This window comes from Apodemus sylvaticus, chromosome X (genome assembly GCF_947179515.1).
Source record: "Apodemus sylvaticus chromosome X, mApoSyl1.1, whole genome shotgun sequence".
NCBI classification, from domain to species: Eukaryota; Metazoa; Chordata; class Mammalia; order Rodentia; family Muridae; genus Apodemus; species Apodemus sylvaticus.
The window spans coordinates 106,965,238-107,037,326 of NC_067495.1; positions in this window are offsets into that span (position 1 = coordinate 106,965,238).

The window sequence follows — 72,089 nt, forward strand, 5'->3', positions numbered from 1 at the left end:
ATGGATCAATTCGCATTCTTCTGCATGCTGACCTCCAGTTGAACCAGCACCATTTGTTGAAAAGGCTATCTTTTTTCCATTGGATGTTTTCAGCATTCTAAGAAAAAGAATCATTATTTCTTTTTTAGAAAGTATAATATATTTACTTATATAGCCTCTAACTGCTCCCATGATATGTAATGAAGCAGTATGACATAATTTGCTTCTTTACCTGTTATATGACTGGAATTTTCCTGGAGTAAAAGAAGAGAGAAAGAAATTAGATAATTCAAAATTACAGAAGGCTTAATTATGAAGAAATAGTTGAATTTGTGACTGTCAAAGTTCCGTGTCAGGCTCACCAGAATAAGAAGGTAAGTCTTCAAGAGGGCAGGAATCTTGAAGGTACTGATTTCCAGAGAATGATGAGATGCTTAACAAATGCACCAGTCAAAAGCCAGGCTGACTTCTGCAACTATCTGAGTTACTTGATTAGAAAATCTGATTAATACTAGCTTCTCTTATTTACTTGATTTTATTCCTCTAAATAGTTTAGTATAAAGATAAATTCACAGTAAAACTAAGAAAATGTATGTACTCTTTTGCTCTTTAATGTAGAAATAATTCATGAAGAAAGAAAATCCATTGAAAGATAGACTTAAATATATAAGTAAATGCTGTGTGCTTGATTTACATTATCTCTGAACCTGAAAATATTGCAGAATGTGACCATTCGTGTTTCTATATATAGCTATGAACTTCAGGAGCAAAATGAGTCAGGTCACAATCCTTTAGGCTACACTACAGTATAGTTCAAGCACAAATTTTGACTGTTGATGTACTTACTGAAAAACTCAAATATTTGCTTATTTCTCATTAAATATAGTCTACATAGCTTTTCTACTCTATATTGCAACACAGTTGGCAAACTGCATATCTAATGTAGGCTGCTGTCAGCTCTGTATTGCTCCTCAGCTTCACAGTCCAGCATGATCATTTTTACTGATATGGAAATATCACCCAACAATCATCACAATTACTGTTTCTAAGTCATGGGTCAAGAAGTAGTTTATTTGGCAAAATAGTTTCATATTTAGTTGAATAACTGCTAGCATATGAGTACATCTCATGAGTCATTAAATTCTAATCATAGTATGTAACCAATACTATTTGTGCAATAAGTCCTGATGCACATAGAAGATAAAACAAGATGATTGTATATTGGAAAATGTATAAATTAATGAATATAAATGGTATCACAGGTACAGAGAAATAGTGATTTAAATTTACAGTCATAGCATGAACTGTGGAGAAATAGAAATAGTTAAGAACAGATAAGTTCCAAGAATTTGAAAGTATGATCTAAATGAAAATATACATGGGAGAGAACTTAAAAAACAGTTTATGAGTGTAAGTAATTTAATAATACATGAACAAAATCAATGAATTTTCCATTTTTATTGGAGATAATGTGTTCTGGGAAAAGCAAGCAGGTAACCAGGTATCAAAAGGAAATTTATAGAAATGTTCAATATGTAATTTATATTATGTAAGTTGAGCTATGATGAGAGGATAAGTCCAAGCTTCAGATACAGAGTTGATAATGCAAAGGGATGAGGCCGAATTCAACTGGATAATTAGTTCAGAGAAGTAATTCCAAAGGTATCAACTGAATATTAAATGTTTCTGTCTACAGAGAAATGGGAAAAAACACTTTAAAAACAACAGATTAAAAGGAAAAAGCAATTAGAGAAGTAGAACAACAAACAATAATACCATGACTTAGAAACAGAAGGAGCAAGATAACTTCATAAAGCAAATCTGTAGGTCAGCCAGCAGTTCCAAATGCTGCAGACAGTTTGAGACATAGCATCAAAATACTTACAGAATTGTGTATTTATAAATCACCCATCAGGGAACAGGAAGTGGGGGACGGGTACTTTGATAAGGATGTAATGTGAATAAACAAATTAATGAAAGAAGAAAAGAACAAACAGAAAAAATAAAAGGAAGAAATCACGGAGCCATCAGACTGGAACAGTGGGTTAAGCTACTTGCTGCAAAGCCTGATGACCATAGGACCCATCTGATAAAAAGGAATGAGCCAACTCCAAAAAGCTGTCCTCTGATATCTACACACAATCCTTGGATACTCATATATGACTTACACACACACACACACCAGTGAGGAGGCAAAGGCAGGTAGATCTCTGAGTCTGAGTCCATCCTGGTCTACAGAGTGAGTTCCAGGACAGCCAGGGCTACAACGAAAAATATTCTTGAAAAGCTAAAACCAAGCCAAACCAACAAACAAATAAACAAAACCAAAGGGTGTAGGGGGGTGGGTGGGCATAGCTAGGCATTAGCATGAATGTTGTAATTATAGCACTTGGGATGTAGAGGCAGGAAAATCAGAAGGTCAAGTACAGTTTCTTATTTAATTTTGAGATTATAATATGATTACAACATTTTTGTTTTATTTTCTCCCTTCAATACCTCTCATACCATCTTCGCAACTCTCCTTTAAACTCATGACCTCTTATATATATATATAAGCTTATATATATATATATAAGCTTATCCCTTGCATAAATGTGCATGTATATACACATATATTCCTAGCTCTTACCTTATTGCCATAGAATTTTCCTTGTAGGTATGTTTTCAAACACAGTTTCTTATCTATATTTTAATTTTTAAGGATAGGGTTCTTAAGACACTATTTCAAAACAGGGAAACAAAAATGAAACCAACACTAAAAAGCAAAAAACCATAATGAGTCTGAGGACAGGTTACAATAGGAAAAATGCTCTGCCTCCCACCCTGCCTTTAAAAACAGAAAAATGTAAAATGAATAGTAACAAAAATGGATATTTGAGCAGTCTTTTCAATTCCATATATGTTTTCACTCTCCTTTGGCCTGGACAATCAAAATGCAAAGTACAGAAGAAAGTAACTCATATGTCAAAACTGACATTCTGTGTGTAGTAAATAAGGTTTGCATTGTCCTTCTTTGTCTCATCTGAGACATATTATATGTACACAATATACACACTATATATGCTACCTGTTAGTCACTTAGTAGTTACCTTGGTCGTCTGATTGCTGCAATCTTGCATGATGCTTGTTTTATTAAATGATGCACTTAAACTCTCAAAATAGCAAGCTTAGCAACTATGAATATACAAAATCAAAAGGATAGAGTGCATCTACTACATAGCAAAGGAAAGTACTTATAAAGGTAAACTCATTTGAATTACAGAACTTTAGTAAGTGGATGGCTTGGAGTGACACTGAAGAAATGGTAAGGGACTTCAGATAACTAAGGAGTGTCAGAGTAGAAGTTAGAGAAAACAGCAACAATTTTATTTTTAAATAAATTTTAAGAAACATCTATATGCAAAGTTAGAGTGAAAGTAGCTGATGTGTGTGTGGGGGGGGGGTGTTGAAGTATCTGTACTTTGATAATATTTTAAAAATTTCTAACACAGACACCCAATCTAACCAATTTTCTAGAGGAGACTTGACTTTTGTGAAGTATAGCTAAATTCTTAACAGTGTTTTTTTAATCAATGTATTTGTTAACACTAAGCAATAAAAGTTTCAAATGGAAGGGAAGATTCCTATTGAGTACCCTTTGTGTTACCTGCTCAGGGGGCAAGCCAAGCCAAATCAATTTTAGGGAGTACAAGGCCAATGCAGTGATTTTTTAAAGAGAATGTGTCTAAGTTAAAATGTACCACTGTGAAAAACAGACCTTTAAAAGAGATGGAAAAAATAAGAGGAAAGAACAACTCACACCAGCAGTAATGGCATGAAACAAAATGCAACCTACTTGCAGGGTTGAGGCAGGCAAATTCTTTGAGTCCAGCAGTTCAAAAGCAATGTGTTCTTAGTAACTAAGTTATAGCCAACCAACCAACAAAACAGACAACAAAAACAACAATGAAATGCAAAGCACACTTTGATTTATGTAGGAGTATAGTTAAGCTGTAGCACCATGTGATGAACTGAAATTTGTCTTTATTCCTAGTGCAGAGCAGAAGTCAATATGAAATAAGGAAATAAGCCATTAAGAAAGGTCTTTTCCTTAAGCCAAATATTATATGTTCCTTTAGTAAGTAGAAGGGCATTGGTGACAAATACAAGACACTCTAATACTATTTTTCCTCAAGTTTCAACCATTATCATGTATTTATAATGATATGCCTATAATTTCTAAACATGTATTTTCATAGAATGGTCATAAAAGGTTCTAAGCTTAGACGTAACTACATCTAGATTCCTGTGCTATAAAGTATTTACTAGTTTTAAGCAGCAGAACCTTGCTGGAAGAGAACAATTATTAAACTCAAATTTTTCTTATATCTCCTTTACTATTTTGACTAATCATTGCTATTCTCTATTTTGAATTGTAGGCATCTGTAGTCAAATTCAAATTACTCATGCATTTTTACTTTTTGATGAATTCCCCTAATGTATCCAACAGTTATTAGGTTCATGAGGAATAGCAAGCCTCCTATCCATCATATGAGGTATAAGTTACACTTAAAGTGACTCTGTATAAGTGAGATGGATCAGGGGTAAAGGTGAAAGTCTGGTGATGTGAGTTCAGTTCATGGAACTCATATAAAGGTGGAAAGAGAAAAGAGACTCCAAGAAGTGGTCCTTAAAGCACTACCCATGGGCCATGGCATAGGGATTTATAACTCATCCTCAGACATAAATATATAATACACACACACACACAGATACATTTTAAAAATAAAAAATAATGATTTTTGTTCTAAATTTATTGTCACAAAATCCCTAGTCAAAATTTCTCAGTATCTTTATACTTCAAAATCATATTTAACTGCTTTATTTCTGCAACGATTTGAAAACATCCATTTTCTTATTATTCTACCAGTGATAATATTTCAAAACATCTTTAAACAAAGGAAAATTTGCATGAAATCAACATTATGATGTTACAGAATATATTTTGTAGCAAATTTTAGGTGGCATGGAATCTTCAGTCTTTTTTTGTCTTAACTTTATCGCAGCTGAGTGCAAAATATAAATATTGGAAGAAGGTCTCATGTCTCTGGGGAATATTGAAAACTCCATTGAAAGTCATATATCTCACTAGACATTGTTTATTATTCCTAAACTGACAGGTTAATAGATAAGAAATGGAAACTAAATTAGCTATGGAGATGACCTAATCTTTGTATGTCCTATTTTAGCCTCGTCTTTCACTATAAAACTCTAGAACACATAATTGATTCTATTCCAGTTTCAAGGTGCATTTTTCTAAATGATAGAGTGCAAATGTCATACAAATCTTATCTAATTTACAGATCATTGCTTTTGATAAATGAAATACAAGTTAAAAGCCTTGTCCTGCAACATATTTTTCATAGTCTTTGCAATAGATGAACGTGGTAGACAAGATGAATTACTTCAGCTTTCTAGTTAAATATGCTCATACTTAGAAGCATCTCAGTGATGTTAGGTTCTACACTTATAGTCAGCAAAATACACATTTGCTCAACAAAATGCATCCTCAGTTGACTCAGTTGTGGTGACTATTACAATTGCACATGCTGATCCAATCCAAAAGTAATATCTGCAATTTACTAAAATCGCTGTATTATATTCATGCACAATGAACTTTGAGAGCCAATTATTTAAGTTTTGTGAAACAGATATGATTTTAAATTAACTTTTCCTTTATGTTACTTTTTATTCTTCCTTGTGATATTTTCCTAGATCTAAATATTGCGTATAAAGTTTAAATTGAAGTAAATATGTCTTTTATTACTTACTTGTAAAATATTTAAATCCTGGCCTGGTGAAGGTGATTTAGTAGTATTTTTCTTTAAGAGGAATAAACTGTCAACTGCAGAATGACATCCTCCCTTCAGAACAAATCAACCAAGCTTCCACTATGTTCATAACAGCCCTATTTATAATTGCCAGAAGCTGGAAAGAACCCAGATATCCCTCAACAAAAGAGTAGATGCAAAAAATGTGGTATATCTACACAATGGAGTACTATTCAGCCATTAGAAACAATGAATTCATGAAATTCTTAGGCAAATGGATGGAGCTAGAGAACATCATACTAAGTGAGGTAACCCTGACTCAAAAGGTGAATCATGGTATGCACTCACTAATAAGTGGATATTAACCTAGAAAACTGGAATACCCAAAACATAATCCACACATCAAATGAGGTACAAGAATAGAGGAGTGGCCCCTTGTTCTGGAAAGACTCAGTGAAGCAGTATTTGGCAAAACCAGAATGGGGAAGTGGGAAGGGGTGGGTGGGAAAACAGGGGGAGGGAAGGGGGCTGATGGGACTTTCGGGGAGTAGGGGGTCCAGAAAAGGGGAAATCATTTGAAATGTAAATAAAAATATATCGAATAAAAATAAATAAATAAATAAATAAATAAATAAATAAATAAATAAATAAATAAATAAGAAATTAATTCAGGTAAGATGGGCATTAAGTGAACATCTATGACAGTGATTCTAGCTGAGACTCCTAGAAGTGGAGAAAATGGAGAATGAAATAGACACCACCTGTACCCAGGCAGGACTCCCAGTAGAGAGATAAAGACAGCAACCCACCCACAAACCTTTTGCCTAAAATGTGTCCTGCCTTCTAGAAATGCAGAGACAAAGATGGAGCAGAGACTGAGGGAATGGCCAACGATTGACTGGCCTAACTTGAGACCCATCCAACTGGCAAAAGCCCAACGATACCCTGTTATGCTTGCAGACAGGAACCTAGCATAACTATCCTCTAAGAGGCTCCACCCAGCAGCCAATGGAAAGTGATACAGAGATTCACAGCCAAATATTAGACTGAGCTCCTGGGGAGTCTTGTGAAAGAGGGGGAGGAAACATTGAGAGACCACGAGGGACTAGGAACTCTATAGGAAAACCAACAGAGTTAAATAACCTGGAAACTTTGGGGGCTTTCAGAAACTGAACCACCAATCAAAGAATATACATGGGTTGGACCTAAGTCCTGCACACATTTGTAGCTGATGTGCAGCTTGGTCTTCATCGGGGTCCCCCAAATACAGAGCAGGGGCTGTCCCGAAACCTGTTTCCTCTCTGTAGAATCTGTTTCCCAACTGGAATGCCTTCTCTGGCCTCAGTGGGAAAAGATGTACCTAATCCTGCAGAGACTTGATGTTCAAGGGTGGGGAGATAGCCAGGGGGTGGGGGATGTTCACCTAGACAGTGGAGAAAGGAAGGGTATGGCTAGACAGACTGTGTGAGGGAGGTAGAGGGAGGGGGCTGCAATAGGAATTTAAAGCAATAAATTAATTAATTGAAAAAAAAACATGATTCACCAATCAAAGAGCAAACATTAGCTAGACACAGGCTTGTGGCACATATGTTGCCGAAATGCAACTTGGTCTTTATGTGGGTTCCCGAAAAACTGGAGTGGGGGCTGTCCATGACTCTGTTGTTTGCCTGTGTATCATGTTCCCTCAATTGGGCTGCCTTGTTTAGTCTAAGTAGCAGAGGATGTACGTAGTCCTTCTGTGACTTGAGGTAGATGCCAGGGTGGATTGGTACCCAGGGGACCCTTCCCCTTTTCAGAGGGGGGATGGGGGAGGGGCTACATGAGGAAGGACTGAAAGGAGAGGAGGCTGCTATCAGGGTATAAAGTGAGTAAGTAAGTAAATTCATTAAAAAGAGTAAAAGCAGAGAGGGGGCCACACACTTTAGGTAACATATTTTGAAGTCCCCAGTTTTCCTAGCCATAAGGAAAATGCAAATTAAAGTTAATTTAATATTCCTCCTCAGATAGTCAGAATGACTATCTTCAGGAACACAAATCACAAAAAAATGTTAACACAGATGTGGTGAAATGGGAATTATTATACATTGTTGGCTGGAGTGTAAACTAGTATAGTCACTTTGATAATCAGCTTGAATATTTCTCAGAAACTAGAAATAGTACAGTTATGTGACCCAGTGAAACTATCTATGGCCATATATCTAATGGGCTTAAGATCATATTACAAAGACACATATCTATGTTCAATGTCACGTTATTCAAAACATCTAGAAAATGGAACATAGGTTTCCATCAACAGAGGAAGAAAATATGGTATATATACACAATGGAATATTGCTCAGCTGTAGAGAAAAATGAACTATTGAAAAATTAAGGTAAACAATAGGCGCTTAGAAAAAATATACTTGGGGAAGTAGCTCAGGCCCAGAAAGATTAACACTGTATCTTGTTTCTCATTTGTAGATCCTAGCTTGAAGTCTTTTGTTTTGTGTGGTTAAATTAGAGCACAATTGCAGACCAGAAAATTAGAAAGGCGGACTTTGGTGGGTAAAGGAAAAATAGGTGAATATGGGAAAAAGAAAGTACAAACATGGAATTTGGAAAACGGACAGGCTTAAGTGGGAAGGCCACAGAGTTTTGGGAAAAATTGGGCATGAAGGAGAGAAATACATAAAATCCCTGTGAAATACTACAGTCTCACAGTCCAATGTTAAATAATACTTTGGAGGGAAAGTAGAACACATGAGAAATCAAAGATAACATAACATTGATGGGAGGTAAGGGATTAAGTGGAAGTTGCAGGGGGGGGGGTTGGTATAGAGGGAATAAAGGCTGATTTAACCAAAGGTAAGGGTTACCAAAAGCCTTACAGAAACTCACTCGGTAGCAAGTTACTCTTAAATACAACTTTAAAGAAATTTTGAATAGTATTCCATTATGTAAATATACCATATTTTCTGTTCCACAACTGAAAAATGGATAAGGAAAATGTAGTACACAATGGAATGCTACTCAGTTACTGAAACTGAGGACATCATGAATTTTGCAGGCAAATGGATAGAACTAGAAAACATCATCCTGCTGGGTAGTGGTGGCGCACCCCTTTAATCCCAGCGCTTGGGAGGCAGAGACAGGTGGATTTCTGAGTTCAAGGCCAGCCTGGTCTACAGAGTGAGTTCCAGGAGAGCAAGGCCTATACAGAGAAACCCTGTCTCAAAAACAAACCAAAACAAAAAAACAAACAAAAAAAAACCCAAAAAAGAAAACATCATTCTGGGTGAGATAACCCAGACTAAAAAGGACATGCATGGTATGTACTTATTGGGAGAAGATGTACTAAATCCTCAAAAGTCTGGGAGGGAGAAGGTTTGTGAGTGGGGGATCATCATAATCCAGGGATTATGGGGAGGAATGGGATGAGGATCTATGGGAGGAAGATGAGGGTAGGGCAATGGCAGGATTATGAATTTAAAAAAAATTGAATGTGGTTTTCTCAGAAAAAAATGGGTCATTACATGAAAATAGACATAGAATATGCTCCCATAAATTATTTATTGATCAGGGAATCCCCAGACATCTTCAAAACACAGGCTATATCTATTAACTTTGGTTATCCATCATAGCTATATGATAAGATCCTGTCTTAGAAGAAACCACACACTTTCACCACAGGATACAGAAAACTCAAACTCACACTGACCCAGAAACTTCCTGCCTGCTTCCTAGCATTCATGATGATAGAAGGTTTATGCTCAGGTCTGGCCTACTTATGTTCATACTGAAATTTCAGGCAAGTTGTTCTCCCTAGTGCAATATTTGACAACTTTTAGGAGTAAATGACTTGTTTCTGTTTAGATTTATGGCTTGATCTATAGGGAAAGGAATTTCTTCATCAGTACTCTAATTGTGGTCAAAAGCCATGACTCTAGAGCTCATATATCCAGAGATAGAACCTAACTGTATTTTGCTAAATGGTCATGCAATCAAACTGCCTTCTGAATGTTTACATTTGTACCTGTATGTCTGGGCTCTTGTACACCAATGGCTTGTCCTCTAAGAACAAGAATCAACAAATGGGACCTCATGGAACTGCAAAGCTTCTGTAAGGCAAAGGACACTGTCAATAGGACAAAACCACAACCAACAAATTGGGAAAAGATCTTTACCAGTCCTACATCGGATAGAGGGCTAATATCCAATGTATACAAGGAACTCAAGAAGTTAGTGTCCAGAGAGTCAAATAACCCTATTAAAATGGGGAGGGGGGAACTGGGAATGGGGAAAGCATTTGGAATGTAAACAAAGAATATAGAAAATAAAAAAATATATATCTACAAAAAAATGGGGAACAGAGTTAAATGGAATTCTCAACTGAGGAAACATGAATGGCTCTAAAGCACCTAAAGAAATGTTCAGTATCCTTAGTTATCAGGGAAATGCCTAGAAAAGATCATTTCACAACACTTTTCCTTTTCTAGCTCTATACAAATCCTCTTCCATGCTGTTTCCTGAACTTTGGAGTCATGGGTCTTAACACAGATGCTCCATTTAGGCACAATTCCTAAGAATGTTATTCTTAGTACATTTGTTTACCATGTGTTTATTCATTGACTTCTGTCCACAGGAAAAAGCTACTTTTGGTCCAAGGTTGAATGTGTTTTGTTTAAGAACTTTTCACCTGCACCCATGTGTTCAAGATTCTTCCCCACTTCTCCTTTATAAGCTTCAGTGTGTCTGGTTTTATGTGTAGATCCTTGATCTACTTGGACTTGAGCTTTGTACGAGGAGATAAGAATGGGTCGATTTGCATTTTTCTGCATGTTGACCTCCAGTTGATCCAGCACCATTTGTTAAAAATGCTGTCTTTTTTCCACTGGATGTTTTTATCTCCTTTGTCAAACAACAAGTGGCCATGCATGGGTGGGTTCTTTTCTGGGTCTTCAATTCTATTCCATTGATCTTCCTGCCTGTCTGCATACCAATACTAAACACTTTTTATCACTATTGCTCTATAGTACACCTTGAGGTCAGGAATGGTGATTCCCCCAGAATATCTTTTGTTGTAGAGAATAGCTTTTGCTATCCTGTTTTTTTTTGTTTTTTTTTTTGTTTTTTTTTTTTTTTTTTTTGTTATTCCAGATGAATGTGAGAATTGCTCTTTCTAGATCTATGAAGAATTGATTTGGGATTTTGATGGGGATTGCATTGAATCTGTATATTGCTTTTGGAAAGATGGCCATTTTTACTATGTTCATCCTGCCTTTCCATGAGCATGGGAGATCTTTCCATCTTCTGAGATCTTTGATTTCTTTCTTCAGAGGCTTGAAGTTCTTGTCATACAGATCTTTCACTTGCTTCGTTAGGGTCACACCAAGGTATGAAATATTATTCGGGACAATTGTGAAGGGTGCCATTTCCCTAATTTCTTTCTCAGCTTGTTTATCCTTTGAGTAGAGGAAGACTGCTGATTTGTTTGAGTTGATTTTATATCCAACCACTTTGCTGAAGTTGTTTATCAGCTTTAGGAGTTCTCTGGCAGAAGATTTTGGGATCACTTAAGTATATCATATCATCTGCAAATAGTGGTATTTTGACTTCTTCCTTTCCAATTTCTATACCTTTCACTTCCTTTTGTTGTCTAATTGCTCTGGCTAAGACTTCAAGTACTATATTAGATAGATAAGGAGAAGGTGGAAGTATTGTCTGGTCCCTGATTTTAGTGGGATTGCTTCAAGTTTCTTTCCATTTAATTTGATGTTGGCTACCTGTTTGCAGTATATTACTTTTACTATGTTTAGGTATGGGCCATGGATTGCAGATCTCTCCAATACTTTTATCATGAAGGGATGCTGGATTTTGTCAAAAGCCTTGTCAGCATCTAATGATATGACCATGTGATTTTTTTCCTTGAATTTGTTTATATAGTAGATTACATTGATGGATTTTTGTATATTGAACCATCCCTGCATCCCTGGGATGAAGCCTACTTGATCATGGTGAATTATAGTTTTGATGCATTCTTGGATTCAGTTGGCCAGAATTTTGTTGAGTATTTTTGCCTCGAAGTTCATGAGGGAGATTGGTCTGAAGTTCTCCTTCCTTGTTCCTTGAGTTTCTATTTTATGGAATAGTTGGAAGAGTATCAGTATTAACTCTTCTTTGAAGATCTGATAGAATTCCCCACTAAACCCATTTAGTCCTGTTTTTTTTTTATTTTATTTTTTTATTTTTTTTGGATGGGAGACTATTAATGACTGCTTCTATTTCCTCAAGACTTGTGGGACTATTTAGATGGTTTATCTGATCCTGTTTTAACGTTGGCACCTGGTATGTATCTAGAAAGTTGGCCATTTCATCCAAATTTTCAAACTTTGTTGAGTAGAAGCTCTTATAGTAGGATCTGTTGATTTTTTGAATTTCTACAGTTTCTGTTGTTATGTCTTCCTTTTCATTTCTTATTTTATTAATTTGGGTAGTGCCTCTGTGCTCTCTGGTTAGTCTGGCTAAGGGTTTATCTATCTTGTTGATTTTCACAAAGAGCCAGCTCCTGGTTTTATTGATTCTTTCTATAGTGCTTATTGTTTTTATTTGGTGGATTTCAGCCCTGAGTTTGATTATTTTCTGCCATCTACTCCTCTTGTGTATATTTGATTCTTTTTGTTCTAGAGCTTTCAAGTACACTATCAAGCTGCTAGTGTATGCTCACTCTATTTTCTTTTTGGAGGCACGCAGAGCTATGAGTGTTCCTCTTAGCACTGCTTTCATTGTGACCCATAAGTTTTGGTATGATGTGTCTTCATTTTCATTAAATTATAAAAAATCTTTAATTTCTTCCTTTATTTCTTTCCTAACCAAGTTATTATTGAGTAGAATGTTGTTCAGTTTCCATGTGCATGGATGTGGGCTTTTTGCTGTTTTTGCTGTTATTGAAGACCAACCTTAGGCCATGGTGATCTGATAGGATGCATGGGATTATTTCATTCATCTTGTATCAGTTGAGGGTTGTTTTATGACAAATTATATGGTCAATTTTGGAGAAGGTACCATGAGGTGCTGAGAAGAATGTATATTCTTTTGCTTTAGAGTGGAATGTTCTATAAATATCTGTTAGATCAAGTTGGTCCATAATTTCAGTTAGTTTCACTGTGACTCTGTTTAGTTTCTGTTTCCATGATTTGTACATTGTTGAGAGTGGGGTATTGAAGCCTCCCCCCTATTAATGTGTGGGGTGTAATGTATACTTTGAGCTTTAGTAAAGTTTCTTTTATGAATGTAGGTACCCTTGCATTCAGAGCATAGATGTTCAGAATTGAGAGTTAATCTTGGTAGACTTTTCCTTTGGCCAGTATGAAGTGTCCCTCCTTATCTTTTTTGACAACTTTTAGTTGAAAGTCAATTTTGTCTGATATAAGAATGGCTACTCCAGCTTGTTTCTTGGGACAATTTGCTTGGAAAATTGTTTTCCATTATTAGAATCTGAAGTAGTGACTGTCTTTGTCACTGAGGTGGGTTTCTTGTATGCTGCAAAATGTTGGGTCCTGTTAATATATCCAGTCTGTTAGTCTATGTCTTTTTATAGGGGAATTGAGACCATTGATATTAAGAGATCTTAAGGAAAAGTGATTGTTGATTACTGTTATCTTCTTTGTTAAAGGTGAAATTTTGATTGTGTAGCTATATTCTATTGGGTTCATTGAAAGATTATTTTATTACTTTTTCTATGGTGTGGTTCCCAACTTGTGTTGGTATTTTCCACCCATTATCCTTTGTAGAGCAGAATTTGTGGAAAGATATTGTGTAAATTTTCTTTTTTTTCATAGAATGTCTTGTTTTCTCCATCTATGGTAATTGAATGTTTTGCTGGGTTATAGTAGTCTGGGCTGACATTTATGTTCTCTTAAGGTCTGTATGATATCTGTTCAGGATCTTCTAGCTTTCATAGTTTCTGTTGAGGAGTCTGGTGTAATTCTGATAGGTCTGCCTTTATATGTTGCATGACCTTTTTCCCTTACTGTTTTTAATATTCATTCTTTTTTTAGTGCATTTGGTGTTTTGATTATTATGTGAAAGGAGGAATTTCTGCTCTGGTCTAGTCTGTTTGGAGTTCTGTAGGCTTCTTGTATGTCTTGGGCATCTCCTTCTTTAGGTTAGGGAAGTTTTCTTCTATAATTTTTTGAAAATATTTACTGGCCCTTTAAGCTGTAAATCCTTGTTTTCTTCTATACCTATAATCCTTAGGTTTGGTTTTCTCATTGTGTCCTGGATTTCCTGAATGTTTTAGCATTTTCTTTAACTGTTGAGTCAATGTTTTCTATGGAATCTTCAGCATCCAAGATTCTTTCTTCTATCTCTTGTATTCTGTTGTTGATGCTTGCATCGATGACTCCTGAATTCTTTCCAAGATTTTCTATCTCTAGAGATGTCTCACATTGTGATTTCTTTATTTCTACTTCCGTTTTTAGATCCTGGATAGTTTTGTTCAGTTCCTTCACTTGGTTTTGTTTTTTGTTTTTTCCTGAAATTCTTTAAGGGATTTTTGTGTTTCCTCTTTAAGGGCTTCTACCTGTTGGCCAATTTTCTCCTCTGTTTCTTATACAGATTTTTATGATTCCTCTTTAAGGGCATCTACCTGTTGATCCTTGTATTCCCATTTCTCTTTTAGGGATTTTTGTGTTTCCTCTTTAAGGGCTTATACCTGCTGACCCGTGTTCTCCCATTTTTCTTTAAGAGAGTTTTGTGTTTCCACTTTAAGGACTTCTACCTCTTTTTATTTCTTTATATTTCTTTAAGGGATTTTTGTGTTTCCACTTTAAGGGCTTCTACCTGTTGACCTATGTTCTCCTGTATTTCTTTAAGGGATTTTTGTGTTTCCTCTTTAAGGGCTTCTACCTATTGCTACATGTTCTCCTGTATTTCTTTAAGAGAGTAATTTATGTCCTTCTTGAAGTCCTCCATCAGCATCATGAGATGTGATTTTAAATCTAGCTCGTGGTTTTCTGATGTGATAGAGTATCCAGGATTTGCTATTGTGGAAGAACTGGGTTTGGATGGTGCCGTGTTGCCTTGGTTTCTGTTGGTAATGATGTTGCATTTCCTTTGGCCATCTGGTTATCTCTGGTGTTAGCTTGTCTTGCTGTCTCTGACTGTGACTTCCTATAGTCCTGTGTATCTGCACTCCTGGGATTCCCTTTCTCTCAAATGCCCTGCATACAGCTGGTTCTCTAGGACACATCAGGAGTTGGGGTCTTCCCTGTGGCAGACTTGGCAAGGGACAAATGCCCTGCAGGCAGGTGGTTCTCGAGTGTCCTGTGTGCTATTTGTTCTAATGCCCTGTGCAGTGCTGGTTCTCAAGTGCCCTGCTGCTGTGAATGCCCTACTGCAGCCAGTTCTCTAGGATGGGTCAGGAAATGGGCTCTTCCCCGTGGCAGAAGTGGCACAGGTCTACCACAATGGAAGGAACAGGGCAGGCCAGGCAGTGGTGGGACAGGAGGGAGGGGTAGAAGGGATGAAAGGGAGATAGTGATATGGAAGGAGGGCTGGTTTTAGTGGTTGCTGGGTACTGAGCTCTAGCACACAGCTCTGGGCCTCTAGTGGTGGGGGGTGGTTCTTACTGAATGCCCTGCTGCTGCAGGTTCTCCTGTACTCTATAAAGTATCAGGAAATGGGAGTCTTCCCTATGGCAGAAGTTGCCCAGGTCTACCACATTGGAAGGAAGGAACAGGGCAGGCAGTGGCAGAGGAGGAGGAAGGGGTCAGTAATTCTTAATCTCAAACACATGTTAACTCTTCAAGCTACTACTATAACTGGCCAAATAATATAACCACACTGGTAGTACAGAGACATGAATTTTATAAGAGTAACCAACCACTTTCTGGTTGAATCAAAGGCACATTCTATGAGATGAAATCCATACCTTGCTTTAATTCACTGTTTGTAGATAGCTCATAGGCCCTAGGGGAGAACTCAATACAATTATTCTGCTACAAGGTAAAATGACTCCTAATGACTTATGGCACAAATTGTAGATGAAATTATCTCTCCATCCTCATCAGAGAGGCTTCTTTTTGCAAAAGAGAAAAAAGAACACAGAGATAATCAAATACTACATGTGCAGAGAGCAAAAGACTTGAGCTTTTCAGACCTAAATTGGATATGAGCATCCAATTTAGCCTTGCCTGATGGATTGGGAGATTTCCAGAAAAGAGGCCAAGAGATTGTCAGAGTCAGAGATGGTGAATAGCAACAAGAAAACACTGTTTTCCATAAACATCAGGCCTGGTACACATATTAACTCATAGAAGCTGTGATAGCATGGACAAGAATTGCACTAGCTCTTGCTAAACAAAATCCCAACACAGAAGCTGAGAAGGTAGGCATAAAATCTAACTACTAGCTGAAGCAAATAGCTATTGGGAGAGAGAAAGTGTCTTAGAGGATTTGAGGTTTTGTTTGTTCTTTTGTAATGATGCATTTTTAAGATGCTTCTCCGCCATCCGAAGTTCTTCAGGTGAGAATTCTTTGTTTAACTCTGTACCCCATTTTTTAATAGGGTTGTTTGGATTTCTGGAGTCTAACTTATTGAGTTCTTTATATATATTGGATATTAGCCCTCTATCTGATGTAGGATTGGTGAAGATCTTTTCCCAATTTGTTGGTTGCCGATTTGTCCTCTTGATGGTGTCCTTTGCCTTACAGAAACTTTGTAATTTTATGAGGTCCCATTTGTCAATTCTTGCTCTTAGTGTTGGTGTTCTGTTCAGAAACTTTCTCCCTGTACCGATGTCCTCAAGGGTCTTCCCCAGTTTCTTTTCTATTAGCTTCAGAGTGTCTGGCTTTATGTGGAGGTCCTTGATCCATTTGGATTTGAGCTTAGTACAAGGAGACAAGGATGGATCAATTCGCATTCTTCTGCATGCTGCCCTCCAGTTGAACCAGCACCATTTGTTAAAAAGGCTATCTTTTTTCCATTGGATGTTTTCAGCCTCTTTGTTGAGGATCAAGTGGCCATAGGTGTGTGGGTTCATTTCTGGATCTTCAATCCTGTTCCATTGATCCTCCTGCCTGTCACTGTACCAATACCATGCAGTTTTTAACACTATTGCTCTGTAGTATTGCTTGAGGTCAGGGATACTGATTCCCCCAGATTTTCTTTTGTTGCTGAGAATAGTTTTAGCTATCCTGGGTTTTTTGTTGTTCCAGATGAATTTGATAATTGCTCTTTCTAACTCTGTGAAGAATTAGAGTTGGGATTTTGATGGGTATTGCATTGAATCTGTATATTGCTTTTGGCAAAATGGCCATTTTAACTATATTGATTCTACCGATCCATGAGCATGGGAGGTTTTCCCATTTTTTGAGGTCTTCTTCCATTTCCTTCTTCAGAGTCTTGAAGTTCTTGTCATACAGATCTTTCACATGTTTGGTAAGAGTCACCCCAAGATACTTTATATTGTTTGTGGCTATTGTGAAGGGGGTCATTTCCCTAATTTCTTTCTCAGCCTGCTTATCCTTTGAGTATAGGAAGGCCACTGATTTGCTTGAGTTGCTTCTGGCAGAGTGTACAAAGGTCAGAGGAGGCCACAATCCCAAAACTTGCTGGGAAAAGCATACTGGAGTTAATGAGGAAAGAAAGAAATTCACAAGTTTGGATGGGAAAGGGTAAGAATGTTGAGAAAGTGGTGAGAGAAAAAGTTGATAGTTATAAATTTGTTCAAAGTACATTGTATTACAGTATTAAAGAATGAATAAAAATATTGTTAAAGAGTTTAACATATTACATTACAGTCATTCTGACCAAGTACTATTTCAAACTGACTTTTTATTGAAATAAAAAGAGAATCTGACTAATCATTTCCTTCATCACTTATCCATCATTGTGATGTTCGAGATTCACTATGCTGTCCGATGGTGCTACAAGTTGATCATGAGGTGACACTTCTCAGTAATTAATACAAATTGTGTTCAGTGTTGCCTTACACTGAAATGTCATTCTGTTGAAAAGGGGTAATCCATGTCAAGTAGGTATGGTTATTGTCAGCTGAACAGAAGAACAAATGAACTGAATCATCCAATTAACTATTCAGACAAATGAAGATATATTTGTGTCAAATAAAGGTAATTAGCTGACATTAGAGAATCATATGAAGGGATTTACTGTACTGTAAATGATTATGTAAAACTATTAGAAATAACCACTGGACCCATTCCCTAGATATCTTAACAAAGTGCTATTTCCCTATTACTTGGCTCAAATGAGTGAAGTCCGTGGATGATATTTTGTTCTCTATTTGAATACTATCATATATGAAAACAACATTTTAAATAAAATTATCACTTTAATTTCTATAATTTTATTTTCCTGCTGTCTTCAGTATCTATCAACCCCAATAAAGTAAGAAAATAAAAGTCTTGTCATATATATATGTGTATATATATATGTGTATATATATATATATATATATATATATATATATATATATATGAGAGAGAGAGAGAAATTAAGGTTAAAATATATTATAGTGATTTAAAATCAACCGTTATGATGATATCCAGAAATCTAAATAAATGAGGAACAGGTAAATAAAATATAGAATTCACCTTGATTACAAAAGAAAATAATTAGAAAACACTGGCAAAAATTACAACTTAGGGAAATATATTTTTGTCATTGTCTTCAGAATTTAGAGGCAATCAAACTGTTTGTTTTATCATAGAGATACATAAATTTAGATCACCAGTTTTTTTAATGACCAGAATTTTGTCTTTTTCAGTTTTCAGTGACTCCTAAAAATCAGCATCTGCTCCTATGATATAAAATATCTTAGAGTACTGAGCTGGTCTTACAATTGAAAATTAAATTGTTTTTACCTGCGAATGTAGGTTAGGGATAGAGAACTATCTAGCATGGATATGGTGATAGGTTTATGTTTGGTCCTGAAAAAAATGAAACCAAAGCAAACCAATATTTATTTTAAAACTATTTTTGATGCATATTAAGTTGTTATAATCATCAAAATATTGTACTTGGAGATGGAGCATCTAGGACATAACCACATTCTCTCTCTCTCTCTCCCTGCTATTTTCTTTTTTTATTCGATATAGTTTTTATTTACATTTCAAATGATTCCCCTTTTCTAGACCCCTACTCACCGAAAGTCCCATTAGCCCCCTTCCCTCCCCCTGTTTGCCCACCCAACCCTTCCCACTTCCCTGTTCTGGTTTTGCCCTATACTGCTTCACTGAGTCTTTCCAGAACAAGGGGCCACTCCTCCGTTCTTCTCGTACCTCATTTGATGTGTGGATTATGTTTTGGGTATTCCAATTTTCTAGGTTAATATCTAATTATTAGTGAGTGCATACCATGATTCATCTTTTGAGTCTGGGTTACCTCACTTAGTATGATGTTCTCCAGCTCCATCCATTTGCCTAAGAATTTCATGAATTCATTGTTTCTAATGGCTGAATAGTACTCCATTGTGTAGATATACCACATTTTTTGCATCCACTCTTCTGTTGAGGGATATCTGGGTTCTTTCCAGCTTCTGGCAATTATAAATAGGGCTGCTATGAACATAGTAGAGCATGTATCCTTATTACATGGTGGGGAATCCTCTGGGTATATGCCCAGGAGTGTTATAGCAGGATCTTCTGGAAGTAAGGTGCCCAGTTTTTGGAGGAACCGCCAGACTGATTTCCAGAGTGGTTGTACCAATTTGCAACCCCACCAGCAGTGGAGGAGTGTTCCTCTTTCTCCACACCCTATCCAACATCTGCTGTCTCCTGAATTTTTAATCTTAGCCATTCTGACTGGTGTAAGGTGAAATCTCAGGGTTGTTTTGATTTGCATTTCCCTAATGACTAATGAAGTTGAGCATTTTTTAAGATGCTTCTCTGCCATCCGAAGTTCTTCAGGTGAAAATTCTTTTTTTAACCCTGTACCCCATTTTTAATAGGGTTATTTGGTTTTCTGGAGTTTAACTTCTTGAGTTCTTTATATATATTGGATATTAGCCCTCTATCTGATGTACAGTTGGTGGAAGAAGACCTCAAAAAATGGAAAAACCTCCCATGCTCATGGATCGTCAGGATTAATATAGATAAAATCGCCATTTTGCCAAAAGCAATATACAGATTCAACGCAATACCCATCAAAATCCCAACTCAATTCTTCAGAGAGTTAGAAAGAGCAATTCTCAAATTCATCTGGAATAACAAAAAACCCAGGATAGCTAAAACTATTCTCAGCAACAAAAGAAATTCTGGGGGCATCAGTATCCCTGACCTCAAGCAATACTACAGAGCAATAGTGTTAAAAACTGCATGGTATTGGTACAGTGACAGGCAGGAGGATCAATGGAACAGGATTGAAGATCCAGAAATGAACCCACACACCTATGGCCACTTGATCCTCAACAAAGAGGCTGAAAACATCCAATGGAAAAAGGATAGCCTTTTCAACAAATGGTGCTGGTTCAACTGGAGGTCAGCATGCAGAAGAATGCGAATTGATCCATCCTTGTCTCCTTGTACTAAGCTCAAATCCAAATGGATCAAGGACCTCCACATAAAGCCAGACACACTGAAACTAATAGAAAAGAAACTGGGAAAGACCCTTGAGGACATCGGTACAGGGAGAATGTTCCTGAACAGAACACCAATAGCTTATGCTCTAAGATCAAGAATTGACAAATGGGACCTCATAAAATTACAAAGTTTCTGTAAGGCAAAGGACACCATCAAAAGGGCAAATCAGCAACCAACAAATTGGGAAAAGATCTGCATTTTCTTAATTTTTTCTTTTTTTCTTTTTTTTCTTTTTTTTTTTTTATTGAGGATCTTCTTCATTTACATTGCCAATGGTAAAACCTTTCCCAATTTCCCCCCTCTCAAAAGACCCCCTTCCCAAAGATTCCCTACCACTCCTCCCACCCCCTGCCTCCATGTATATGCCCCTCTATCCAACACACTCCCACCTCCCCCACCCTTACCACCCACTCTGTCCATTTCCTTTTGTTGGGGCCTCTATTGAGCCTTTACCTGACCAAAGACCACTCCTCCCACTGATGTGAAACAAGGCATTCCTCTGCCACATTTTTGACTGGAACCATGTGTACTGCTTGGTTGATGGTTCAGTCTCTGGGAGTCTTGGGGTGTCTGGGTGTCCAAAGTCATTGTTCTTCCCCTAGGGCTATATATCCCTTCAGCTCCTCCAGACCACCTTCCAGATCCTCTGTTGGGGACCCCAAGCTCAGTCAAATAGTTGGTTGCTAGTTTCTGCCTCTGTATTTGTAGGGCTCTGGCAGGGCCCCTCTGGAGACAGCCATGGCATGCTCCTTTTTGGTACATGCTTCTTGTCATAGTGTCGGGGTTTGCTGGCGGTTTATATGATGAATCCCCGGTAGGGCAGTCTCTAGGTGGCCTTTACTTCAGTCTCTGCTATACACTTTTCCTCCATTATTGCTCCTGTGAGTATTATGTTCCCTTTTTCAGAGGAACCATAGAACCCTCACTTAAGTCCTCCTTCTTCTTGAGCTTCCTGTGCTGGGTGAATTGCAAATTGTTTATTTTGAGCTTTTGGACTAGCATTCAATTATTATTATAATGCATACCATGTGTGTTCTTTTGTGATTGGGTTGCCTCACTCAGGATGACACGTTCTAGTTCCATCCATTTGCCTACTAAGAATTTCATGAATTCATTTTTTTAATTGCTGAATATTACCTCATTGTGTAAATATACCACATTTTCTGTATCCATTCCTCTGTTGAGGGATATCTGGGTTCTTTCCAGCTTCTGGCTATTATAAATAAGGCAGCTATGAACATAGTGGAACATGTGTCCTTATTACATGTAAGAGCATCTTCTGGGTATATGTCCAGGAATGGTATAGTTGGGTCTATTTTCTAAGAAATCACCAAACTGATTTCCAGAGTGGTTTTACCAGCTTCCAATCGCACCAATAATGGAGAAGTACATAACCACATTCTCATTGTACCATGATAGAATTGTCATGAAATTAAGGAGTTTTTGTTTTATTTGCCTCAGTCTTTTTCCTTCTCCCTACCTCTTCTACATTCTGTATTTGATGAAGACAGCACATCGATGATCATGTCTCACCCATAATATGGAAGTTAGTCAACTGGCAATTTGATTTTGTATTTTTCACACTCTTGAATTGCAAAGATAAATGCCTATTATTTTAGACATCAATTACTAGTTAACTTTTAACTTTTTCTCATAATGTTAATGTATATGTTTATTAATTGAGCATATTTTCTCACTAGAAAATATGGTTGTTGTTGGGAATTCAAAGAAAACATCACATATTAAACATAAATTTTGTCCTTTAGGAGTTTAGAAAAGAATAATAATGATAGCCACAGCAGTTAATGTAATGTCAAAAATTGACAAAATGAGATAGAGTGTTCTATGAGAATTACTAGTGGGGCACCTGAACTATGTAATATTCCATGTTTCTACATAGCATAGTATCCAAGTAATTATGTTAATTTTGCTATAGAAAATGATATGTTATATATATATTTTAGAAGACTGTATTTTATTTCCTTTCCCAACTGTTCTGTGAGAGTATTTCTATAATTTTTATTTATTTTTATAAATTTAACAGTTAATGAGCTTTGCTATAATGTGAATGAGCCTTAGGAAACCAACTTGAGGTAATACCAAGTTTTAGTGCATTGAAGTTATAATAGGTAGGTCACTATATATTTCTCTATTCGTGCTGTAAAATTCTCTCTAACAATGAACAACTCTGAATTACTAAATATGAAAACCTTGGATTGTCACAAGTAGGTTATTCTTCCAATAAAATGAAATTTCAATATTCTGAGGTATGTAACCAGTTGATGTTTCTAGACTTCTGGCCATTAGTTACTTGAAAATCCTTTCTGCTCTGTTTAGATAATAGAAAAAAGAATGTGGATAAGATATGCTTATTCACATTACTCTTATTTTTCCCACTGGTTATCAGCAAGATATAGTGTCAATTGGGTTTGCAGGTTTATCAGTCACTTGCAGCACTGCTTATGTTATGTGTGCTTCTTAAAACCCATGTCATGGAACCAATTTAATTTTCTGCTTAAGAGCACTGTTTAATTTACATTCACCACGGTCTGTTGTTTGAGATTTCGGCTTTTGAAAATAGTCTTAGCTGAACACTTCCCAAGGCAAGTTATAAATTCAGGTTGCAGAATATCAGTGAGGAAATTTAAAAAAGTGCCTATTCTATAATTAATCACACTACAAAAGTGAAGTCTTAAGTATAAGTTATAGAACGGTAACATTTGGTTCAAAACAAAGAAGGTAGCTTAATAATTTAAATTGTTTTAAATTGGCAAATAGTACTTCAAAAGTCCTCTTGGTCATGATCAGTGCTGAATGTCTAGACACAGTTACTACATAGGGAAAAGATGCAAGACTGAAGGTCTGATGTAAAGTAGTAACTACAAAATGACATTTTAGGACATACCACATACTCAATGAATTCTAGAATAGAGTTAGGAGAATAAACATTTTGCCACAAGTTAAAAGCAAAGGAAGCTTAGCTTCTTCCAAGTTCCAAGTACAGGGTACACAGCTCTACTCATACTTGGTATTTGGGACACAGTAGTAGGGCTTTATTTCAACATGAAATTCTACTGCAAGCAAGGAAATGTAGGTATTAAGACAATCAAGGTCTCTTCCTAGATTTCTCTATAAGTAAAATGTTATGTTACTGACCAAGTGAAAATATGTTGTTTCACTTCAATAATGATTAGGAATATCATCTTAACCTGCCACAAAGGCAAAATAAGATCAGTAAACATCCACTTCTGCAAAAATGGCAGTGTGAAAATATTTTTAATTCCTGGCCGCATCCAATTACTAGAATGCCAGTTACTACATAAATACATTTTCTTCTACTTAATACTGAAGAGACTCAAGTCTTTCTGCATCCTGTCTCTGAAAAGTCTTCATGGAGGGAAACAGTGCTTACAACCAAGGAAATGAATCATTGATGAGTCATACTATATAAAACTTCAGCAGACATATATCCTTTTTTTGAGAATAGATTAGGAGAAAAAGACTGTATATAGCAACTTGTAAGAAGTTACACAAAAGACCCTAGACTATTAGTGGATCTCATTATAATATCCCCAGAAACATTACCTTTTCCCAAATGGTATAAGAAATCATGAACTCTGCATTACAATGACAGAAATATAAGTGGCTAGAATACACTGATATAAAAACAACAGATGTGCCAGAATAGTAGAAATGACTGGACCCTTCTCAGAGAACCATTAGAAAGACCTTTGTAATTTATCATGACAATTATATCCATCCAGGATAATGTCATTGGAGTACTTACCTTGAATTACTTCTATACTCTTTTATTTATATTTATTGAACAACAAATCTTATTTGAAAACTCTATTTTGGGTATTTTAAAAGTGAAAACACTTAGGGCTAGAGATATGACTCAGTAGTTAAGAGTATATTCTTGCTGTGGATCCAAGATTGGTTTCCATCACCCATGTCAGGTGGTTCACAACTATCTGTATCTTCAGATTCCTAGGATCCAATGCCCTCTTCTGACTTCTGTGAGCATTGAGGACACATGGCCCACGTTCACACAAGCATTATCAAATACAAATTATATTTGTATTTGTATAATAAATATCAAATTAGTTTTTACTTCTTAACATGTTTCAAGGTTCTCAGTTAAACTGAGGAAGTGCATGCACATATACAGACATGTTTACATGAGTACTTAAACATCTATTCTTTACCATAGCCTATGAGGGACTTAAGTGACTTAGCCTTTAACCACTACCTTAACATAACATTGGGGAAAGGGTATAGCCACTCTACCAAAACAAACAATGGGGCTTTCTGAGGGATGAATATGTACTTTCAGGAGGCTGTTGATACCTGACTCATGTCTTAAAAACATAAAGGTGAAAAGCTTTGTCATGGATGTAGATAGGAATATGAAATAGCCACAGATTGTTGGCAATATCCTATACCTTCAGAAACTGACAACATACACACATGCACACACACACACACACACACACACACACACACACAGACACTTGGTCTCATAGGCTCAATATTGATTTCATAAAAAGAGACTAACTTAAGGGAAGAAGCATCTTGTCCCAAAATATAAAGGTTAGCCATTACTTCTGATTAAGTTTATAAGAAAATACATTTTGACTTATGAAGTTTTAACTTTGAGCAGTCAAGCTATGGTCTTGGTCACTTATTTTACATGTACCCTGTTTGCAGTTTCTAGTCGACTGTACCTCAATACAACTTATAGGTATTAGCAAATGCTTTGCCTTTGTCTCTGCAAACCTTGCTTCTTTCCAAGGTTTGCATCAGTCTCCTCTAATAGCAACTGCAAGATTTCTTCCTTGTACCAAAAAGGTAGTTGATACTGTTTTCTTTCATTTGCAGTGTTTCCAAATAGTTTTCCCACAGCCCTCAGCCATGTTTCAATTTGTTTCATCTTTCATTATGTTCAATTGTCACTAGATTCACTCAGAATTTTTTAGACTTGTTTCTCAATCTAGAAATATTGATTCAGTTCCAAATTCTCTCCTGAATTCTTTGCATTTTCATTGAACATAGTATTTTTAATATTCAATTACATCATTTCCCACCCTTACCTACCCTACCTCCAACACCTCCTATGTATCCTCCCTTCAACTCCTCACACTTCCTCTAAAATGTATGGCCTTTTGGACAATTATTGTTATATAGATAAACAGATTACAGAAACATGACAGATAATAGATGATAGATTAGATTGAGATAGATTAGATATATAGATATAGATAGATGTTAGCTAGCCAGGTAGATAATACATAATTAACTAGATAAATACATTGAAACATAAATAGGTAATATGATATGACAAGTTCACGTACTGTGACTTGAGTGTATATGATTTTAGGGTTGACCACTATGAATTAGATAACCAATTAGGGGATAATATCCTTGGAGGGATTCCTTTTTACTCAGCACACAGTATTTGCCTGTATTTCTTTCTTTATTTTTTCTTTACCTTATTTTTTTTCTTTTTTCTTTGATATATTCTTTATTTACATTTCAAATGATTTCCCTTTTCCAGGATCCCCCCTCCCCAAAAGTCCCATAAGCCCTCTTCCCTCCCTCCACAATCAACCCCTTCCCACTTCCCTGTCCTGGTATCCTCTACACTGCTGCATTGGGCCTTTCCAGAACCAGAGGCCACTCCTTCCTTCTTCATGGGCATCATTTGATATGTGAATTGTTTCTTGGGTATTCTGAGCTTCTGGGCTAATATCTGCTTATCGGTGAGTGCATACAGTGTGTTCTTTGTGAAATCCTCACTCAGGATTTCTTTATCTAAGAACTTAACATTATAAGATTTCCACCTTCAGTATTAGCATATGTATTTATAATTTCAGAGTGCAGTCCTTAAACATTTTTCAATTTTTTGATGTCTTAAATGGAAACATCTATCTCATATGCAAATTTATTGATATGATAAAATGTTTCTCATCAGATATTTAACTTTGTTTTATTTCTTGCATATTGATATTTGAGAAATAGTTGAGATTACTTGAGGCTTTGGATTTCTGTGTTCTAGGGACAATTTAATTTTGCTTCTGGCAAGTAGGTAGGCCAAGTGAAGATTATAGTATGATATATTCAACCCATTAAAAGTTGAGTCTACATCATTGTGGTGGCCAGTCTACTTCCAGTCCACTCTACCCTGGGTGTGTACATGTAGGGACTTTTAAAAATATTCTATTTTTTATTAAACTATTTTATTTATTTACATTCCAAATATTGACCCCCTTTCTGTTACTACCTCCCTGAGTTCTTCACCCACCCCCTTCCAGTTTGCTTGTGAGAGGGTGCAAACCTAACCCACCCACCCAATCCTACTTCACTTGTCAGCATTCCTCTTCCCTGAGGTATCAAGTGTCTGCAGGATTAAGTACATTCTCTCCCACTGAGGCCAGACAAGGCAATCCTCTGCTATATATATGCCAAGGGCCAAGCATGGACTATGCCATAAATGCTCCTCAATTGGATTAATCACTTGGAGCTCTGAGGGGTCTGGATTAGTTGATACTGTTGTTCTTCCTATGGAGTTGTAATCCCCTTCAGTACCTTCAGTCCTTCCCCTAATTCTTCCATAGGGGGTCCAGAACCTCAGTATAGTGGTTTACTAAGTATCTGCATCTGACATAGTCAGCTCGTAGTAGAGCCTCTCAGAGAGCAGCCATGAAAGGCTCCTATCTAAAAGCACAGCATAGAATCAGTAACAGTATCAGGGTTTGGTGCCTGCACATGGGATGGATTCCAAGTTGGACCATCACTGGACAGTCTTTCTTTCAGTTTCCACCCCATTTTTGTCCCTGTATTTCCTTTAGAATGGAATGATTTTGGATCAAAAAGCTTGAAGATAGGTGTGTGGCATGATGAGGGCTATGTCTATCTACTGGAGGTGGTCTCTTCAGATTCCATTTTCCCACTGTTGGAATTTCAGCTAAGGTCATCCACATTTAGTCCTAGAAGCCTCTCACATCCTAGGATCTTGGACTTTCTAGAGGTTCCCCTGTCCCCCACACCACACTGTTACATATTTCCATTCATTCTCCTTACCCTCTGGGCTACTCTCATTTCTGTCCCCATGAGTGACCCTGCCTCGCTTTAACCTCCCCCTCTTTTTACCCACCCAGATCCCTCCCTCCTTCCTTCCCATGATTATTTTGACAGCTTTCTAAGGGGAACTGAAGTATACATACTTGGGCCTTTATTCTTGTCAAGTTTCCACGGGTCTGTGAGTTGTATCATGGGACATAGTGCTAAACAAAATTTTCAACAGAGAAATATCAAATGGTTGAGAAGCTCTTAAAGAAATGTTCAGCATCCTTAGTCATCATGGAAATGCAAATTTAAATGACTCTGAGATCCCACACTTACAGCAGTCAGAATGGCTAAGATCAAAACTCAGGCGACAGCACATGCTGGTGGGGATGTGGAGAAAGAGGAACACTTCTCCATTGCTGGTGGGATTGCAAACTTGTACACACACTCTGTAAACCAGTCTGGTGATTCCCCAGAAAATTGGAAATAGTTCTACCTGAAGACCACAGTATACCAGTCTTGGTCATATAGCCAAAAGATGCTCCACCATACCACAAGGGCAAATTCTCTACTATGTTCAGATCGTACTTATTTATAATACTCAAAAACTTTAAGCAACACAAATGTCTCTCAAACAGAGAATGGATAAAGAAAATGTGGTTCATTTACACAATGGAATAGTACTCAGCTATTAAATACATGGACATCATGAATTTTAGAGGCAGATGAGCAGAACTAAAATATTATCTGGAGTGAGATAACCCAGACCCCAAAAGACATGCATGAAATGTACTCATTGATAAGTGCATAATAGCCAAAAACTTCAGAATAACACCAGGGTCTTTTTTTTTTATTCGATATATTTTTTATTTACATTTCAAATGATTTCCCCTTTTCTAGCCCCCCACGCCCAGAAAGTCCGATAAACCCCCTTTTCTCCTCCTGTCCTCCCACCCACCCCTTCCCACTTCCCCGTTCTGGTTTTGCCCTATACTTCTTCACTGAGTCTTTCTAGAACAAGGGGCCACTCCTCCTTTCTTCTTGTACCTCATTTGATGTATGGATTATGTTTTGGGTATTCCAGTTTTCTAGGTAAATATCCACTTATTAGTGAGTGCATACCATGAGTCACCTTTTGAGTCTGGGTTACCTCACTTAGTATGATGTTTTCTAGCTCCATCCATTTGCCTAAGAATTTCATGAATTCCTTGTTTCTAATGGCTGAATAGTACTCCATTGTGTAGATATACCACATTTTTTGCATCCACTCTTCTGTTGAGGGATACCTGGGTTCTTTCCAGCATCTGGCAATTATAAATAGGGCTGCTATGAACATAGTAGAGCATGTATCCTTATTACATGGTGGGGAATCCTCTGGGTATATGCCCAGGAGTGGTATAGCAGGATCTTCTGGAAGTGAGGTGCCCAGTTTTCGGAGGAACCGCCAGTACCTCATGGTACCTTCTCCAAAATCGACCATATAATTGGGCACAAGGCAGACCTCAACAAATATAAGATGATCGAACTAATCCCATGCCTCCTATCAGATCACTATGGTGTAAGAGTGATTTTCAATAGCAACAAAAACAACAGAAAGCCCACATACACATGGAGGCTGAATAATACTCTGCTCAATGACACCTTGACCAAAGAAGAAATAAAGAAAGAAATCAGAGATTTTTTAGAATTTAATGAAAATCAAGGCACAACATACCCAAATCTTTGGGACACAATGAAAGCAGTGCTAAGAGGTAAACACCAGGGTCTTAATTTGGAGTATTTACTAGGAATTTTACTTTTCTAGGATCCATACATTCATATAATTTCCTTTAAATGTGAGATTCAGAAAACAACTTTTAACATTTTAACCTTTTTCCTATGAATTCATAACTACTTTGAGAAAACTACTGATAAATCAGTCTTGCCTTACTGTTTTCCCTTTTTATACACATCTCATCTTACATATTTCTTTGCAATTAATCAGATGCTAATTTGTAAGCTATTGACATTGTCTGATTTTGTCATATGCATTATTGTTCCAGCACACAATATAGTCCACAGTTTCTAGAACTGATAATGTTTCTGTGCGTATTCCATATTTATTTTTCCAATTCATTTTATAATTAATATGTATGTGCATACTAAGTATAAATATTAGCATAAATTATTAACTGAAACGGTTTATTGTATGTGCATATGCACATTCAAACACTTTAGCATATAAAACTTTCATGAACAAAAATTAACATAATTATCTATTTTAGACTAATTTGAGTGCAAATAACTTCAGAAATATGTGTTGTAGACACAAACGTTAATTTTTCCTTCTCTAGTATATTATGAATTACAAAGCTCATACAAAAATTATGACTAATAAATGTAATATGTTTAATGCTTTGAGTAATTTCTTAAACTAAAAGTTCTGATTTCTATTTACTGTTTCAATATTAATTGTTATAGATTTGTTGCTTGATATGCTGATAGATATAGTCATTCAACAAAAATTTATTGTCATGATCATAACAGAATTGTTATTGTACTTGTTATATGGAAGAAAGTGATTTAGGCAATGAATAAATGCAATAAAGTAAAGCCGCAATGGAGTAATTAGTATAATGTGGAAGAAGCAAATGGAAAGACTCTAATTTTGTCCAAAAATGTATAAAATGGTTTCAGAGTAGTCAGCCTTAGAACTTCAATAGTATATACCATTTCAAAGTTTCAATCTGTTAAATTCTATAGTGTCTCATAAATTGATTATAATTTCTACCTCGAGACATTTTGAAAAGATTATTCAGTTTTACAAATGCAGCAGAGACAATTGGGCATCCATCTGCAGCAAAATGAATCGAGACAAATACTTAACAACCCTCACAAATATAAACTGAAAATGTATTATTGGCATAAATCCAAAATCAAAAATGAACAAAATGCTTAAAAGTTAAAATAGAAAATCCTCAGGTAGGAAAATAATTTTTTTAGATATCATTATGAACATTTTGAACAAGAATTTAAATACTCATAATCTTCAAGAAAATGCAAACAATTATCATTTATAAAAGATTATTGTTAGAATGAGAAGACAAAATAGAGACTAGAGAATAAGCTTTTGCAAAAATATGTATTTCAAACACAAAATAGTATCTTAATTATACAACAAATTCTTAAAACTCACCAATAAATACTAATATAAATTTTATATATGCAAAACAACAACCAATCATAATGGTTCAGGTTTGCAATCCAAGATCTTGGGAGGTTGATGCAAGAAAATTACCAGAGTACGTTTCAGATCATGTTGAGCTACATAGTCAAACAGACCACAAACACACACCTAAATCAAACAAAATAATCAAAGATCTAAAAGAGACCTCATCATTAAATCTACATACAATAAATGAGCATACAAAGAAATGACCTATATACTATGCCATTAGGAAAAATCAGAAACAATACCATTATATATTTATTCAAATGGTGAACATCAAAACATTAACAGCTATATTTGCATATCAATAAGAACTCCATTACTGATAATCACACAAATGATTCACCCACTTTGAAAGTTGCCTGAAAATGAGAAGTGCTATTCAACATGTGACACATAATAATGTGCCTTGGTCAATGGTGACAAAATATGTCCAAATAAATGTCTGGTCATGAATGTTTAATCTATCATTAATTTTGATTTCCAGAACTTGGAAAAAAACAAGATGTCCTTCATATTTGTACTGAAAACTGTGTGTCTTCAAATACTTGAACATAGTTCATAGTCCTAAGAAAAACACAAAGGAAGGTAAAATTCATATAAGGTTTACACAAAACCAGTCAAATGAAAATGACTTTACTATATAACTCCAATTACCTGATAGTCCGTTAAAGATAAAAAAAAAATGATAGTAACCAAGGCAGAGCTTTTAGAGAGAAGCAAGAATGAAAAGCACAGAGAACTGGGGAACAGTGAAATCAACTATTCTGCTAATGGCAGATTTTTTGTCATATTTATCATACTATGTAACATTTATAATATCAAGGATGTATTATTCCATATAAAGTATTGTTTAGTGGAGGTAATTATATGTGAAATGCATGCTTTCCAGGTGGAATAAATGTCCTTTAGCAGGGGGTGTTTTCCTGAGAGTAGACAGCAAATGTGGGGACAATGATGCTTGAAGATGAGACCTACTTACTGCTGAACTTTGCTGTGGTTAAAACTGTTTAAACTGTAGCTGCCGTTAAGAATATGAATGGAAGCAGAGATATGAAGAAAGGTAAGATAATGATACTGAAGAATTTTCATTGCAGTTCAATAACACAAGAGCCTGAAGATAGAACAGGAATAGTGACAGTGATCAAAAAGATACTGAGAAAAATGGCTGCTGGGGAAAAGGCATGACAGTGGGGCATCTTAAGGGACACATTAACACATTTGATCCTAACTAAGAAGAAAATAGAACATCATTAGAAGATATGAAACATGAATCCTATGTTGATATTTCTATTACTGAAGTATAACTGCCATCACAAGAAAGAGTGGAGGCAGCAAGAAGAAAGGCTACGTAAGGAGGAGTTTATCTGAGATGCATCTTAAGCCTGTGAACAAGATGATAAGCTTCCAGCTGTCATCTCCATATAACCCCTGTGTTTACTCATGATTCTTTGTGCTTCCTGAGTCCCAAAATAAAAAAAATAAATAAATAAAACCAGTATTTGACTGACAACCATGTCTACATCTCACTCTCCAAGTAATTTCTGTCACATGTCAATTCTTCTGGAGTTATCTAAATTTCCCGAGAAGAAAAAGGTTAAATGTTGCTAAATTTAAGGAATCATCACTTTAAATGTTTTGATTTATATCTTCACAGATTTAACTGTATGAAATTTTACTAAAGATTAGGTTTTTAATCAAAAATATGTCCTACAGTATGAATGAAATTGGAATTGTTTATTTTTAATGCTACTCATATAGTTTACCTCAAAGACATTTCAAAGATAGCTTATAGTATAATACAGAAAAATTAATACAGTGAAAATATCAAATACTGTATTATACTGAGAAGGGAAAGTATAAGTGACCCATAAGGATTAATAAGCATTCATTTATTTAAAATGTCATTATCAACTCATTCATTATATTAATTATATTCATAAGGGGCTTTAGTTTAAATTCTTTTATATTTGCTATTCAGTTTTACTTAAAACAAAGAAATACTAAAAGTTTATTGAAGATTAACACCATATAAGCCTTAATATGGTGTTAATACCCACTACCCAGGATCTTAAACTTTGCTTAGCTATTAGGGAAACACTTCCTGAGTACCTACTATGTGCTCATAATTCTAAATATTTGAAAATACTTTATGTAGTATAAAATCTTTTTCCTTAGTGTCTTAAATTTTATTGTGTCTCTAAAAAGGAAAAATAATAAGTTAGTGAATTTAGTGTAGTATTTGCTACTACAAGGAAAATAGTTATAAAAACTAGAGAAATACTTTTTGTTAAGTCTAGATGTTTGAGTATTGGAGAAAGTTAGATTTATATTATATCTTTTCACTTTTTTAGCAGTTCCTGGAAAGGGAGGCTAAAATCCCCTTACATTTTAAAGAATTGTTATAATGTACTCTATAAAATTACCAAGAAAAAACCACACTATTAACTTATATAAATGTATTTCTTTAATTGATGAATTTTTCATATCTTTCCATGATTATTAGGAATAATCTCTTTTAAATAAACTTATTTTGTTAAGAAATTGCTTAACCCAGTCCAATTAACTTTTCTTTCAGATTCTTTCAGATTTCTTTTCTATGAGTTTACTACCAGATAAGTAGAGAGAAACATTTTCAATAATAATTTCTGTAATTATTTCATGTTGTTCCTTCTCCAGTATTCCCTGTTATTCTTGCTGTAGTCTGGAAGCAAATCTGAGCATCTGGATCCTAATTTGCTATCATCTGTGATAACCTAAATTAATCTGTAATCTTTTCCCTGAGAGATGGCTATTCTTGGATGCCATCTTGACTATATGTGGAATGAACTACCATCCATAAATAGAGAGCAACCTGTGACACAGATCTTGAGGCATGAAGACGATATGAAATATTAACTTATGTATTTCTGTGTCATGGGTTGAAAGAGAATGATTCCATAGGCTCATTTGAGTACTCAGAATATAATTGATGAAAGTATTTGGGAAGTACGAGATGCTGTGGTCTTGGAGGAAGTGTACCACTGGTGTTGGTCTCAGAGGTTTCAAAAGACCAGTATAATTACCAGTAGTTTCAGCTCTGCCTTCTGCTTGGTGATCAAGATGTGAACTGTAAGGTGCCTTAAACATGAAGGATATATGTGTAAAGTGCTTGTGGACTATTTCTTCAGAGTTGAGAATAGTTGTTGAGATCAGCCATGTGGCAGGGATTTCCCAAAATGAAAGCCTTATAAGGCCATTTTGTGAAACAATAAAAGTCTGCACTTCATTCGAGACTGAAAATGTTAGAGGTGATAGAGACGTGGAATATCTTCCAAATAAAGTTGAACACAGGGAATGGTACCAGTCCAAGAGAGTAATGTATGTTTCAGGCACCCAAGCTGGAATCATGGAGAATAAATGTCTTTGTCATCAGATATTAAGTTACAAAATTTGGAGTTTGTCCCACTGGGTTTTGGTCTTGCAGCAGTCTATCATTTCCTCATTATTCGGATTTCCCCTTTTGGTAATGATAGCATATATTCTGTGCCATTGTATATTGGAGTTATAGAATTGATGTTTTATTTTACAAGGGGTTGCAATAAAGAGATTGCTTTCAGTTTCACAAGAAACTTTGGACTTTGTTAAGACTATGAAAGACTATAGGGACTTTTGGAGCTGGAATAAATATATTTTGCTTTATGATATGGCCAGGAATCTATGGGAGTCAGGGAGTGGAATGTGTTGGTTGGCATAAGAAATACATTTATAGGTATATATATTTGAATACTAAGCCTCCAGTTAGAGGAACTGTTTGGAAAGGATTGGTGATGTGGCTTTGTTGAAGGAAGTGTGTCAATGGAGTGGGTTTTGAGGTCTCAAAAGTCTCATATAGTTCCCCTTGTTCTCTCTCTACTTTATGGTTGTGAAGCCAGATGTGAGCACCCAGCTTTGCCTTTCCTTTGCCATCCTACACCTAACCTTGTGGAACCATGATCCAACCTAAATGGTTTCCATTCCAAATTGCCTCAACCATGATGTTCTAATCAAAACATTAGAAAAATAAGTAAAAAAAAAAAACAAAAAAAAAAAAACATGATAAGTTGTGGTAAGTTGTGTTGAAGTACTAATCCCTTAATGCCTATAAGTGGAATATATTTAGAATTGGTGTCTTTACAGTTAAGAGTTCATTATGGTGGGCCATATTCCAAAATTACTTGTGTCTTTGTGAAAAGGAGACGAGCGCGGAGGTATTCAAGGGGAAATACCATGTAATAATATCATCAGTGACTGAGCTGGATAAAACTCAAGTAACACAATGATATAATGTAATACAGGAAGATGTATAGAAGGATCATAGTCTTGTTGACATTATTCAAATTTCCATTCTTCTCAATCATGGAAGACATATTTCTGTTGTCCTCAAAAACAGTTTGATGTAGTCCCTTACAGTAATGCCATCAAATTAATATGAGAGTGTAGATGCCCTAGTGTTTACCTTCAAGGGAATTAACATGAAACAATAGTAATTGTAAGGTAGAATGGCATAAGGCTCAGAAGTTATATAATTTTGTGCTTTTAAGTCACAAAGTGGTTCATAGAGAGAAGTTGTTGTATTCCTAATTAGCTTCAATGAGATAGATGTTATTTCATTTTATTCTAAATTACATTCCTTTTTAAAGTAGGATATGTTCTGAGACAACTACAAATTTACATGCAATTGCAGTCTTTAGACACTCATATATATTCCAGATCACATTAAAAAAAAAAAGAATTGTGGTGAAGGAAAATAATATGCCTTGTCGCATTACAGAAACTAGAAGAATAAGATAAAGATTAATGAGGGAAGGCTGAATATTCTCATAAACAGAAACTATGAATATTAATATTAATGTGGAGGAGTAAAAGAACAAAGTTTCAGAGCAATCATTATATCTATAAATGAATCTTTTAAATGAGCATTGGCTTGCAGTTTTGTGACTGTATAATCAAGGTGACTAGAAGAAGAGAGTGGAGGCAGTTAATGATCTAAATGAATTGAAATGTTGAGAAGACGATAAACTTTATGTAGGACAAAAACGAGCATAACTCAGTTTTAGGCTATGTTATGCATATATGTGCATATATATGTATATATAATTGCATTTCTTTAAAATATAATTTAAAAGAATAGAAATAAATGGATTATAATGTGCATAGGAATATCCATTCCCTTTTATGAAATGTGTAAATGGAATCACTCAAATTTACCTGTTCCCATAATTAGGAATTATGGAGGAAGTAAATAAACTCTTGTCTGTTTTAGAGGGTAATTGAAAGTAGAGATATTTACTCTAGAAAATATCAAGAAATATTAGGTCTATCAAATTATCTTTTGAAATATGTGAGGATGTCATTTACATGGAAATTTTTCTCTCACAGATATTAAAGTGACACAAAAAATTAGCGCAAAATAAAAGATAAGAGAAAAGGAATGAGCAATAGGCTAATACAACATTGTAGAAACTTTAAAAATGATTAAATATAAAAACTAATAGAATGAATAGTGAAGGAAAGGCATTAAAAAGTGTGTTCACCTTTGTTCCATGCATACTATGCTACAGAGGAAAGCAAGCTACAGACCAACCCCCTAATTAATTGCTCAAGACTGAAGAAATAAGACACCAATACTATAATATTCAAGCCACCCTTATACAGGATAGAACATTGTGAAATTGACACCTTACTTCTTCATTGTTGGGCAATCAACTCACAAATGATTTATAATATACTAGCATTACATTTCTGTTGTATTGGATGTGCTATGCTTTACCTAAATCCTTTAATGGACATTTCTGGTCGTTTTCACATTTTGACAGTGTTGAATAGTATTATGTACACTAGTGAACAAATAACTGTTTAGTTCAAACTAGGAAGTTACATGCATCAACAATCACATGCAAAGAAAAAAATTTGTCCTTGATGGCTTACTTGTTATGCATAGCTAGCTTTATTCACTTTTACACAGTTCAGGAACTGGACCATGAAACACTGCTGCCCACACTCAATTAACACTAAAACTATTCCCCACAGACAAAGCCACAGGATACCTTGTTCCAGATAATTCTTCATTAATACTCTTTCCAGGCTGTCCTAAGCTGTGCCAACTTGGCCGTTAAAACTACCTTGCATACACCCTACTCAAGCATGCTACTAATACACCCAGTAGCATATTTTACTTGATAGGGCAGTACTGTATCACAAGGGGCCCACCATTGGGTAGAAAAATTGATGGATTTTTCCCCCAGAACCATAACTATCCCTTCTTGTGCACTATGAAACATAACAAGCAGGGAGAATAATGAGTCTGAGTTCCAACTTGATTCTTATGTGTCCTATATTTAAGGTGTTTGGTGACTTCAGAACTAGTTGGCCTTTTAACCACTAAATTTTAGTGTACAAAAAAGAATAATAAATATTTGGAGCCTCTGGGATCTCCTTTGACAAGAATTCATTGAAATGTATATCACATCTAGCACTGAGAATTTTATTTAATACCTACATTTTCAGAGCAGAGCATCATCCAATTACACAGGGTTCTTCACATCAAAGTATTTTTTTTTCGATATAATTTTTTATTTACATTTCAAATGATTTCCCCTTTTCAACCCCCCCACTCCCCGAAAGTCCCATAAGCCCCTTTCTCTTCCCTTGTCCTCCCACCCACCCCTTCCCACTTCCCCATTCTGGTTTTGCCGAATACTGCTTCACTGAGTCTTTCCAGAACAAGGGACCACTCCTCCTTTCTTCTTGTACCTCATTTGATGTGTGGGTAATGTTTTGGGTATTCCAGTTTTCTAGGTTAATATCCACTTATTAGTGAGTGCATACCATGATTCACCTTTTGAGTCTGGGTTACCTCACTTAGTATGATGTTCTCTAGCTCCATCCATTTGCCTAAGAATTTTATGAATTCATTGTTTCTAATGGCTGAATAGTACTCCATTGTGTAGATATACCACATTTTTTGCTTCCACTCTTCTGTTGAGGGATAAAATTACAAAGTTTCTGTAAGGCAAAGGACACCATCAAGAAGACAAATCGGCAACCAACAAATTGGGAAAAGATCTTCACCAATCCTACATCAGACAGAGGGCTAATATCCAATATATATAAAGAATTCAAGAAGTTAGACTCCAGAAAACCAAACAACCCTATTAAAAAATGGGGTACAGAGTTAAACAAAGAATTCTCACCTGAAGAACTTCGGATGGTGGAGAAGCATCTTAAAAAATGCTCAACTTCATTATTCATTAGGGAAATGCAAATCAAAACAACCCTGAGATTTTACCTTACACCAGTCAGAATGGCTAAGATTAAAAATTCAGGAGACAGCAGGTGTTGGAGAGGGTGTAGAGAAAAAGGAACACTCCTCCACTGCTGGTGGGGTTGCAAATTGGTACAACCACTCTGGAAATCAGTCTGGCGGTTCCTCTGAAAACTGGGCACCTCATTTCCAGAAGATCCTGCTATACCACATCAAAGTATTTTATAGTATATGTTTTAGTTAGTTTATAATGTAGTAGGTTTCTATGGCGTTTCACCATGTAGCCATAATTTTCATTAGCCATCTCTAACTTCAACCTTTCTCCTTATTTACTAGAAAAGTATATCAAAGTTGATGTAGAGGACTTTCATGAGTGTGTGGTTTAAAATTAGACTAGTCTTGTTGCACTTGACCTACATTCTTTACTAGAGGAGTAAAACAAATTTTGGTATAGAAAACATTTGTAGGTTTTTTACCATTTTAATAACTATCTGATATATATTTTATTGATTATTTTATTTATTTATTTATTTATTTTTATTTACATTGTAAATGATTTCCCCCTTATTTTATTTATTTACATTTCAAATGTCACCTTACTTCCCAGTTTCTCCCCACAAATCTCCTATCGCATCCCCCTCACCCTCCTTCTATGAGGGATCTCTCCTACCCACCCATCCATTCCCACTTCATCTCCCGGGCATTCCCCTATACTGGGGCATCAAGCCTCCATAGGACCAAAGGCCTTTTCTCCCACTTATGGCAGATAAGGCCATCCTCAGCTACACATGCAGCTGGAGCCATGTGTCCATCCATGTGTACTCTTTAATGGGTGGTTTAGTTCCTAGGAGATCTGGTGGATCTGGTTGATAGATAGTGTTGTTCCTCCTATGGGACAGCAGCTCTGGCAGAGCCTCTCAGGTGACAACTGTACCAGGCTCCTCTCAGGAAGTGCTTCTTGACATCAGCAATAGTGTCTGGGTTTGGTGTAGTCAGATGGGATAGATCCCTATGTATGGCAGTCTCGGGGGGGGGGGGGGGGGAGGGCTTTCCTTCAGTCTCTGCTCCACTCTTTGTCCCTGCATTTCCTTTCAGCAGGAATGATACTGGGTTAATATATTTAACATGGTTGGGTGGCACCATCAATCAAAGAGAGGCTGTGCCTATCCACTGAATATGGTCTCTACAGGTTCTCTCTCCCTTTTGTTGGGTATTTCGGCTAATGTCATCCCTGTTGGGTCCTGGAATCTTCTTGTTCTTTTGGCTTCTGGGACTTTCTAGTGGCTAGCTCCAGTTCCCCATCTCTCACTGCTATGCACCTTAGTTCAAATTCTTGACCCTATGTTCTTCTCCCTGTCTCGCCCCACACCTGCTTCTGTTTCCTTTTTAATTAGACTAGTCTTGTTGCTCTTGACTTGTAGTATTATTATAATCCTTTGTGTTTCTGGTGAAAACATGAGATTTTAATTCTTTGCATCAATAAGTTCTAATAGAATATGAGCCACTGCCAGCAAGTTTGTAGGAATTTTTTTAAGCACTTCAGAATTCTTATGTATGTAATCCTATGATTAGGAATAACTGAAGTACCTTTTTTCTTCATGCTTATTCTAAATGAGGGAGTCAATATATTAGACATTAGGGAACAAGGACAAGTGATGGCAAAGGCAGAAATAGCCATCTGTTCATTATTATGCATTAGATTTTTACTTCTATTACCAACAGAAGTTTGATTTTGTTTAAATTGATTCATTTCTAGTTTATTATAGTCATTAGTCCATTGAGTACGAATTAATGAACCTGAAAGCTTATATTTTTGCAAGCATCTATGGATTGCCCTTTACTGATATTTCCTCTCAATTACCTCAACTTACTTAATTTTCTTACTTGCCTGGCAGCTTTCAAAAAGACCTATAGCTTTGCTAAAGTATTAACTTGCTATTTCTTATATAATAAAAGTATAACTAATCTTCTTATTCATGAAATTTGAAGTGGAGCTTTTCTTTTTATGGCTCTATTCCATATTTATTGCTTAAAAATTACTTCATTGATGAATGAACAACTAAGTGAGAGACTTATCCAATAAGAAAATGCCACTCATGTTTTCTGTGCTTCCATATGAAATCTTACCTTATATACACTATAGCTAAAAGTTTATAAATACATTGACTCTTTTCATTAGCAATATGTCCCAGATTATTTCAATAAATTCTAAAATATTACAGATTTTTTGTTTCATTTCAGAAAATAATCACAATAAACTCTTGTGTGAGTGGTTACATCTCAATAATAATATAAATGATGAAAGAACATTAATCACATATGAAGGTTTGTGTTGCTTAATAAAAGATTTGCAACTGACATAGATGTGGGGGTAACTGTCTGTAATTCTAGAAATAAGAAAATAGAGGAAAACAGAATCAGAAATTTAAAGTTATCCATAGTTTTATAGTAAATTCCAGAAAATCATGGGATATATGAGTTCTTCCTTCAAATCCTCCTTCTCAATAAATGATCAATAAACCAAAAATATGAAATATCCTCAGAAGAATGCTTATTGCTGTAATATAAATAATATATTTGGTTATCTCATAATATTGTATTAAAAATGAGGAGAATAAATTGTGCAGGTATGTATGGCCCTAAACACAGGGAACACAGCAGTGGCAGAGCATCTAGGACAGGGTCCCTCTTGGTTCTACCTGCACTCAGGACCTGGGCTGTGCCAAAGCCATCTGTGCAACAATCCTGCCACGGGAACTGGTCTGCAGGAAGTGCTTTAACTCCCAGGTTTGGAGGTGATATCACCATTTTCTCTACAGCTACTGTGCAGGCAGGTATGGCTAGGAGGGAAGGGAACACAGGAGTGGCAGAGAACCTAGAACAGGGTCCTTCCAGGCTCCATCTGCAACCAGGACCTGGGCTGAGCCATAGCACTCTGTTGCTGAGACAGGCTTGTAGGCCCACAGGAGGGATAAGTGTCAGCCAGAGACAGAGAGGCCAACTAACACCAGAAATAACCAGACGGCAAAAACAAACACAGGAATATTACCAACAAAAATCAAGGCAACATGGGAACATATGAACCCAGTTCTCCCACAACAGTAAGTCCTGGATACACCAAAACACTGAAAAAGCAAGATGTGGATTTAAAATTACAGCTCACGATGCTGATAGAGGGCTTCCTCATAAAATTACAAAGTTTCTGTAAGGCAAAGGACACCATCAAGAGGACAAATCGGCAACCAACAAACTGGGAAAAGATCTTCACCAATCCTACATCAGATAGAGGGCTAATATCCAATATATATAAAGAACTCAAGAAGTTAGACTCCAGAAACCCAAACAACCCTATTAAAAAATGGGGTACAGAGTTAAACAAAGAATTCTCACCTGAAGAACTTCGGATGGTGGAGAAGCATCTTAAAAAATGCGCAACTTCATTAGTCATTAGGGAAATGCAAATCAAAACAACCCTAAGATTTCATCTTACACCAATCAGAATGGCTAAGATTAAAAATTCAGGAGACAGCAGGTGTTGGAGACGGTGTGGAGAAAGAGGAACACTCCTCCACTGCTGGTGGGGTTGCAAATTGGTACAACCACTCTGGAAATCAGTCTGGCGGTTCCTCCGAAAACTGGGCACCTCACTTCCAGAAGATCCTGCTATACCACTCCTGGGCATATACCCAGAAGACTCCCCACCATGTAATAAGGATACATGTTCTACTATGTTCATAGCAGCCCTATTTATAATTGCCAGATGCTGGAAAGAACCCAGGTATCCCTCAACAGAAGAGTGGATGCAAAAAATGTGGTATATCTACACAATGGAGTACTATTCAGCCATTAGAAACAATGAATCCATGAAATTCTTAGGCAAATGGATGGAGCTAGAGAATATCATACTAAGTGAGGTAACCCAGACTCAAAAGGTGAATCATGGTATGCACTCACTAATAAGTGGATATTAACCTAGAAAACTGGAATACCCAAAACATAATCCACACATCAAATGAGGTACAAGAAGAAAGGAGGAGTGGCCCCTGGTTCTGGAAAGACTCAGTGAAACAGTATTCAGCAAAACCAGAACGGGGAAGTGGGAAGGGGTGGGTGGGAGGACAGGGGAAGAGAAGGGGGCTTGCAGGACTTTCGGGGAGTGGGGGGGCTAGAAAAGGGGAAATCATTTGAAATGTAAATAAATTATATCGAATAATAAAAAAAAGACAAAAAAAAAAAAAAAAAAAAGAAGGACAGAAATAACTTCCTCAAAGAAATCCAGGAAAACACAGGTAAACGGGTAGAAGCCCTTAAAGAATCACAGGAAAGTAGAAGCAAGCAGGTGAAGGAATTGAACAAAATCATCCAGGATCTAAAAATGGAGGTAGAAACAATAAAGAAATCATAAAAGGAACATAGAACATAAAAGGAACTCTGCACATAGAAAACCTAGGAAAGAAGTCAGAAGTCATAGATGCAAGCATCAACAACAGAATACAAGAGATAGAAGAGAGAATCTCAGATGCAGAAGATACCATAGAAAGCATTGATACAACAGTCAAAGAAAATGCAAAATGCAAAAAGCTCCTAACCCAAAACATCCAGGAAATCCAAGATACAATAAGAAAAGTCAACTCAAGGATTATAGGTATAGAAGAGAGCAAATATTTCCAGTTTAAAGGGCCAGTAAATGTCTTAAACAAAATTATAGAAGAAAACTTCCCTAACCTAAAGAGAGAGAAGCCCGTGAACATACAAGAAGGCTACAGAACTCCAAATTGATTGGACCAGAAAAGAAATTCCTCCCGCGAAATAATAATTAAAACAACAAATGCAATAAACAAAGAAAGAATATTAAAAGTGGTAAGGGAAAATGGTTAAGTAACATATAATGGTAGGCCAATCAGAATTATACCACACTTCTCACCAGAGACTATGAAAGCCAGAACATCTTTGGCAGATGTCATACAGTTCCTAAGGGAACACAAATGCCAGCCTAGGCTACTATACTCAGCAAACTCTCAATTATCATAGATGGTGAAATAAATTTACACAATATCTTACCACACATCCAGCCCTTCAAAGGAAAATGAATGGAAAATATCAACAAAAGGAGGGAAACTACACACTAGAAAAAGAAAGAAATTAATCTTCCTTTAACAAACCAAAAAGAAGAGAGCCACACAAACATAACTCCACCTCTAATAACAAAAATAACAGGAAGTAACAATCACTTCTCCTTAGTATATCTTCATATCAATGGAGTCAATTCTCCAATAAAAAAGACTAACAGACTGGATACATAAATAGGACCAAATATTTTGCTGCATACAGGAAACTAAATTCAGACACAAAGACAGACACTACTTAGAGTAAAAGGCTGGAAAACAATTTTCTAAGCAAATGGTCCCAAGAAACAAGCTGGTGTAGCCATTATAGTATCAAATAAAATTGACTTTCAACCTAAATATTCAAAAAAGACAAGGAAGGACACTTCATACTCATCAAAGGAAAATTCTACCAGGATGAACTCTCCATTCTGAACATATATATGCTCCAAAACCAAGGGCATCCACATTCATAAAATAAACTTTACTAAAGCTCAAAGCACACATTGTACCTGAAACAATAATAGTGGGAGACTTCAACACCTCACTCTCATCAATGGACAGATTGGGGAAACACAAACTAATCAGAGAAACATTGAAACTATCAAAAGTTATGAACCAGATGCATTTAACTGATATCTATAGAACATTCTATCCTAAAACAAAAGAATTTACTTTCTTCTCAGCACCGCATGGTACCTTCTCCAAAACTGACCATATACTCGGTCACAAAACAAACCTCAGCAAATATAAGTTTGAAATAATTCCATGAATCCTATCAGATCACCACAGAATAAGGCTAGTCTTCAATAACAACAAAAACAACAGAAAGCCCACACATACATGGAAACTGAAAAACATTCTACTCAATGATAATTTGATCAAGGAAGAAACAAAGAAAGAAATTAGAGACTTTTTAGAATTTAATGAAAATGAATTCACAAAGTACCTAAAATTATGAGACACAATGAAAGCAGTGCTAAGAGGAAAACTCATAGCTCTGAGTGCCTCCAAAAACAAAATGGAGATAGCATATATTAACAGCTTGACAGCACATCTGAATGCTCCAGAACAAAAGAAGCAAATATACCCAAGAAGAGTAGACAGCAGATAATCAAACTTAGGGCTGAAATCAACCAAGTAGAAACAAAAAGAACTATACAAACTATATCAACCAAAGCAGTAGTTTATTCTTTGAAAAAACCAACAAGAGAGATAAACCCTTAGCAAACTAACCAGAGGATACAGAGACTCAAATCAGCAAAATCAGAAATGAAAAGGGAGACATAACAACAGATACTGATGAAATTCAAAATATCATCAGATCCTGCTATAAAAGCCTGTACTCAAAAAAGTGGAAAATCTAGATGAAATGGACAATTTTCTAGACAGATACCAGGTACCAAAGTTAAACCAGGATCAGATAAATGATCTAAACAATCCGATAACCCCTAAAGAAATAGAAGCAGTCACTAATAGTTTCTCAACCAAATAAAGCCCAGAACCAGATGAATTTAGTGCAGAGTTCTACCAGACCTTCAAAGAAGACCTAATACCAATACTCTTCAAACTATTACATAAAATAGAAACAGAAGAAACATTACCCAATTTGTTCTATGAAGCCACTCTTCAGGTATTACTCTGATACCTAAACCACACAAAGACCCAACAAAGAAAGAGAACTTTAGACCAATTTCCCTTATGAATATCAATGCAAAATTACTCAATAAAATTCTTGCCAACAAAATCCAAGAGCATATCAAAATGATGATCCACGACGATCAAGAAGGCTGTATCCCAGGGTTGCAGGGATGGTTCAATGTATAGAAATCCAGCAATGTAAACCACTATATAAATAAACTCAAAGCAAAAAACCACATGATCTTTTCATTAGATGCTAAGAAAGCATTTGACAAAATCCCACACCCCCTCATGATAAAAGTCTTGGAAAGATCAGGAATTCAAGGCCCATAGTTTAACATAATAAAAGAAATACACAGCAAACCAGTAGCTAACATCAAATGAAATGGAGAGAAATTTGAAGCAATCCCACTAAAATCGGGGACCAGAAAAGGCTGCTCACTTTCTCCCTATCTGTTCACTATAGTGCTTGAAGGCCTAGCCAGAGCAATTAGACAACAAAAGGAGGTCGAAGGGATACAAATTTGAAAGGAAGACATCAAAATATCACTATTTAAGATAATATGATACTATGCTTAAGTAACCCCAAAAATTCTATTATTATTATTATCACCCAGTATATTTTTAATTTAAAATTTGTGTTTTAAGCTCAGAATGTACATCTTTGTATGGCTTTGATGAGAACTTACCTCTTACATTTGTTTCAGAGTATTTGTTCATTTTCACTTAATGCTACATAATATTGAAAGCTATTTTACAATGATGACCAGCCTAGCAAGATATGCCAATTATAGTAGAGCCAAAAAGGGTTGGGGTATAACCAACCACTTTTATTTTTTTTTTTGAGGGAGGGTTTCTCTGTGTAGTCCTGACTCTCCTGGAACTCAGTCTGTAGAGCAGGCTGGCCTTGAACTCAGAAAGCCTCTGACTCCCAAGTGCTGGGATTAAAGGTGTGTGCCACCAGTGCCCGGCCAACCACTTTCTAATTGACACCCACAAGACATGACTAATATCCAATATATACAAAGAACTCAAGAAGTTAGACCCCAGAAAACCAAATAACCCTATTAAAAATGTGGTACAGAGCTAAACAAAGAATTTTCACTTGAAGACTTTGGGATGGCTGAGAAGCACCTTAAGAAATGTTCAACATCATTAGTCATCAGGGAAATGCAAGTCAAAACAACCCTGAGATTTCACCTCACACCACTCAGAATGGCTAAGATTAAAAACTCATGAGACTGGTTGGGGATTTAGCTCAGTGGTAGAGTGCTTGCCTAGCAAGCACAAGGCTTGGGTTTGATCCTCAGCTCTGTTAAAAACAAACACAAAAACAAAAACAAAACAAAACAAAATCTCAGGAGACATCAGATGTTGCCAAGGATGTGGAGAAAAAGGAACACTCCTCCATTGTTTGTGGGATTGCAAGCTGGTACAACCACAACCTCTCTGGGAATCAGTCTGCTGGTTCCTCAGAAAACTGGCCATCATACTTCCGGAGGACCCTGCTATACCACTCCTGGGAATATACCCAGAGGATTCTCCAGCATGTAATAAGGACACATGCTCCACTATGTTTATAGCAGCCCTATTTATAATAGCCAGAAGCTGGAAAGAACCCAGATGCCCCTCAGCGGAGGAATGGATACAAAAAATGTGGTATATATACACAACTGAGTACTATTCAGCCATTAGAAACAATGAATTCGTGAAATTCTTAGAGAAATAGATGGAGCGGGAGAATATCATACTAAGTGAGGTAACCCATTCTCAAAAGATCAATCATGGTATGCACTCGCTGATAAGCAGCTATTAGGCTCGAAGCTTGGAATACCCAAGACACAATCCACATGTCAAATGATGTCCAAGAAGAAGGAAGGTGTGGTTCCTGGTTCTGGAAAGGCTCAGTGCAGCAGTGTAGGGGAATACCAAAACAGGAAATTGGGAATGGGTGGATGGGGGAACAGGGGGAGGGAAGAGGGCTTATGGGACTTTCGGGAGGGGAGATCCAGGGAAGCAGAAATCATTTGAAATGTAAATAAAGAATATATTGAATAAAAAGTTAAACTCATACTGGGTACTCTTAACTGGAGCACGAGCATGAAAGGAAGAACTTTATTCTTTTGCTAAATTGACACAATAATAAACTGCCCCCTAAATTTTTATAATCATACATTAGGACATCTTTCCACCTTTATCAGAGAATTTTACTTTTATACTACAGAGCAATTAATACAGAGACACACTGCTCATGAATGTGAAGAGAGTAAGAGACCATAGAGCACTCAACTCAAAATGAGACATCTATATCACAGCCCTTTGAGATCCACAAGTACCAGTCCTCATCAAGTTAGAAGGGGTAGAAAGATTGGAAAATCCACAGGTATTGGACATATTCAGTGGAACTGTATTTTTCTGGCGATTATGGGACCATTGCACACATGAACTCATAGGTATTGAGATTGCACAAACAAGGCCTGAACATAACTAAGCCAGTCCAAACTCCAGCATCATGGGGGAGGGTCTCTTGAACTCTTTGATTCTAATTGAAACACAATTAGCAGTTGCTGGTTTAGGGAGGGAGAATCAGTTTGTTTAAGATGCATCCCCTGATAGGTTGTCCATGTTCCATGTATACACAGTCATTACTAATTCACTAACAGAGAGAGATTAGAGAGTAGATTTTGGCTCCACTCCACAGCTAGAGTTCCCCCACTGTGGTTGTCCCATAGTAGTGGTGTCTGCAAAATGTTTGGGTCTTCTGCTACAACTAGACTGCACTTTGACCAATAGCCTCTTCTGTGCTCTTTTTGGGGACTACAACTCTGCTGCACAATGCTAAGCTTCAGCTTCTCTCCATGACCCCTTTATACATTCAAAACTTGCACCACCTGGGTGTCACACTACCAAATTTTGCAGCCAGCATACTCTTCATCAAAGAAGCTTCTCTTTGCATTAGATAGAAATCATTACAGAAAACCTTAGAGTAAAAGGTGAAAAATAACTGCTCATGATTCAGGGAACAGCTCAAAGAGGGTTTCGTCCCATCATTAGAGTACATTTCAAGACTTATCCCACAGTCTCTCATGTTCTAGCTTACCTTGGAGGGCAAAGGAGAAAATATACCCCCCTTTTATTCATTCTTACCACATCAGTATAGGCCTGTAACTGTAGTTACTGAATACCCAGAAGGTCAGTTACACTGGCCTGGCATTTAACTACTATATAATATCTATATAAATCTGGAAAAAATCCACAGCTGTGTAGTGGAGACAGCTGGAACCTAGAAGAAAAGCTGTGTGTGTTGCAGAGGGCAGAACCAGAAAAGTGATCCACTTCTGAAGTGTGGTTTCACTTTGATTTGATTGTGTCCTGATCCTTCCGTCTTAAAGAGTATTTAACTTATATTTTATTTTATATAAGGCCATAGTTGAGAAATTTTAGGTTTTAAAAGAGACTATTTAAAAAAGAGATTAAATCTTAAGCAGTTTGTATTTGTAAAGACTGGAAATTATTAGTATTTATATTCTGGATTTACATTTCAAATATCCCCTTTTCCAGTTTTCGCCCTCCGGGATAGCCCCTATCCAATCCTCCCCCCCCCACTCTATTTCTATGAGGGTGTTCTTCCACTCACCCCACTCCCACCTCCCTGAACTGGATTCCCCTACATTGGGGCATATATCGAGCCTTCATAGGTTCAAGAACCTCTCCTCCCATTGATGCCTGACAAGGCAATCCTCTGCTTCACATGCAGCTAGAGCCCTGTGTACCCCTTGGCTGATGGCTTAGCTGAAAGGAGTCTGATATAGCTGTCTCCTGAGAGGACCTGCCAGAGCCTTACAAATACAGAGGCGGATGCTCATAGGCAACCATTGAACTGAACATGGGGTTAGTTCCTCCCCCAATGGAGGAGTTAGAGAAAGGAGTATAGGAGCTGAAGGGGTTTGCATCCTCATAGGAAGAACAACAATATCAACCAACCAGACCTCCAGAGCCCCCAGGGACTAAGAGTGGGAATTTTTAATTTTGTAAAATACTTTATATTGAGTCATTATTAATGTGTGATCTTGGAGATAAAGGAAAAAAAGAAACGTGGCCTAACAGTGAAGTGTTTATGTGTCAAGCTGAAAAGGGGTCAATTATTCTAGATAGTTTTATTTCAACCTGATAGAAGCTAGCTAGAATCATCCAAAAGACAGTAATGTTAATTGAGAAAATGCCTCCATAAGATCCAAGTCTAAGGCATTTTCTTATTTAGTGAGTGATGGGGGAATGGGCCAGCTACCTGTAAGTAGTGCTTGCTATCCCCTGGTCCTGTGTTCTATAAGAAAGCAGGTTGAGTAGTTCAGGAAGAACAAGCCATTAAAGATCCACCCCTTTATGGCTCCTGCATTGTCTGCCTAATGCAGAACCTACCTCCAGGTTCCTGCTCTGTCAGTTCATGCTCTCACTTCTTTTGATTAAGAATTGTTATATGGAATTGTAAGCCAAATAAACACTATCACACCCCAAGTTGCTTTAGTCATGGTATTTCATCACATCAGTAATAACTCTAAGACAAGAAGTTGGTGGAGTACTATTCAGCCATTAGAAACAATGAATTCATGAAATTCTTAGGCAAATGGATGGAGCTAGAGAACATCACACTAAGTGAGGTAACCCTGACTCAAAAGGTGAATCATGGTATGCACTCACTAATAAGTGGATATTAACCTAGAAAACTGGAATACCCAAAACATAATCCACACATCAAATGAGGTGCAAGAAGAACGGAGGAGTGGCCCCTTGTTCTGAAAAGACTCAGTGAAGCAGTATTCGGCAAAACCAGAACGGGGAAGTGGGAAGGGTTGGGTGGGAGGACAGGGGGAGAGAAGGGGACTGATGGCACTTTCGGGGAGTGGGGGTCTAGAAAAGGGGAAATCCTTTGAAATGTAAATAAATATATCAATAAATTTAAAAAAAAGAAGTTGGAGTTAGCCATATCTGTGTGTATAAGGATAAGTTTTTAGAATACATTGGTTTAGTGGCAGTAATAAGTAGTTGGTTCTCCTCTAAAATTCATGACCTCACTAGTCTCAAGTAGCTGGCTACCTTTTCAGTACCACGCATGATGTCATTCTTGTCCGAATGGGCCTTGGGTATAATTAGGAAGTTCTTCGTTACAACCAAAACTACTATACCTTTGGAGATATCCTTATTTTGGAGAACCATTATTGTGGTTCTTAGGCTTCATAGCTGGTGAGGACTATTGGTGGTTTCCATCCTTGTAAGCAAACACAATGCCTTCTGGGGCTATAAAATGTAATCCTCAGAAAGGAGGCTTTCAGGTCAAATCCAGCATGAATTCTCTAAGTACTATGTCTGCAGTACATTATGTTTTCTGCAATATGGACTTACCTTCAACCTCTGGGAGGCAAGCAGGGGCAACAGCTATAACCTATATGGTTTCTACAGAATCTTGGAGTCCTCTGATCAACAACTCTAAAGAAAACCTTTCATTTGTCTGATATTAGGGTTTTTGATAGATATTCTATGGCTTTCGGGAGGAACATTGTCAGTTCAGGTAATATAACTTTATTTTAACTCTCACTCTCTCTGTCTTTAAATGTACGTGTATGTGTATATGTGCCATATACATATATTTATATGTTATATACATATAATCTAGTACATATAATGCATAATGTACACATATTATACTTTGTATACATAATATGATGTTATATATTTATATATAGACAAATATATTTGTGTTTATATATATATGTATACACATATATATTGGGTATATAAAAATAATGTGGTTCCTTATAGCTTCTTCAAAAAAAGAGAGTACCTGATGTTAGGAGGGAAAATGAATAATACATGTGGTATGGAAGTAATTAGAAGGGAGGGAGGAAGAATGGATTTGATGAAATCAGATTTTTGTCCATGAAATTAAACAATAAATATTTTAACAGTTAAAGTTAATGTTAAGGTCTTTGGCAGTCCATAGACCTATTTTATCTGAGAGCAGGCATCTATGTATTTAATTTGCTTTATTTTTGAGATTCAGCTTTATTTTAATGTTTCTTAGTTGGTAGAATAATTTTGCATTGCATCCTTGACATTTTGAAAAATGTGTTAAAGCCTCTCTTTCCATATCATTGAGGACAGCCCTGAATGCTTATTAGTTCTAGCAGGAAAGATAAGGAGCCACAAGTCTGGATCTACCCTAGTAGACCTGGGAATATCAAGACCAGCCTGAACTTAGTGTCTCTTTCCAAAACCCAATAACCAGGGTTAGTTCAATGGTAGAGTGCATGTGCAAAGACATGGATTTGATAACCAGCAATGTAAAAGAGAGAAGCTTGTTTCTTATTGCTACTGTTACTCATTCAGTTATATGAGCAGGAAAATTTTTCTGGCTAGACTGAGAGTTCAAAATTAGTCTAGTTTCCATTTTGTGTGATTCTGGTGCCATGAAAATTTTCATAAAATTTTAAGTAGTTTCTGTGTGTTCTTTGTATATGCCACCTTAGGGTTGGTCTGTACCTCAATTTTTATACTGCAATTGGTGGGTATTATATTGTCTCTTGTGGCTATATTTCATGCACATTCATCTTTGTGAGGGAGCCCTTAACTTATATTAGTTCAAACTGTGAATCAGTCACCTCTTTTGATTACTTTTTTTTCTGGGATTTTTCAAACTCCTCTAGGTGAAGGCTCTGAAGGTTTTTGCCTAGAAACATAGATTTCTATTAAAAACTAGGACATCGTGAATTTTGCAGGCAAATGGATGGATCGTGAGAATATCATCCTGAGCAAGGTAGCCCAGTCCCTAAAGGACAGGCATGGTATATATTCACTTTTAAGTGTACATTAGCCATAAAGTACAGGATGTGCATGCTACAAAGCTGACCTAAAAAAGCTATGTAACAAGGAAAGCCTGAGGGAAGACACTTGAATCTCACTCAGAAGGGGAAATAAAATACATATTGGAGGTGAATGGAGGGAGGAACTAGGTGGAAAAGGAGATGGGGAGGGGAGTGGGGCACAGACCATCAGATGTTTGGAGAGCAGGGGAGAGAGAATGGAAAGTGTAGTAAGCAGTAGGCAGACATGGCTGCATCTCTAGAATGTGCAAGAGACCTGGGACTGTGGGAGGGCCCAGGGTGTCTATGTGGAGACTCTTACTGAGACTCCTAGCAGTGTGAGATATGGGTCCTGAAGTGGCCACTTCCTGTAGTCAGGCAGTTCTCCCAGTGGACTGATGAGAACAGTAATCTGCCTACAAAACTTTCCCCAAAGTGTGTCCTGCAGAGAAGGAGGGAATGACCAAACAATGAATAGTCCAATGTGAAACCCATCCATAAAGGCAAGAACCAATCCCTGACACTCTGATAATGATACTCTGTTATGCTTGCAGACAGAAGTCTAGCATTACTATCTTCTGAGAAGCTTTACCCAGAAGCCAAGGGAAAGAAGTGCAGAGACCCATAGCCAAACATTAGATGGAGCTCTCAGGGTGTCTTATGGAAGAGTTGGGGGAAGGACATGAAGAGGATAATTACAAGACCAAGAGTCAACTAACCTAGACTCTTGGGGGTTCCCAGAGACTGAACCACAAATCAAAGAGAATATATGGGCTAGACATAGGTACATATGTAGCAGATGTGTAGCTTGGTCTTCATGAGGGTCCCCCAACAACTAGAGAAGGTGCTGTCCCTAAAGCTATTGTTTCCCTGTGGATCCATTTCCCCTAACTGAGCTGTCTAGTCTAGCCTGAGGTGGAGAGGATGTGCCTAGTCCTGAAGTGACTTGATGTGCTAAGGGTGGGGTGTTGGGCTGTGGAGGAGGAGTGAGGGATAGAAGTGATACCCAGGAGGAGACTCCCCATTCTCAAAGGAAAAGAGGAGGAGTAAAGGGAGAAGATCTGTGTTGGGGGTCCCTGGAGGAGAGGGGGGCTGATATTGGGATGTAAAGTGATTAAATAAATAAATCTAAAAAATAAATTTCTCTCAAACATTTTAGCTCCTTACAGTGTTGGATAGGTCCTTGCACTTGGACTGTGCTTGGATCAGGTATTCATACAAAATTAAAATATGTGAATTATTACTTTTCCTCTTGCAGTTTACAAATACCAGACATATTTGTTTTTGTTCTGCTGAGAAATGAGCTTTCTGTCCTAGTTACTTTACAGAACTATTGAATCTTGGATGGAGATTGTCTTTATGTGGGGCTACAAGAATAAGCAGAAGAAATGAAGAGGTATGCAGACAAGAATAAATATATGTATGTATGTATGTATGTATGTATGTATGTATGTATATGTGTGCATGTGCATGTGCATGTGTGTGTATGCATGTTCTCTTCTATTTACTATGCAGTTAATGAGTCAGTCAGCCCTGGAATATTAACTGGAATTTAAATCTAATAAAACAAAACAACTACAACAACAAAACCTCTTCTCCACCATTGGACTTTGCCAAATTTTGATTAAAAAAGCCAATTGTTAGCTTTTTAAAGCTCTTGAGTAGTTTAGATGTCCTTATATTTTGTCTTAGATTTTAGATATAACTAGTGTAATTCAGTAAGTTTTTCCAATGGAGATGGAAACTTACCCCATAAGGCTTTTTCATTGAGATGAAAATGTGCCCCATATATTTGAAAGTGTCAAAGTTATTTTATAGGTTAAATTTGTAACTAATGCATGAAGTGGTGGCAAAGGGCAAAACTTAATTATTTTTCTATGCTAATAGTTTGTGACTGACATCTAATTCTTTTCACTAGCAGCGATCCATTAGTTTAAATTAAAAGGGGGGGGGGCACACTGGTAACAAGTGCCTAGCAGTTGAAGCAGAGAAAACTTACATAAACTCTATTTCTCATTCCTATCGAATGAGAAAGCAGCTCTGATTTCCCTTCAAGCAGAATGCAAACCAAAAGAAGAAAGTTTTACCCCGAGATAAACCACTGTTAAAAGGTAAGATGCAGGAAAACACAAAGTTCTTATAATTTGCTTCCAAACAAAGTTGGCAATGGCTTTGCAGTTGTCAGGTCATTTTCAATTTTAGCAAGACATTTTCTAAACAATTGCTTCTGTACTGTATCTGGAATCTTAGGGGACAAGGAGTCACTCTGCAATTTCTTTGAAGCTGGAGTTCTCATAATGGAAAAGACACACTTCAACAAGCATGGCAAGATTTCAGACAGTCAAATAATACAAAATCATATTCTGATTTTCAGAATGTAACTTGTGTATATTTTCTTAGTGGGTAATTTCTGCAAATAGTCCTATTACCAAGCCTGTGTGCTTACTATTTTGCTGATCATCACATACAATAAAATGTTTCTGTAGTAACCCTGAAAGTAAATAATATATACTATAAGACTGCTTAATTTCATCAAAACATAGTTTACAAAAATAGACAGACAGTTTTACTGTTTGAAAAAATGAATATATTTTTAGTCAGAGTAGTCTCCAAACATTGTTACAAAGTTTTCCTTTTTGATATCTGTAGGGTCTGCTTATGTGTATCTATTTTTATTCATACAAAATATCATTGATGAAGTTAGGTACTTAGGTAAATGGTGGAGCATACTCAACAAACATGAGCCTCTGGGATCCTGTCACATCACCATCTTATATATGTGTATTCATGTATGTATTTACCATATACTATGTGTCATGAGAAGTTATTATCAAGAATATTAAAGTAACACTTAAGAATATAAAATATTGGTGACTGTATATGGGATGATCCCCAGGTGGGGCAGTTTCTTCCTGGCCTTTCCTTCAATCTCTGCTTCACACTTTGTCTCCATATTTGCTCCCGTGAATATTTTGTTCCCTCTTCTAAGAAGGACAGAAACACCCACACTTTTTGTTTTCCTTCTTCTTGAGCTTCATGTGGTCAGTGGATTGTATCTTGGGTATTCTGAGATTTTGGGCTTATAGCCATTTATCAGCAAGTGGATATCATGTGTGTTCTTTTGTGATTGGGTTACCTCACTCAGGATGATATATTCTAGTTCCATCCATTTGTCTAAGAATTTCATGAATTCATTGTTTTTAATAGCTGAGTAGTACTCCATTGTGCAAATGTACCACATTTTCTGTATCCATTACTCTGTTGAAAAACATCTTAGATCTTTTAAGCTTCTGGTTATTATAAATAAGGCTGCTATGAACATAGTGGAGCATGTGTCCTTGTTATATGTTGGCATATACAGTAACAAAATGCAGACACTATTGCAGATGCCAAGAAGTCCATGATGACAGGAGACTGATATAGCTGTCTCCTAAGAGACTCTGCCAGAGCCTGACATATACAGAGGCAGATGCTCGCAGCCAAGCATTGAACTGATCACAGGGTCCCCAATTGAGGAGTTAGAGAAAAGACAAAAGGAGCTAAAGAAGTTTGCAACCCCATAGGAAGACCAACAATATCAACCAACCAGAACTTCCAGGGTCTAAACCACCAACCAAGGAATACACATAGAGGAACCCATGGCTCCGTCTGTATAAGTAGCAGAGGAAGGCCTTGCTGGGCATCAATTGGTAAAAGGCCCTTAGTCCTGTGAAGGCTTGATACCTCAGTGTAGGGGAATGTGAGGGCAGGGAGACTGTAGTGGGTGGGTAGATAGGGGTACACCCTCATAGAAGCAGGACGAGGTGGGATGGAATAGGGGTTTTGGGGGCAGAAATCAGGAAAAGGAATAACATTTAAAGTGTAAATAAATAAAATAACCAATAATAAAAAGAATATGAAATATGTGGATGAAAAGATGGCTTAGTGGGTAAGAAAACTCATTGCTTAAGCAAAAGGATTTGAATTCAAACCTCTAGCAACTAATTTAAAAAGCTGTGGCTGGAATATCTTTGTTCCTATAACCATAGCAATGTGTGTGTTTGGTGGAGTGGGGGAGTAGGGCAGAGACAGAGGATTCAATGGGACTTCCTGGCCCCTAGCCTAGCAGCAGATATAATGAGATATCTTGCCTCAGGGAAAACTGTCAGAGAAAGAGAGTAAATCTCATTCCAACCTTCTCTGACCTGTGCATACATACCTCTACAAACATGTATATATACCGTCTGTGTGTCTGTCTGACATAAATGCACAATAATCATAAAATGCAATTGCATTGTTTTATCTATTTCAGAAGTGAGAAAACTGTATACATTTTCCAAAGGACATCAATTAAGTCTCAGCTCAGTGATAACAAATATATAAACAATACAGAGTACCAAGAGAGTTTCCTCAAGATTAAAAAAAAAAAAAAAAAGTATCATTCCCACTTGAAGTGCCTAAACTTTTCTAGAAAATGCACTCAATATTACATTGGAAAAGGCCTCAGTGATCAATGTTCACCACACTACAGGTTGCCTCATCACTTTCTTTTAAGTTTCAGGCATATATGAAGCTAGAAAACCTAACATTCTCAATTAGTTTATTTCTCTCTGTCGTGGCTATTGTTTAAACATGTAAGCTCTCAGCCACTGTTCCATTTCCATTAATGTCTTCCTATCTACTTGCATGTCCCTTGGCGTGAGGGTAATTGACTCACTCTCTGACCTGTCAGAAAGTTCCCAGTTAAATGTGTTTTTTTCTAAGTTGTCTTGGGCCTGGCATTTTGTTGCAGCAATAGAAAAGGAACTAAGACACATATAAAATAAAAATATTTTTTTTGAAAAAGAAGATGAACTAAAATATATTCAGTTCTCTTCCAGAACATAATTTGTAGAGGTAGTGTAGTAGAAATAAATCAAATATGAATGTCACATTCTTAGATTGAGCAAGGAATTTCGTGATGACTTTAAGTATGAGATGAAAAGCAGATTTTAGGGAATTTCATGAGAATATTTTTCTATTTTTTTTTCTTTTTGACAATATCATACAATGTGTTATAATTCTATTTACTTCCAATACCCTCTTGAATTCCTCTTTATTTTGCTTCTGGATTATTTCCCATCAATTTTTCCAGTCTGTATAGCATTAAAGAAAGTGGCATTGACTTCCGGATATCACTACATGGCATTAGCTCCAGAGGAATGAGCTGTGTCTTATAGGTACCTACTATATCCATGGTGGGAAGTTGCAGGGCCCAGTCCTGTACAGATATCCATAGCTTCTGTGTTCAGTGTTGCAGAAGCCATGTCATATATGGATGGCAGGCTTTGATGACAATTCCATATCTTTAGATTCTTAGATTTAAACTAACATGATAAAAAGATTACCAAGTCAACTGAGAAATATTTAGAAATTATAAAGAGGCAGGCTCTTATCTTTGGAAGGTTGCTAAATAATTTCTATTCACCTCTCTCTAAATTTCTTTTTCTTCTCTCTTCTGCTTAGCTCTTTCAGAAGAATACATTTTATGTATCACATCACTGCACACTGTTGTCCTCATTTTATTCTTGGGATTGTCCTTTAACAAGTGTTGACTAAAGGCAAGAACATAGGTGCAAAGGTGTATTTGCATGATTATTTCCCTGATTATATTCTTATATGATATAAGGACAAATTATATTCTTTTGTTAAAGCCTATCAACCTTTCTTGCAGTCTCGATGCCCTCACTGATCTCTACACATGGTCAGGCTGGCTCTTCTGATTTTCCTAAATGTATTCTCCCTTCATTTTTCTCAAATATAGTAGCTATCCTATCTTTCTTGTTCTTCTGCTTTGGAATATTTCTGTACCTCTATTTTCCTCCGTTACATTTTGCCCACAGCAATTTGGTAACCAGCACTGTAAACTTAATAAGAGCATGAAGCAGGAAAATTGCAAGTTCAAGGCCAACTCAGGGTCATGTCATTAAATTTAAATTGAAAAATAAAATGAGAGTTCATAACTTTAATATCGATCTTTTGCAACACTTCCACTGTAACAACCTGTAGTGAGGTCACTCGGCTCATCACAGCAAATGTTTGAAATTATCTTAATGACCTCAGTTTGTTACCTGAGTTGATAACCAAGGTTTTGGTGTAAAATATAGTTTTACATAAGAAATGTGTTTCTGAGTACTATGTAAGGGGAAACAAGCATGGTGTCATGCATCCTTAGTCCCCAAAGAAAATTATTTAAAAGTGTGACATATCTCAAACAGAGCAAACATCCCTTGAGCATCTAGAAAGATAACTGGAATTATTTGAACTATAAAGACTCTGTGACAAGAACTTCAGGTCTCTAAAAAAGGAAATAGAAGACCTCAGAAAATTGAAAAATCTTCCATGCTTGTGGATTGGAAGGATTGATATAATAAAAATGGCCATCTTACCAAAAGCAATATACAGATTTAACACTATCTCCATAAAAATTCCAACTCAGTTCTTCATAGAGTTAGAAAGAGTTATTCTCAAATTTATCTGGAATAACAAAAAACCCAGGATAGCTAATACTATTCTTAATAGTAAAAGAACTTCTGAAGGAATCAGTATCCCGCACCTCAAGCAATACTACAGAGCAATAGTGCTAAAAACTGCATGGTATTGGCACAGTGGCAGGCAGGTAGATGAATGGAATAGGATTAAAGACCCAAAAATGAACTGACATAGCTATGGTCAATTGATCTTTGACAAAGGAGCTGAAAACATCCAGTGGAAAAAAGATAGTCTTTTCAATAAATGGTGCTGGTTTAATTGGAAGCCAGCATGCAGAAGAATGCACTGTGATCTATTCCTATCCCCTTGTACTAAGCTCAAATCCAAGTGGATCAAGGACCTCCACAGAAAACCAGACACACTGAAACTAATAGAAAAGAAACTGGAGAAAACCCTGAAGAACAAGGGCACAGGGGAAAAGTTCCTGAACAGAACACTTATAGTGTATGCTCTAAAATCAAGAATTGACAAATGGGACCTCATAAAATTAAAAAGATTCTGTAAGGCAAAGGACACTGTCAAAAGGACAAACCAACAAACTGGGAAAAGATCTTCAGCAACCCTACATCTGACAGAAGGTTAATATCCAATATATACAAAGAACTCAAGAAGTTAGACCCCGGAGAACCAAATAACCCTATCAAAAATGGGGTAAACAGCTAAACAAAGACTTTTCACCTGAAGAAATTTGGACGGCTGAGAAGCACCTTAAAAAATGTTCAACATCATTAGTCATTAGCGAAATGCAAATCAAAACAACCCTGAGATTTCACCTCACCCCAGTCAGAATGGCTAAGATTAAAAACTCAGGAGATAGCAGGTGTTGGCTAGGATACGGAGAAGAGGAATACTCCTCCACTGCTGGTGGGATTGCAAGATGGTACAAACCACTCTGGAAAACAATCTGGCGGCTCCTCAGAAAACTGGGCATGACAGTTTCAGAAGACCCTGCTATACCACTCCTGGGCATATACCCAGAGGATTCCCTAGCATGTAATAAGGACACTTGCTCCACTATGTTCATAGCAGCCTTATTTATAATACCCAGAAGCTGGAAAGAACCCAAATGTCTCTCAATGGAGGAATAGATACAGAAAATGTGGCGTATTTACACAATGGAATTCTACTCATCAATTAAAAACAAAGAGAACCATACAAAGAATCAACAAAACCAGGAGTTGGTTCTTTGAGAAAATCAACAAGATAAATAAACCCTTAGCCAGAATAACCAAAGGGCACAGAGACAGTATACAGATAAACAAACTTAGAAATGAAAAGGGAGATATAACAACAGAAACTGAGGAAATTCAAAAAATCATTAGATCCTACTACAAAAGCCTATACTCAACACAACTGGAAAATCTGGAAGAAATGGACAGTTTCCTAGAGAGATATCAAACACCAAAACTAAATCAGGATCAAATAGATCATCTAAACAGTCCCATAACACCTGAAGAAATAAAAAGGGTCATAGAAAGTCTCCCAACCAAAAAAAAGCACGGGACCAGATGGTTTCAGTGCAGAATTCTATCAGACCTTCATAGAAGACTTAACACCAATACTCTTCAAACTATTTCACAAAATAGAAACAGAAGGAACTCTACCCAACTCATTCTATGAATCACAATTACGCTGATACCAAAACCACACAAAGATCCAAAAAAGAAAGAGAACTTCAGGCCAATTTCCCTTATGAATATTGATGCAAAAATACTTAATAAAATTCTTGCCAACCGAATCCAAGAACACATCAAAATGATCATCCACCATGATCAAGTAGGCTTCATCCCAGGATGCAGGGATAAGGAAATCCATCAATGCTATCCACTACATAAACAAACTCAAAGAAAAAAACATATGATCATCTCATTAGATACAGAAAAAGCATTTGACAAAATCCAGCATCCTTTCATGCTAAAAGTCTTGGAAAGAACAGGAATTCAAGGCCCATACCTAAACATCGTTAAAGCAATATACCGCAAACCAGTAGCCAACATCAAACTAAACAGAGAGAAACTTGAAGCAATCCCACTAAAATCAGGGACTAGACAAGGCTGTCCTCTCTCCCCATATCTTTTCAATATAGTACTTGAAGTTCTAGCTAGAGCAATTAGACAACATAAGGAGGTCAAGGGGATACAAACTGGAAAGGAAGAAGTCAAATTATCACTATTTGCAAATGACATGATAATCTACTTAAGTGACCCAAAAACCTCTACCAGAGAACTCCTACAGTTGATAAACAACTTCAGCAAAGTGGCTGGTTATAAAATCAACTCAAGCAAATCAGTTGCCTTCCTATACTCAAAGGATAAGCAGGCTGAGAAAGAAGTTAGGGAAATGACACCCTTCACAATATCCACAAACAGTATAAAGTATCTTGGTGTGACTCTAACCAAACAAGTGAAAAATCTATAGACAAGAATGTCAGCTCTCTGAAGAAGGAAATCGAAGAAGACCTCAGAAAATGGAAAAAATCTGCCATGCTTATAGATTGGCAGGATTAATATAGTTAAAATGGCCATCTTGCCAAAAGCAATCTACAGATTCAATGCAATCCCCATCAAAATCCCAACTCAGTTCTTCACAGAGTTAGAAAAAGCAATTCACAAATTCTTCTGGAATAACAAAAAACCCAGGATAGCTAAAACTATTCTCAACAACAAAAGAAATTCTGGGGCAATCAGTATCCCTGACTTCAAGCAATACTACAAAGCAATAGTGTTAAAAACTGCATCGTATTGGCACAGTAACAGACAAGTGGACCAATGGAATAACATTGAAGACCCAGAAATGAATCCACACACCTATGTTCACTTGATCTTTGACAAAGGATCCGAAAACATCCAGTGGAAAAAAGATAGCCTTTTCAATAAATGGTGCTGGTTCAATTGGAGGTCAGCATGCAGAAGAATGCAAATTGATCCATTCTTATCTCCATGTACTAAACTCCACTCCAAGTGGATCAAGGACCTCCATGTAAAACCAGACACACTGAAACTAATAGAAAAGAAACTGGGGAAGACCCTTGAGGACATGGGCACAGGGGAAAAGTTACTGAACAGGACACCAATAGCTTATGTTCTAAGATCAAGAATTGAGAAATGGGACCTCATAAAATTACAAAGTTTCTGTAAGGCAAAGGACACTGTTAAAAGGCCAAAATGGTTGTAAAAAGGCAACCAAGAAATTGCGAAAGGATATTTACCAACCCTACATATGATAGAGGGCTAATATCCAATATATACAAAGAACTTGAGAAGTTAGACCCCAGGGAACTAAATAACCCTATGAAAAAATGGGGTACAGATCTAAACAAAGAATTTTCACCTGAAGAAATTCAGATGGCTGAGAGGCACCTTAAGAAGTGCTCAACATCATTAGTCATTAGGGAAATGCTAATCAAAACAACCCTGAGATTTCACCTTACACCAGTCAGAATGGCTAAGGTCAAAAACTCAGGAGACAGCAAGTGTTGGCGAGGATGTGGAGAAAGAGGAACACTCCTCCACTGCTGGTGGGGCTGTAAGATGGCACAACCACTGTGGAAATCAGTCTGGCGATTCCTCAGAAAACTGGACTGACACTTCCAGAGGACTCTGCTATACCTCTTCTGGGCATATACCCAAAGGATTCCCCAGCATGCAATAAAGACACATGCGCTCCATTATGTTCATAGCAGCCTCATTTATAATAGCCAGAAGCTGGAAAGAACCCAGATGCCCCTCAAAGGAGGAATGGATACAGAAAATGTGGTATATTTACACAATGGAATACTGCTCAACAATTAGAAACAATGAATTCACAAAATTTTTAGGCAAATGGTTTGATCTGGAAAATATCATCCAAAGTGAGGTAACCCAATCACAAAAGAATACACATGGAATGTAATTTCTGATAAGTGGATATTAATTAGCCCAGAACCTCTGAATACCAAAGGCACAAATCGCATAACAAATGACTCCCATGAAGAAAAATGGAGAGGGTCCTGATCCTGGAAAGGATTGATCTAGCATGGGAAGGGAATATAAGGACAGAAAAAGGAGGGAGGTGATTGGAGAATGGGTGGAGAGGAGAAGGTTATGGGACATATGGGGAGGGGGGGCCTGGGAAAGGGGAAATCATTTGGAATGTAAACAAATATATAGAAAATAAAAATATTAAAAAAAAACAATAAATTCATGAAATTCTTTGGCAAACGGTTGGATCTGGATAATATCATCCTAAGTGTGGTAACTCAATCACAAAAGAACACACATGGAATGCAGTCACTGATAAGTGGATACTAACCCAGAAGCTCTGAATATCCCAGACACAATTCACATATCAAATCATTCCCAAGAAGGAAGGAGAGGGCTCTGGTCCTGGAAAGGCTTGATGCAGCATTGTAGGGGATTGCCAGGACAGAGAAGTAGGAGGGGATTGACTGGGGAATGGGTGGAAGGAAGAGGGTTTATGTGACTTATGGGGAGCAGGGAACTGGGAAAGGGAAAAACATTTGGAATGTAAACAAAGAATATAGAAAAACAAAAGACTCTGTGAGTTAGGTATGTGTTAAAGCTCATGTATCTAATAATAAAGGACTTTAAAAGTCACTTTTACAGAAAGATGAAAATAGCAAAGTATAAACAAAGATGCTTATTGGTTTTCCTTTATTAAGCAAGCCTACATATATACTATGAGTGTTTATGTATGTTTCTCTATATAATGGAAAAGAGGTTCTTATTCTATTTTTAACATCCCACATAAACAAACATGATTCACAAATCCCTAATCTGATCTTTAAGATTATTGTCTAGTACTATATGAAAATCTTACACTATTTTTGTATTTAGAATGTGCTTCAAAATTATTTTCCTCTATGAGTATTGATTTTATGTAGCACTTATTCAAGTATATATTTCATTTTCTTGTTTGTTTTTCTCAAACTTCTCTTTTTCTATTTTGGAATGTGTAAAATTATCACACATCTATAAATGAAAAAACTTTGGGTAGATTTTCTCCTAACTGAATTGTTGTTCTCAGCTCAATGAAATATGCAGGAAGATGGCTTTCAAGATTTGGGTATCATACAGTAAAGTGTGGAGGTGACCTCAAAGAAATAGCTAAGGATAAATACTGTTCCTAGTGCTCAGAGTAGAACATCTCATCATTTACTACGGACTGGGAAGGATGATCAGATGTGTTTTGCCTCTGAAGTACAACAAAATATCTCTAGATGAATTGCTGTTCTCTAGGACTTTCAAACATGAAAAAAAAGAGTTGAAAACTTAAAATGATTCCAACTAACTTAAAGCATCTCATAACAAAACTCATGATCAAGGTAAAATTTACTGTTGCTGAAATGTACTAAATATTACAAATCACAAAAAGACAGAAAGACATGATAAAAAATGAGAAGAAAAATCAAATTGTAAACGATGTTTTACATCATTTTCTTTTTGCTACAAAATATTAGTTATAGTTCTTTTTCTTTATATGGAATCTACTGAGATTTTTTCTGGGTTTAATTTTCAAAATGTTCTATCATCTTTCAAAGAAGTTTAAAGAAGACTTATCCTCCATTGTTACTTTACCTTTTCTTTTGTTTTTGTTTTGTTTTTGTTTCTGTTCTTCAAGATAGAGTTTCTCTGTGCAGCTCTGTGTGTCCTGGAACACACTCTGTAGCCCACGCCAGCCTCAAACTTGGAGATTCACCTACTTCTATCTCCTGAATTCTGGAACTATAGACATAAGCAACTATGCCCAGGGGTTTACCTTGTTTTTAAGTTACTTAAATATATAGCAATATTATATATTTGTCAAAAATATTCCTTTTCTTTAAAGTCATATCTGTATGTGTGTGATTACGCTTGCATGCATAATATATCTGTATACTTGCACATTCTACATTGTAGAGCATATGAAAATCAGATATCCCCTTCTCTCATATAGATTGCAGGAACTGAAGTCTGCCAGCCAGGACTTTGTGAAAAGAGCTGCTAAGCCATCCATCTTCTTGGTCCCTAAAATATCTTTTAAGGAGGATATTTGGGGGATGTCTTTCATTAAGATCATTATATCCATTATCTCTGTAGTTTATTTACTTTTATCGTTGTTTTGCATATAGTCTTTCTAAGTTATTTTGTTTTGTGTTATGTATTTGCAGCAGAATTTTACCCCAGTTAATTTGAATATTAATAAAATAAGAACCCTGTGATTGGACAGGGTAAAGGGAGGCAGAGCTAAGAGTTTCAGAGACAGAGACAGGGACAGGTAGAGAGAAGGGAGGAAGATGGAGAAAAAAAACAATGATTCAGCTTCCACGAGGCTTCTAATAGCCACAGGTAGCTACGAAAATCATATATAGAGATGGATGATTGCAGGCCAATTTGCCTTATCTAGGTGGGCAATTTATATCTATACCAATTGGCTCTGAGTAAATTGTATGAACATTTTGTGCAGTGAGAATTTACTGACATAAATCTGACTTAGAAATTACAAGCCTCTAGAGTTTTGATTTTACCGGGTTACTGGGATTCAGGACCACTGACCACAGAGGGTGGATGGCTAGGAATGCAAGTAGAATCTTCAACAGGAGAACGCAGATTGGTCACTGCATGGGACTAGCCACGGAAGCAGTAAGACGAGATAGCTGGGGCAGAGATTAGCTGGGTATAATGTTGGATGGTGAGATTCTTTTTTTAAATATTTCCTGCAACATGTATTTATATCACTTGTTTGTGAATTCTCTTGGTCAAATTAAGTTCACTGCAATTTACATAAACTGTTTTGCTACCAATCATTTCACATGGTTTACTTTTCTAATAAGCTATACTCACGTTCCAGTTATTACAGTTTAATTTTTTTCTCTCAGCATTTTTAACTTATCTTCCCAGTTATAAATACATATATAACTTATCATTAGATATGTCATATAGATTATATGGACAGATGCTTATGTATATGTGCAGTTATTATTTATAATGGTTTGGACCCACTTCTTAATTTTAGATTCTTGGTGCTTCAGAATCTTAAATCATATCTTTTAAATACCAATAGCTGCATTTTCTGACCAAGATGACATATATTTAACTTTTAAAACTTAATATTTTTGAATATAAAATATTATAAAATAGATACCATATAATGTGTATGCATACAAAATATGTAGTTAACATGTGTATGTATTTGTGTTACATTATGTGTGTGTGTATATAATGACATGCTTTAATATTTGTCCTCTTGAATAATGCCAGTAGATATAACATATTCACCTTCTATTTCTTACTCTGGACTGTCAGTGTCAGAATAACTATTCAGTCATAAGGCATGAAGTTGTACACAGAATTCTTGCACATAAATACAGACACTGTGCATCCACACATAAGTATCAGTATTCATAAAGAACCATGGGCTTTTTTTCAAGGAGGAAAATTCTTTACCATTAACCTAAACTATACCAACATACTGTTTGGGCCAGATTACAGAAGACATCTCTCTCCAAAGGAATGCACATGCTGTTGACTACACAAGTCTTTACTATACTGACTATTCAGCTCTTTGTTTTTAAATCCTGCTGTTTGTAGAATCAGATATTTAGTATAATTTTGAAAATTATATCTCATACAGTTGAGGACCTTCCCTCAAGATTTGGTTTGGTTATAAACCTCTAACTGAAGGTTTCAATGATTTTTAAAAAATCATTCAAACCAGAGAATGTGGATGAATAAACATTTTTGACACCACAAAGGAAAAACTCATCTGACACATTAGAAAGCTTGATTATAGTTTTGAAATACAGACTTGAGATGCACAGAAAGCATAATTCAAGGCAGTGATAGTTCACAATGTTGATTCTAATGACCTCATTAGCACAGAATCCAAGAACACTGATGTGTTAAAAAAAAATTACACTCCATCTGTCCTTATTAGTGAATCACTAGATAATTGCCTTAATGATGAATTTACAAATGAAAAGTTTCACAACATTTCAATTCTAAATTAAACCTTGTTTGAGAATAATATCTAATTCCTCTCCTCATTCTAGTGGGCATCTACGAATATGTATAGTCACTTACATGAGTTCAGAAAGACAGAGATTAAAAAAGAACTCTTTAGACATCAACTTAAAAGATCCTTCTTATACATATGGCTATAAAATGAAAACAAGCTCAAAATCTTTCCCGGTTCCCTTTCATATCCATGCAAATGTATAGTTCTTCAACAGAACAGAAGCCAAATGTACCCATCTGATGTGAAAACAGAAAACTACTTCTCACAATGTCTTTGACTCTAATGCAGACAGCAGCTATGAAGAGAAAAACTGTTAGGACACACAAGTTTACACAGACCTTAGTGTCTATCACTTCTGTGTCATTTGGAATTTTGTTATAACCTCTCTCATGTCTGAACATGTCAGGGCCTTTATATTGTAAGGAAAAATGACAAAGTTAGTGAGCAATGAGTTAGAAGGCAAAATCAATGAAAATGATGTTGTATTTCTATTGCAGCCAATGCTTAATCGGACTGTAACTCTGAACAAATGCTGTTTAACCTTCAAAGGGAGACTGGTTCATTTCCCTTTATATATATAAAAAATTATTTTTCTCCCTTTAGAGATATTAGTGGAACTAATTAATTGTTCATTTTTGTAGCTTAATTATGTCTCTGAAACTTTTCCTCTACTTATCTTATGGCAGAAGTATGCTTTGTTTCCCAGAATGATCTCATAAATAAAGTATCAAATGAGATGTTTGGGTATAAAATATGTCTGAGATTTTTTTTTAATTCTTCAATATATATCTGACCTGCCTAGATGTGCACACTGGGGCAATATTGGCATACTCATTACAGGAGTAGCCAATGTTCTGATTGTATTTTCATTCCATTTCGTAAGATGAAACCTGTACTTGGTACTATAGTCAGGCTAAAAATTTCTGGGATCACAAGTCACAGATCCTAGGAAAGAATCTACTGCTACTATTATGCTAAATGGACATAGAATTAAACCATTACACTCCCAGATTAATGTATCATTTGTTTTCATCAGAGAAGCTTCTATTTATTTTAGATGGTAGTTGACATAGATACCCACAACTGGTCAAGAGGGAGGAAACACGAGACTTCAGATTGCTCAGTTCTAAGTGGAACATTTATGTTTCAACTCCTCCTTCCAAGGCTCATTGAAGAGGTTGGCACAGAGAATGTGAAAGCCAGAAGCAGTAGATGACTACAAGTAAACAATATCCTCTTGGCACACAGGATGTCTGGATATATGAACTCATACTGTTTGGATAGCATATACAAGCCTGAGCAAGCTCAAACTGAAAATAAATCTCAACATGGAGAAAGGAAGTCGGTATGAAGCCCTACCCCTAGTCATGGAGCAATTATTGGCTACTGGGAAAGGAAGGCTCAATTTTCTAAGTCTGTCAAGTCTTTTGTTTGTTTGTTTGTTTGTTTGTTTTTAGATAACCAATATCTTACTTTTGTTTTAAACATTTTAGTTGATTAGTAAAATTATTAATTGTTGTTGCTTTTATTGTTTAATAAAGTCATTTAAAACAATCTCCAGCCATGTTTCTTTCTCACTTTTTCAATTTCCATTAGTGTTTTTAAAAATTACTATTTATCTACCAACATTTTGGTTTCCACTATCTATGAATGTGTGCTTTATTTTTATAATGTTGAGAAAAATGGCACCAACTGCTTCAAAATCTCAGTTTAGTAATTCAGACACTCTGGCCAGCCTTTTGGTCTATGCCAGCTGATTTGTCCTTTCTGTTGAGGAATAGGAACTAGTATAATGCCTTGTTTGGTTCACATACAGGTTAACAAGAGTTATTCCTTTTGAAGTGTTGTTAATCAGTCTGCCTGATGATTTCCTATATTGGTTGTTAAATGCTGTGCTATCTCATTCTCTACAAGTATATTGGCTTGTTCTTTGTCTTCTTGCTTTTCTTTTTTGCTTTGTACTGTTCATGATTACTCTAGACTCAACTTTCTTATTCCTCGGGCTAGAAGGCTTCCAATTTTTCTTACAAATAACCTCCTGCACTAACTCTGATACTAAAGAATTGAAAACTGTAAGCTTACACTATACATCTGCCTTTGACAGTCTGTAAACCCTCAAGCGAAATATTTTTGCTTTTGTTTACTACTCTGTGACTTTGATTTATGTTCATAGTATAATTGTATTTTCTAGATGTTCATATGGTCTTTATCAAGCATTTATTCACCAGTCTGCCCTTTACTCTTATTTTATTTATTTGAATACATTCTCCCTGAGCATCTTGCCAAATAATCTTTTTAAACATTTTTACGTCAATTTCTGTCCTCTTATTTCTTTTTGCTTGTGTGTGTGATGACAGCTAGCATTTATGACTCAAAGTTTTATCTTATATTTGTTTATTTTGTTTGTGCTTCATGATTTGTTTTGTTTTTGATTTTTTTCTGTCTGGATAAAATTTATCAGGCAAAATAATTGGTTTCTTATTTTGTTTCTGTTTACATAATAGCTTTGGGTATACATATATACATACAAATACACATACACGTACACACACATACACATACACATAAACATACACATACACATGCACATATACATATATGTATATATAGCTACTACTGTTTTCCTTTTATATTTATTTATATAATTGATTAATTAAGTCTTTTGTATTTGTGTGTGCATGCATACACACATGTGCGAACATGTACCACATGTGTATTCATGTTACTTGGGGCAAGTAGAGATCAGAACACAACGTTCAGGAGTTTTAGAAGTTGTTTATTTTCTTCTCCTTTTTCATCTTATTTTCAACACTATATAGCCAGATTGTCTCAAAAGTGATTCTTCTACCTCTGCGTCTGTTAGCAATTCTGCCATTACTGATTCTGTGATCAAATGGAGGAATTTACCTGCTGAGTGATCACCTAGACCCTACTGTATACACAGTATAAACATGTGCACATGACCACACACACACACACACACACCAATAATAACCAAAGAAATAAATCAACTTTAGAGTATGTAGGACATGGGAGGAATTCAAGGGAAGGCACCTAGTTGGATGGGGGAGTGGTGCAAATTCTATTTTAACTAAAATATTTCAAAATAGTTTTGCCATTTCTAGGTCATATTTGTTTATTGGAGCTATTTCTGATGGCTTATTTAAATTAATTAACTGAAGAGTGCATGTGGCTAATTGTAGTTATTTCATTGGAGAGGAGGGGTTTTGGTTTATCTTGTTATGTTTTTGACAGTGTATGCTTTGTGTCCCAGGCTGCTCAAACTTCCAGCTCTGGGATTATAAGTATATATCACCACACACAGGCTGTACATTTGTCTTTAATCAATAGAACGTTTTTTTTCTAGGTAGACAAACTTGATATCATGATTTTCTTTTTTGTACTTTGACACATGATGTGTTCTCTTTCATTTTTCATTAATACCAAGTACTCAAGTACAGAATCCTTCCTCTGAATTGCTTCTCTTGCTGTCAGGTAGATTAGCATTTAAAGATTGCTACTTGGGAGTTAAAAAAAAAATCTCAGCATATAAAATCTCTCACAGAACCCATTGTAAAATTGAAAGGAGAGAATTGACTCTAAGTTTGACTCCAAATAACTTTTAGGACATGTATGCCTCAGTACATCATACATGAATGATAATAATAACTAAAATTTCAAATCATTTATAAAAATTACCACTGATGAATTCTCACACATCTGATCCCATTTTCTTAAGTCATTACTGCCCAGGGTTCTGGTCCAGCAGCTGCTAGATTTATCTCAACAACATCTTTGTCTTTGTATAATTTTTTTTTTGAGAGCAATGTTTGTGTTCTGCTTCTTTGGCCTCATCTTCTAGCTTGCTTATATGTTTTTCATTGATATATTTAAAAGGTTCAGATGATGTTAGCTGGATTCTTAATATAGAAATCTAAAAGCCTCTGGGCCTCCCTTTGTTTCCAGTGTGCACAAAATCTGGTGTGTGCTTGTAGAATATGTCTTAATATTTGTCATTATTTCATTTTGATGATTTGGCAATAAACACATATTTACTTGACTGTTAATAAAGAAAAAAAAAGAATGTTACACTATTCAAATCCAATCAAATTCTTCTCAAAATATATTTACCCTCAAAACAACCATTTTAATGTACTAACTGTAAAGACTGTCATTTACAGATACGAGATAATATTTCTAAACATTATGTGTATTATAGTACTTCATTATAAGATAGTTAAAATACAATATTTATAAAATAAGGACTTTTTTGTAATCTTTATCAACATGTTTCATTATAAATCTGTTGAAATTTAATTATGTAAAACTTACATGTTGAGAAGGAAATAATCTATTTTCTGTTAGTGCTAGGTCTTTTATGCAGCCATCTGTGCTCAGCTTGTTATAAGATCTAGAAAGGATCTCAAGCTCTTCTTAAAAGATTCCATTGCAAAGTTCATGATCCTTGACTACATTTCTTAACAGCTTGTTGACTTCAGAACATTTACACATTTTTGCTTAACATATGATAATTTATTCAGCATTTCGGCCTAGGCTCTCCTGAAGTATTTTACTACAAAAACAGTAGACGCCAATTAGGAAGCCAGATAACAAGAGACACCCTTAATTAACTGTAGAAAATCTTTTAAGACTTCCCTTAGTATAATGATTGTGGCCAATCTGAAATTTATATTTGATCTGTGTTTATTTGCAATGAAATTAAATTAATTAGTCCTGATGCTTTCACCTACAGGGCTATGTGTTCTCCCTCTATCTTGAAAGTTATCATTAGATTGTCAGGATACAAAATCTGGCAAAGAGTAACACAATAACATGCAAAGAGGGAGAAAGCATTGGGAATAGACACATAGAGCTAGTTCCCTTATCAAATTATAAAGAAGAGATAATAAGAAGTCAGTTAAGGAAAAGTTGTTTTCTTATTAAATTTTCACATGAGGAGAGTCACAGTAGAGAAAGAACCTCACAAGACTTCTCTAACAATTTACAATATCCTGTTGTGCCCAGATTGCAAAAAATCCCAAAGAGACCACCAGAAAACCCAACTCCAATGGAAGCACATGAAGGTCTTTATTCAAGTTGTTCACAAACTTTCCTGATGCAACAAAAGAGTACAAAAGACCTCCTGGTCTAGGGGAAGGGATTTTTTTTTAAGGGAAAAAAAGTATGTGGGGGTTTCCAAGACTTGGTATTACATGATTGGGTAAGAGGTTTATGGAGAACATCTGGTCATTGATTAACTGCTGCTACAGAAGAGGAGTGATTAGCACCCTTTGAAATGCTATCTTCTAAGTACAGAAAAAAATGCAGTAGGAGCAGTGACACCCAAGGTTGCTAGGAAATGTTATCTAAAGGAATGCAGTAAGACTCTCAGCCGCTGCAGTTGGTAAAATGATGTGTTTTACCCCAGGACCTGGTCCTCTTCTTGAATTTGTGTTTTTCACCTAGGTCTCTCAGTCTATGCTGTTGAAAAGTGCTGAGAAATGCTGTCCTTTGGACTTGACATAGCTGTAACACTCAAATTTACAGTAGCTGTATTTATCACCTTGAGAACTACATACAACCAATACTGAGGCGGTTTTGGCAGTGGCTATTTGCTGGCAGAGAGAAAATCACTTGTTTTTCAGGGTGAGTGTGGTCAATGGTAGTTTTCCAAACTAGACTTGCTGGGTCAATAAACACATACACAAAAGAATAAGACACAAGGTTGAATAAAAGACATATAGAGGTTGTTATGATCATAAAAAATGTGGCAGGAGTAGGCCTTGTCGGGGCATCAGTGGGAGGAGTGGTGCTTGGTCAGGTGAAGGCTCAATAAATACCCCAACAAAGGGAAATCGAGGGGGGAAGTGGGAGTGGGTCAGGTGGAGAGGTATCTAGGTGGAGGCAGGGGGTGTAAGGACAGGTTGGAGGTCTTTGGGGAGGGGGAAAATCAGGAAAGGTTTTACCATTGGCAATGTAAATGAAGATGATATTAAATAAATTTAAAAAAGAGAGAGAGGATTAGAGAATATAATATATGGCTGTTGGGGG